This window comes from Littorina saxatilis, linkage group LG12, assembly GCF_037325665.1.
Source record: "Littorina saxatilis isolate snail1 linkage group LG12, US_GU_Lsax_2.0, whole genome shotgun sequence".
NCBI classification, from domain to species: domain Eukaryota; kingdom Metazoa; phylum Mollusca; class Gastropoda; order Littorinimorpha; family Littorinidae; genus Littorina; species Littorina saxatilis.
Genome location: NC_090256.1, coordinates 77,785,714 through 77,857,802, shown reverse-complemented (window position 1 = coordinate 77,857,802; position 72,089 = coordinate 77,785,714). Strand labels below are relative to the sequence as shown.

At 43.2% G+C, this 72,089-nt stretch overlaps 2 protein-coding genes across 4 annotated transcripts in view; both read right to left on the bottom strand.

Annotated features, from left to right (window-relative positions):
• Positions 1–28,059, bottom strand: part of LOC138982834 (PDZ domain-containing protein 7-like) — a 53,805-nt gene extending 25,746 nt beyond the window's left edge. Inside the window, exons 1-7 of one of the 2 annotated variants that reach the window (XM_070356191.1) lie at positions 27,883–28,059; positions 22,918–23,280; positions 19,356–19,502; positions 3,909–4,083; positions 2,817–3,008; positions 2,159–2,306; positions 1,619–1,718 (exon numbers count right to left, since the gene is read on the bottom strand). In XM_070356191.1, coding sequence (XP_070212292.1) covers positions 1,619–1,718; positions 2,159–2,306; positions 2,817–3,008; positions 3,909–4,083; positions 19,356–19,502; positions 22,918–23,242 — 1,087 coding nt within the window. In that variant the 5' untranslated portion in view covers positions 23,243–23,280; positions 27,883–28,059. The remainder of the gene's footprint in view (positions 1–1,618; positions 1,719–2,158; positions 2,307–2,816; positions 3,009–3,908; positions 4,084–19,355; positions 19,503–22,917; positions 23,281–27,882) is intronic. The other variant, XM_070356190.1, reaches the window with a different exon arrangement.
• Positions 28,060–33,517: 5,458 nt separating this feature from the next.
• On the bottom strand, positions 33,518–65,014 carry LOC138982836 (uncharacterized). 2 transcript variants are annotated; one of them, XR_011460987.1, is made up of 5 exons: positions 64,850–65,014; positions 59,823–60,534; positions 38,055–38,357; positions 36,477–36,842; positions 33,518–35,369 (listed from the first exon to the last, which is right to left on the bottom strand). XR_011460987.1 is itself a non-coding variant. In XM_070356196.1 (4 exons), exons 2-4 carry the CDS (start codon positions 59,997–59,999, stop codon positions 36,645–36,647), a joined length of 678 nt encoding a protein of 225 aa, XP_070212297.1. In that variant the 5' UTR covers positions 60,000–60,534; positions 64,850–65,014; the 3' UTR covers positions 33,518–36,644. The 2 variants fall into 2 exon arrangements, 1 of the variants encoding a protein (XP_070212297.1); XM_070356196.1 differs by having other exon boundaries at positions 33,518–36,842.
• Positions 65,015–72,089: the final 7,075 nt, after the last annotated feature.

Genomic DNA, 72,089 nt, shown 5'->3' with positions numbered 1-72,089 from the left:
TCAGTTTGTGATTTCAACGCGACTCGCTGTATCTGCAATAGCACGTTTTTGTGTACCTCTGAATCTAAAACGCAACAAACGGCTGCGAGTTACACGAACTTATCGGCGACGGTTGGTTTCAAAGAAGCATGCAAGCGCGCTATGCAGAAAATTCGTGACTTGCTTCTGGGCTCCCTTTTTTCAAACTTTCAAAACTTCGAATTGTGCTGATCTTGTCTTGATGTAACAAGCTGTCAATTTATTATTTAGATTTTAAAAGTCAAGTCTAGCACCACAACGAGGCGTCCAATTTGTCTAATGGTAAATCCGGCTGGCCACGGAAAAATAAATTCTTTGAAAAATGCTCGCTCTATACGGAGGGCACCTAGGATGTTCTCAAGCGTTGAGTGTTAAAACGAAAGGGAGTTTGTACTGTGTGTAAAAGCCTGACAGTGTCTGTCACCAGAAACCGATGGTTTACGTGAAGCTGAGTGTGCCTTTAATGACAATAATCCACAGAAGACCGGACTATGCTACAGTCGTACCCGTCTTTAATGACAATTATCCACAGAAGACCGGACTATGCTACAGTCGTACACGTCTTTAATGACAATTATCCACAGATGACCGGACTATGCTACAGTCGTACCCGTCTTTAATGACAATTATCCACAGAAGACCGGACTATGCTACAGTCGTATACCCTTCTTTAATGACAATTATCCACAGAAGACCGGACTATGCTACAGTCGTACCCGTCTTTAATGACAATTATCCACAGAAGACCGGACTATGCTACAGTCGTACCCGTCTTTAATGACAATTATCCACAGAAGACCGGACTATGCTACAGTCGTACCCTTCTTTAATGACAATTATCCACAGAAGACCGGACTATGCTACAGTCGTACCCGTCTTTAATGACAATTATCCACAGAAGACCGGACTATGCTACAGTCGTACCCGTCTTTAATGACCATTATCCACAGAAGACCGGACTATGCTACAGTCGTACCCTTCTTTAATGACAATTATCCACAGAAGACCGGACTATGCTACAGTCGTACACGTCTTTAATGACAATTATCCACAGAAGACCGGACTATGCTACAGTCGTACCCGTCTTTAATGACAATTATCCACAGAAGACCGGACTATGCTACAGTCGTACCCGTCTTTAATGACAATTATCCACAGAAGACCGGACTATGCTACAGTCGTACCCGTCTTTAATAACAATTATCCACAGAAGACCGGACTATGCTACAGTCGTACCCGTCTTTAATGACAATTATCCACAGAAGACCGGACTATGCTACAGTCGTATCCGTCTCTAACGACCGCAATAAGTATCGGCCAAAGGTGGTCATTTTAAGCTCGTCGGGGATTATTTGGGGTGGTCGTTGTTGGCAGGTAGTCGCTTTAGAGAGGTTGTCGCAAAGGCAGGTTCGATTGTATCTATAAAAACCGCAACCAGTGAGAGGGTTTGAGTTGATGATGGAGGTTAATAACATCATAATATGTTGGGCACAGCTTGATGGGCACCTGAAGAAAACTTTCCGAAGAACCATGTACTGTGTGCCATACTAAATAATCTTGTATACATGTGTAAAACTACCGTATATCATATCATGCTTACCCGCCGAGTGCAAGAGTGATCCCCCATTCGCCTTGTCGCTACCATCGCTCCACACGTACTCAGAAAACACTTCTTTGTAGGCTGGGAACCTCCCTACGGCCTGTGACAACATGATGCATACTTTTTTTCAGAACAGACAAGACAGACAGAGATCAATTGGTTGTAGTAACAAGAAAATACCAAGCATGCATCAGCCCCGAAAACAAAATACGAAGTACGGCTGCCTTAATCGGCGATGTGAGAGGAAAGGGTTGGGGTGGGGGGGGGGGGGGGGGGTGCGGTGGGGGGATGAGGGAGGGGGCTTTCAAATAAAAGCACACTCGTATAAAAAAAAAATTAATAGAACCGAGTGCACGTCGGGGTTGCAGCCCACGAACGCAGAAAAAAAGTAGAAGAAGAACAAGAACAAAAGAACAAGAACAGAAGAAGAAGAAGAAGAAGAAGAAGAAGAAGAAGAAGAAGAAGAAGAAGAAGAATACCAAGAACAACAAGAACAACAACAAAAACAACAAAAACAACAAGAGGAAACAGTGTACTCACCCAGAGCGTGAGGACGAGGTGGTTGCCGTCCCTAAGCAGATCGACGGCCGTATCGTGGGGAACGTTGTCCAATTTGTGTTCATTGATCTGAACCAGCTGGTCTCCCACCTCCACACCTCCACGCTCCGCAACGCCGCCCTTGTCAACCCTGCACGGTACATCATCATCATCATCATCATCATCATCATCATCATCATCATCATCATCATCATCATCATCATCATCATCACAAGCAGCAGCAGCAGCAGCAGTACCAGACACAAAAACTGCAGGGTCGTCATCGTCGTCGTCGTCCTCTTCCTCCTCCTCCTCATCATCATCATCATCATCATCATCATCATCATCATCATCATCATTATCATCATCATCATCATCAACATCATCAATGCACACACTTGTTCAAATATTGAAAGTGAACGCAGTGGGCCTATTGATCCTGATTATCAGCTTTCATGAAAAAAATGTCCTGCAGTTCTTGGACCTCATCGTGCAATGGTATCCAGTCTGTCTAGATTGTTAAACTCCTGTAATCAGCATCATCTGCCTATCAAAAACCCTGATCATAATCTCCGACCTCGTCCTTTGAAAATGATATTTTTCTCTTTCTCAACAATAATTTGATTATGATAATTATAATAAATTGTAAATCGTTTCATACCTAGAAATATAAATCCCGAGTCCAAACTCCTTGCCGCCTCTCACGTTGAGTCCCACAAAGTCTGTGTCACGTGTTATCCTCAGCACCACCTTTCGCTCCTTCACCTCACGCTCTTCAGCATCCGGTGTCTGCTTCACCGCACTTAGCTCCCCTGTTGGAGCCGCCACCAGCTTCCTGGTCGCCACATCATACCTGGATAAAAAATTAAAAAAAACACAAACAAAAACAGATATGAAAATAAATGCACGAATAATTAAACAAAAACATAACTGAACCTTGAATTGTGAGTACTTTATTTAAACAAATTACGCATATTAAAGATCAGGATATTTTTGTTTTCGACTTGGTGGTCTGCTTACCAAATGATTCTTGCATTGTTTCAGACCATATCATTAGGATCTCCCCAGTAGGCCTACTATCACACATTCAGTTCTTGATTGCTAAAACAAAAAACACCGACCCTATTCCAATGATTCTACTCACATGTAAAGGTCTTCACGTGAAAGGGAACGTAGGTTTTACACTTCTTTGAAAAGCTTTTACAGCTTCTCCACAGTTTTTGTACATTCAAGGATGACATCATTTTAGCGCATATACCAGATATCAGGGCATATCTTTTTACAACTGATATACAGGTTTCGTGTGGTACTTTATGCTTTACTATTTTTTCTGTGGAGTTAGACATACGAAGAAGAAATCCATCAAATGGTTTCGTCAAACTGTTCACAGATCGATATTCAGTTTAACCTTTCTTCTTTACAGCAGATTCTCAAACAGGGTGAGTGTGTGTGTGTGTGTGTGTGTGTGTGTGTGTGTGTGTGTGTGTGTGTGTGTGTGTGTGTGTGTGTGTGTGTGTGTGTGTGTGTGTGTGTGTGTGTGAGCTAGCGTTCGCCTCTCTGTGTGTTTGTATATGTGTGTGTGTGTGTGTGTGCGTGTGTGTGCGTGTGTGCGCGCGTGCGTGCGTGCGTGTGCGCGCGCGCGTGTGTGAATGTGTACATATGTGAAACAGACTGCATTGAAGCACAGCACTTTTCAATCAAAACAAAAGTATTTGGAAAAAAAGATTACAACAATAATCACGCCATGCCTTACCACAGTACCCTCTCCTTGGTGACCTTCCACTCTGGAACCTTCCTGGTCCGGCGAACGACCAGCGTGTGCTTGGCGCTGCTGCTTAGCACGTCCGCTGCCCGCTTGCTGCTGGCTTTCTTCAGGTCTACAGCGTTAGCCTCTAGGATCTGGTCACCGGTCTTGAGACCTGCCGCCTCTGTACACACACAGGGCAACACTTGACAGAGGTCGCCTCTGTATACAATCACAGGGCATAAACATGGACACATTTCACGCAGAAAGCTTCCCTGGAACAATACATGTATAGAAGCAATCAGTCACGGAAATACTCTATTGACATTGATGCTGTCTGAAAACCACACAACAAAAACAGCGCTGAGGACAGGGTGCAATGTGCACACAACCAAGGTCGTGACGAAGGTCACACTCTGCTCACATCCAGTAGAGCAAGGGTTAAGGGAATTCTTCACACACATAATACTCTGCACACAACCAAAACATATCTCGACAAAGGTCACACGTGACTCTGCTCACATCCAATAGAGCAAGGGAAGTCTTCACACACAAAATACTCTGCACACAACCAAAACATATCTTGACGAAGGTCACACTCTGCTCACATCCAGTAGAACAAGGGAAGTCTTCACACACATAATACTCTGCACACAACCAAAACATATCTTGACAAAGGTAACACTCTGCTCATATTCAGTAGAACAAGGGACGTGTTCACACAGATAATATTCTGCACACAACCAAAATATATCTCGACAAAGGACACACAATGCTTACATCCAATAGAGCAAGAGAAGTCTTCACACACATAATACTCTGCACACAACAATAGATATCTTGACAAACGTCACACAATGCTCACATCCAGTCTTCAAGTCTGTACACAAAATAATGATACTCTGAACACAACCAAGGCAAAAGAACTATGCACAGAGACCATACTCTGGATGCAACCTGACTGAAAATTAAGAGAACGTGTCACACAGATCGTGCTCTGTATATTACCAAGGCAGCTTTTGACGCGGCCCATACACTGCACACAACCAAGAAAGCTCTTGGCATTCAAGAACAATTTGACACAGATCGTTCTCTGAACACAACCTGGAGGACAAGAGATCGTATTTTGCACAAAACAAAAGGAACAAGAGGTCCCCTGGCACAACTCGTACTATACACATAAACCAATGGATCATGTGATACCGGCGTGTAATGGTCCTCAACAAACACCAACCAAGAACACTTTACACATACAATACAAAAACAAAACACAAGAACAAACAACCAAAAAGCCAAGAGAACACTCGATACCGATCTTACGCCAGATACAAACACGGGAACAAACAACCAAAAAGCCAAGAGAACACTCGATACCGATCTTACGCCAGATACAAACAGGGGAACAAACAACCAAAAAGCCAAGAGAACACTCGATACCGATCTTACGCCAGATACAAACACGGGAACAAACAACCAAAAAGCCAAGAGAACACTCGATACCGATCTTACGCCAGATACAAACACGGGAACAAACAACCAAAAAGCCAAGAGAACACTCGATACCGATCTTACGCCAGATACAAACAGGGGAACAACTAACGCAGATCGTATTCTACACACCCTTTTTTTCTGCAAACTGCCTCGACTGCAAACGAAACCTGCTCTGCACAATGTAACAATGCCCATAGTTACAAGAGCGGTAGGAGGGCGTAACGACCTGACAAGAATAGGCAGAATGTTAACCATGCACGGTTTTTTTCTCTTAAAGGCATACTAACGCACTCCCGTGTTTACAAAGTGTAGTTTGCCCACAATCGATGTCAAACGCACCATGAGACCATATAATGACGATATGTCACCATGCGCGGACCATAATACATGCATTACAGCTTGTTCTAGCCTCTGAAAAAGTGAGGATGTCAACAAAGCCGCGGTGTTAGCTCCCTTGCATCAACGTTACATGTGTTGCCAAATCTATAAATAGGACCATCTAGATCAAAATAAAATTTCAAATATCTCAACATTTAAGGGCTCCTAGACCACAATATTTTGCAGGGAACTTAATTTAGTCTGTCTCCAGCTCTGGGTAAAGCAATTAGCGTGTATATTCATCAGCTTTCTATGCCTTTAACTGATTGCTTTTTCTTCGAGCAAATATACGTGATAGTTCAAAAATGATTAGATCATATAACGGCTTGATTATTTACCAGCGTACGGTTTGTTTGTTTGTTTGTTTTTGATTTGTTGTTGTTGACGTGTCTTGTCTGTATGATTCACTTTGCACGAAAAGAACAGACTGTACAATTATGAAATCTGAGCGCTAAAGTCGTCTCCTATCTATTTCCATGTCAAAGTAAAACATAAACCATACAAGGAGAGCGACTTAATACAGGAGCTAATGTTGTGAAAAGCATTTGTTGTGTTCCCTCAAGTGTAAACCTGAAAGGAACCTGTCATTTATGACACCTCGTTCCGAACAAAATATTCCTTACAGTAACGTTGTAATGGGTATAGTTAGCTGTGTCCTTTTGGCGCTCAGTCACGCAAGACGGGTATTCCAGCATTGTCACAAGGAGGGTGGCCCAAATCGCCGCCTCTCCGGCGAATCGCACCATCCCATTTCGCCGCATGACAAATGACCCTGAGGACGGGACGACGCAAGTCTTATGCTGAGTGCGTATGTTCACATTAGTCCTCTGTACATACATTCTAAAGATTTGGTAGTAAACTTGTTGGCAAGCGAAATATCGTCTCTACTTTTAAGTATGCTTGTATGGTCTGGCTGAGGGGCAGGAAGAGGAGTTTTTTTTTAATTATTTAATTAATCAAAGCAATGTTTATATAGTGTTAAAGAAGAAAAGTTGTACAGGCCGATTACTACTATCTTCTGTTAAAATGACTGGTTTCCGACTCTCCTTGTTTGAGCCCTGTACGGGTAAAGTTTCACATATCAAGAGAAAAACCGTCAAATTTATACATGAAAAGAGCCACATGCCCCTCAGCCGGACTACACAGTCAAGTTATTCTGTCCAGCTATGAAGCGTGTGGCCTGAAAGCTATCTCGACCGGAACGAAACGCGGTTCGTCTATCGAGAGCCGGTTGCAGGTCATCATGATCGTTACGTGAGGAGTGAGCCATGAAAGTACTGACAGTCAGGTTGTCTGTTCGTACATCTGACTAAATAAAACACTGACGAGATTCGCGTTTGCTTCACCAAACGCAGTTCTTAGCTCTTTTCATGCATCACGCTACTGGATGGATGAATGGTTTATTCATTAAGGCCATAGCCCCATATGAAGGGGTGTGTGAAACGAAACGAAACATATACATACGAATTATATATTTATGCATACTCTATTTTAACATCAAATTCAGTCTCCAAAAAGATTTAAACAAATATCACGCCACTGAAAAAAGGGAGTGAAACTTTGCTTCGATATTGTCTCCCACTTCAACAAGCTTAAATATCTTCACTGTCACAATATATCATCCCTCGTACCCCAACCCTTTTTTACATTTAGTCAAGTTTTGACTAAATGTTTTAACATAGAGGGGGAATCGAGACGAGGGTCGTGGTGTATGTGTGTGTGTGTGTGTGTGTGTGTGTGTGTGTGTGTGTGTGTGTGTGTGTGTGTGTGTGTGTGTGTCTGTGTCTGTGTCTGTGCGTGTGTGTGTGTAGAGCGATTCAGAGTAAACTACTGGACCGATCTTCATGAAACTTGACATGAGAGATCCTGAGTATGGTATCTCCAGACAATTTTTTCATTTTTTTTATAAATGTCTTCGATGACGTCATATCCGGCTTTTCGTGAAAGTTGAGGCGGCACTGTCACGCTCTCATTTTTAAACCAAATTGGTTGAAATTTTGGTCAAGTAATCTGATCTTCGACGAAGCCCGGACTTTGGTATTGCATTTCAGCTTGAAGGCTTAAAAATTAATTAATGAGTTTGCTCATTAAAGTTGTCATTAAAATCGATTTTTCGCAAACAGATTTAAAATTGATTGCATCGTATTCTTCATCACATTCTGAATCTAAAAATATATACATATGTCATGTTTACACTTAAAATGTTATTACAATTAACGAAAATAGATTAATTAATCCCGTCTGTATCTTAGATGTTAAGTCATGGATGGTTGAAAATAAGTTAAAACTAAATGATGATAAGACAGAGGCACTTCTGTGCATGAAAAAGTCTACTAAGTTCCCAAATTCTCAACCTTCGTCTGTCCAAGTAGGCAATACCGACATCTCTTTCTCTTCTTCAGCTAGAAACCTCGGCTTCACCATCTCCTCAGACATGACACTCAACAAGCACATCTCCAACATCTGTAGGTCCGCATACTTTGAACTCCGCAAGATCGCAACCATCCGCCATACTCTGTCCGTTCAAACTACAAACACTCTAGTCTGCTCTCTTGTTCTTTCTAAACTTGACTACTGTAACTCTCTTCTCTCTGGCTGTCCACTCTACCTCCTGCACAAACTACAGAAAGTTCAAAATTCTGCAGCACGCCTGATCCTCAAAGCACGAAAATATGATCATGTCACACCACTTCGCCGCACACTCCACTGGTTACCCATCCAAGCCCGCATTGAATACAAACTGTCCACTCTCTGCTTTCACTTCTTCTCTGCCTCGTCTCCTGCTTATTTCTCTGAACTTCTCACTGTATACACTCCTGCTAGACAACTCCGCTCCTCTTCTGATAGCCGCACCCTAGTCATCCCACACACAAAATCAAAAGCATATGGACAACGCACTTTTGCATTTTGCGCATCTACTCAATGGAACTCTCTTCCCTCTCACATTCGCCACTCTCAGTCAGTACAGTCATTCAAGCGAGCACTCAAAACTCACCTCTTCCAGAAACACAACTCCTAAAGTCGCAACATTTTGCCATCCTGTTCTGTAACGGTTCCATCTCTATTCAGCTTGTTATTTTTGTCTTTTGTTTTAAATTATTATAAATATAATTTTTCACTGCAGTAGTCCTTTAACTTTAACCCTTAGCTGTAAGCTAGATATGCACAAGTCATGTCGGTGCCACATAATGCTGACACACATGTTCCTGTGCATAGTTTATGGATAACGTGTAGTTGGGAAGTTAAGAGTAGAAATAATTAGTATTTAGTGTAGGAGGAGGGTTGGGGGTGGGTAGGGAGGGGGTGGGTATGGTTTACTTTGAGCAGGTCGGTTTCAGTTTTAATAAACAATTCTAGAGAATTGTGTATCTTATATTTGAGTCTTTCGTGTTTTAGACATTGATGCATTTAATAGTTTTTAACGAGTTGCCTTTTGTTTTATCATTCTGGTGTTTATCTAGATGTGCTGTGTATCTTATAAGAAGTTCTTAAAAGTTCGAAGTTATTTTTAGCATATAGGTTTTTTATGGTCTTAACAGTTAAACATGTATTACGTTATCATTAAGATTCATGCTTTGTTAGCACTAAGCAGTTGTTTTAATCAGTCTGGTTTTCTCTTGTTTTCATCTTATGAACATTCTAAATGTTAGACTAACTTATTGTCTTGTACAGAATAACAACTGTGTGAATGGTGCTATACTGAATGAAAGAGTGTGACATGAAGTTCTTGTACATCATTGTAAAGAGTGTGAATGACGTTTTAGTTTAGATGTCAAGCGCTTAGAGCAAGCCTTTTTAACGAAAGTTTTTGATTTAGCGCTATATAAATGTTCTTATTATTTATTATTATTATTATAACCTTCGTGGTTGAAAACGACGTTAAACACCAAATAAAGAAAAGAAAGAAAGATTAATTAATCTTACGATTAAAATGTAAGTAATCGATCCAAAAATGATTTAATCTTATTCTTTATCATTTCCTGATTCCAAAAACATATTGATATGATAGGTTGTACTCAAAACAAGCTCAGAAAGTTAACAAGAATTTACAGAAAAGCGCGCTTTCCTGCTTAGCACAATACGCTACCGCACTAATCTGGCGTGTCAATATCACTACGTTTTGCATGACGTGGGAGGTGAGCGATTTCCTTCACGCGGGGATTGACGAAGCTGTACTGTCATGGTAAAAAAAAATACAGTGCGTTCAGTTTCATCCCGTGAGTTCGACAGCTTGACTAAATGTAGTAATTTCGCCTTACGCGACTTGTTAATCCTTTTGAAGACACTGAGCTTTTACATTATCTATTACATTATCCTTTCACTTAGTTAACAAAACATGAACAGACAAGGTTGCATAATAGAATATTTTTCGAATAGCCCTACTTCATATTTAATGCTGCAGTAGGGGTTGTCAGAAAGAATACTTGCCATATAAATAACACCCCTCATTCACAGAAAACACTGCCCACAGCCTAGAAGAGAGAACAGAAGACGGGCAGAACTCTTAAAGACAGATTGACTCTATTATTACAAGCGTATAGGCTTTTCAAAATTTTTAAAAGAAAAAAGACAAAGAAAAAAAAAAGAAAGAAATGAAATCAAAGAAACGTCCTCACGTTACAAGCGAAAGAGTGTAATAGACGCTTTGGCAACAAAGATAGACGAAATAAAACACGAAAGAAAGAAAGTAAGAAAAGACAGATAGAAAATAAAAAAATATAAAAAAAGGAAGGGAAAGAAAAAACAAGTCGCGTAAGGCGAAAATACAACATTTAGTCAAGCTCAGTCGAACTCACAGAATGAAACTGAACGCACTGCATTTTTTCCGCAAGACCGTACACTCGTAGCATCGTCTGTCCACCGCTCGTGGCAAAGGCAAGGAAATTGACAATCCAGAAAAGCGTGGTAGCGGTTGCGCTGAGGAGGATAGCACGCTTTTCTGTATCTCTATTCTTTTTAACTTTCTGAGCGTGTTTTTAATCCAAACATATCATATCTGTATGTTTTTTGGATCAGGAACGGACAAGGAATAAGATGAAATTGTTTCTAAATCGATTTCGGACAATTAACTTTAATCATAATTTTCCTATGTTTAATTTTCAGAGCTTGTTTGTAATCCAAATATATGATATGTATATGTTTTTGGAATCAGAAAATGACGAAGAATAAGATGAAATTGTTTTTGGATCGTTTAATGAAAAAATAATTTTAATTACAAGTTTCAGATTTTTAATGACCAAACTCATTCATTAGTTTTTAAGCCACCAAGCTGAAATGCAATACCAAAGTCCGGCCTTTGTCGAAGATTGTTTTGCCAAACTTTCAATCAATTTGATGGAAAAATGAGGGTGTGACAGTGCCGCCTCAACTTTTACAAAAACCCGGATATGACGTCATCATGACGAAAAAATGTCCGGGGATATCATTCCGAGGAACTCTCATGCAAAATATCATAAAGATAGGTCCAGTAGTTTAGTCTGAACCGCTCTACACACACACACACACAGACACACACACACACACACACAGGGCCGGACCCAGGGGGGGGGTTCCAGGGGTTCCGGAACCCCACCCCTGGAAAAAGCATGTACCTTGCTTTGAGTGTTTGGTTTTTTTTACTAGTTTTCGCACCAAAACAATGCTGCTCTTAACCCTCAAAACAAGGCCCAGAATGCACCAGATTGCACAGATTTTAACCGTTTTTCAAAAATTGTCCGGGGGAGCATGCCCCCGGACCCCCCTAGTTCGCGCGCCTGCAAAGCAGGCGCGCGCTTGTGGCTTTGCCACTTCGCTGATTTGCCCCCCCCAAAAAAAGGAGGAACCCCCCCCTTACAACTCATTTGGTCCGGCCCTGCACACACACTGCACACACAGAGACACATACACCACGACCCTCGTCTCGATTCCCCCCTCTATGTTAAAACATTTAGTCAAAACTTGACTAAATGTAAAAAGCGTAGCAAAGAAGTGCGGCTATAAAGGAATCAAAAAGAAGCGAAACAATCCACACACACACAAAACAAAACAAGTCGCGTAAGGCGAAATTACTACATTTAGTCAAGCTGTCGAACTCACAGAATCAAACTGAACGCACTGCATTTTTTCACCAAGACCGCATACTCGTAGTTTCGTCAGTCTACCGCTCGTGGCAAAGGAAGTGAAATCGACAAGCCAGAATAATGCAGTAAAAGTGACGAGCCTGTTTGGCGCGGTAGCGGTTGCGCTGTGCTTCATAGCACGCTTTTCTGTACCTCTCTTCGTTTTAACTTTCTGGGCGTGTTTTTCATCCAAACATATCGTATCTATATGTTTTTGGAATCAGGAACCGACAAGGAATAAGATGAAATTGTTTTTAAATCGATTTCGGACATTTTGTTTTAATCATAATTTTTATATTTTTAATTTTCAGAGCTTGTTTTTAATCCGAATATAACATATTTTTATGTTTTTGGAATCAAAAAATGATGAAGAATAGGATGAGCGTAATTTTGGATCGTTTTGTAAAATAATAATTTTGATTACAATTTTCAGATTTTTAATGACCAAAGTCATTAATTAATTTCTAAGCCTCCAAGCTGAAATGCAACACCAAAGTCCGGCCTTTGTCCAAGATTGCTTGGCAAAACTGAATTTAAATCAATTTGATTGAAAAATGAGGGTGTAACAGTGCCGCCTCAACTTTTACAAAAAGCCGGATATGACGTCATCAAAGACATTTATCCAAAAAACGAAAAAAAATCTGGGGATATCATACCCAGGAACTCTCATGTAAAATTTCATAAAGATCGGTCCAGTAGTTTACTCTGAATCGCTCTACACACACACACACACACACACACACACACACACACACACACACACACACACACACACACACACACACACACACACACACACACACATATATATATACACCACGACCCTCGTCTCGATTCCCCCTCTATGTTAAAACATTTAGTCAAAACTTGACTAAAAGTAACAAGTCGCGTAAGGCGAAAATACAATATTTAGTCAAGTAGCTGTCGAACTCACAGAATGAAACTGAACGCAATGCAACGCAGCAAGACCACCGCTCACGGCATAGGCAGTGAAATTGACAAGAAGAGCGGGGTAGTGGTTACGCTATGCTGCATAGCACGCTTTTCTGTACCTCTCTTCGTTTTAACTTTCTGAGCGTGTTTTTAATCCAAACATATCATATCTATATATTTTTGGAATCAGGAACCGACAAGGAATAAGATGAAAGTGTTTTTAAATTGATTTCGAAAAAAAAAATTGATAATAATTTTTATATATTTAATTTTCAGAGCTTGTTTTTAATCCGAATATAACATATTTATATGTTTTTGGAATCAGCAAATGATGGAGAATAAGATAAACGTAAATTTGGATCGTTTTATAATTTTTTATTTTTTTTTACAATTTTCAGATTTTTAATGACCAAAGTCATTAATTAATTTTTAAGCCACCAAGCTGAAATGCAATACCGAACCCCGGGCTTCGTCGAAGAGTACTTGACCAAAATTTCAACCAATTTGGTTGAAAAATGAGGGCGTGACAGTGCCGCCTCAACTTTCACGAAAAGCCGGATATGACGTCATCAAAGACATTTATCAAAAAAATGAAAAAAACGTTCCGAGATTTCATACCCAGGAACTCTCATGTCAAATTTCATAAAGATCGGTCCTGTAGTTTAGTCTGAATCGCTCTACACACACACACACACACACGCACGCACACACATACGCACATACACCACGACCCTCGTTTCGATTCCCCCTCGATGTTAAAATATTTAGTCAAAACTTGACTAAATATAAAAAGAGGCATTAGGTGAGAAAATTAGAAAAAAAGAAAAAGAAGAAAACAACAGAAGAAATATAATAAAAGGCGCTCTTATGTTACATGTATACATTATAAAAGAGCGCGTTGTTGCGAGTCACAAAGACAGACTGCACAAAGGAGACAGGCACCTGTGATAACAAACACTGCGCAGTACCGATTCAATATTGCCGACAGTGTATTGCATTGTGCGTACATAGCAAGCAGTGCACAACACACTGTTCTCAGTGCATACACAGCATTGCTTTTGTGGATGACTGATTTCTGTACAATGTTTCAGAAGGGTTGGGTGGGGTGGGGGACCCTGGGTGGGGTCATGCCAATACGTCCCAGTACCATTGTGTCCCAGTACCATTGCGTCCCAAAAAAATGCCGTCTCATTGCGTCCCATTAACCAATCCCATTGGGTCCCAATACCATTGGGTCCCAGTGCCATTGCGTCCCTTACCATTGCGTCCCAACAAAATTGCGTGTCGATAGGTCTCAAGAAAATTGCATCTCGATACGTCCCATAAAGGAATCCCATTACGTCCCCGTACCATTACGTCCCAACACAATTGGGCAGTGTGTGTGTGTGTGTGTGTATGTGTGTGTGTGTGTGTGTGTGTGTGTGTGTGTGTGTGTGTGTGTGTGTGTGTGTGTGTGTGTGTGCGTGTGTGTGTGTGTGTGTGTGTGTGTGTGGATATTGTACGACAGAGTAGGTCAGCGAAAGGATGAAAATGAACAGTGGATTTTATAAGTACGGAGTATCTTACCTTATATTATCCGAGTCATTTCAAGCTTCAAGATTGCATACATTTACGTAGCAATAATGTTGAAGCCTGTATATGCACTTACTTGACACATTTATTTTTTTCTCTTTTCTATTGTGTTTTGTAAAAAAAAAAATGTTGTTGTTGTTGTTGTTGTTGGTTGTTGTTGTTGATGATGATGATGATGATGATGACGACGACGAGATGATGATAATGATGATGATTGTGGAGATGATGATAATGATGATGATCGTGGAGAAGAAAAGAAGAACAGCAAGTTGAAGGCCTTCATAATGTTCCTTTTTGTTTTTAGGCGTGTGTTACTTACAGTACCTGTTTATGTAATGTAACATAACAGTTTCTCGCCCAATAATATTTAATTCAAGTGTCTTCGATTTATGAATCCAAAAGAAATTTTGATCGCAGGAGGGTTGCAGAGTAATATGTTAAATGTTAAACATGTACATACGAACCAGGATTTTACCAGAATATGCAGTTGTTGATTTTTAAAGATACGGTTGTGTTTGTACAGTCATTAAACAGGAAGAAAAATGAAATGATTTGTTATTGAAACATCGTCCCATGTAGAACTAGTCTATGTCACTGATTGTGCATGTATGTATATTCTTCCGCGCGCGCGCGCGTGTGTGTGTGTTTGTGTGTGTGTGTGTGTGTGTGTGTGTGTGTGTTATGTACGTATGTATGTAGGTGTCTGTGTCTACATTTGTGCGTGTATGGGTTTCGCTATCTGTGTGTCTCGGTGTCTATGTGCTGAAGGTTCGATGACTGGACAGTCAGTCTCGCTTTTCTCAGAAACGGGTTTAAACATCGTCTACTCAGTAAATAAGCTTACAGTCATGTCATGCTCGGTTACATACAGTGGAATACAAAGCGATGTACTGTACTGTTTCGGTATTTTTCTTTGTGTCGAGCACCGCTAAAGCATATATTAATTTTACACTTCGGTTTAGGTTAGCGTGCTTCAGTTCATTTTAAAAGAAAGAACATGGTTACCTCAGAAAACCTGTAAGGAAAGCAAGGAGCGCCTCAAAACAAACAAACTGACATGCAATATCCTTTACAGTTTCTGATTATATCGTGAAGGTTTTTTTTCTCCCATGAACAAACATTTATTTATTTATTTATTTATTTTTATTTTTTTCCACTTCACCTCATCTCGACTAACCGGTACACATCTTTTTATTTTATTTTTATTTGTGAAATACTGCTATGTACCGACACAATTTTTATTACAAATCGTGTTGAACGCGTTTTGTGATAAAAATTGTGTAATCCGAACACAATTTGTAATACATTTATTACAAAACGCACTTTTATTACAAAACGTGTCGCTACACTGTTACAGTAACATCTCAGAAATTAAATTCACTAGTATTGGGACCTAATGGTTCGGGGACGCAATGGCACGTAATTGTATTGGGACGTAATGGTACTGGGACGCAATGGTACTGAGACCCAATGGTATTGGGACGCAATGGTACTGGGACGCAATGGTACTGGGACGTAATGGTACTGGGACGTAATGGTACTGGGACGTAATGGTATGTTCCCTGGTGGGTGGAGGTGCATCGAGAGTGGTTGGGAGAGGTGGGGGGGGGGGGGGGAGGGAAAGAAGAAAGAAAAAAAAGGGGGGGGGGAAGGAGGATTGCTCTTCAAATTGCAGATAGCGGTTACATTTATACACAGATTTGACTGCATTACTCTTATCGGCAATCTTTCATGTGTGCATCGTTGCATTTACAGCTAATTCAATCATTGGCATTGCCACATTTGTACCAATTGACGATTTGACAATTGTGCCTTTATATGCCGTAAAAAGAAAAAGAAACTCAACTTGTGAAGAAAACGCACAGCGTTCATTCTACATGTACGGGTGCAAAATTAAAGGTCGTATCTATATACATGTAATACACTTTCAACAATGTTCGCCTCGTTTTTGAAAATCTCTCTCAGAATGGGATATTGTCATTACCTGCTCTTCACTTTGTTCCTTCCAATATACACCACCGTGTAACTAGGCCTATATAGTCGTCGATTCACACATATTTTTTACACTTTTAGAGCACTCGGGATGAATCAACAGCTTGGCTGCTTCGTGAATGCTGAGAAGAGTTAGATAGCTTTTTTTGAAAACATGTTGAATATTTCCACAGCTGGAAGCGGTGGCATATTTCATACTACCCATATACCGTTCACGGACTCTTCTAGTCCGGTATACACAATGTCATATAAAATGGCTCGCCCCTTCCAGCGTCATTCGCCTGAAAGTTCCTACAAAACAGGGCATCTCCCGATTGAGCCGCGTGTGAGGTTCTTCGTTCAATATGTGACGTCACCGTCACTTCCACGGCCGGGGCTATTTCGGGAGATATCTTAACAGATCTTCAAATTTTACGATCGAAAGGTTCAATTATCCCGTAAAATATTCTCAGAAGGAAAGAATCTCTCACCTGTACAGACGACACAGCTTGCACCATCCTATGCAGTATTCTCAGAAGGAAAAAAAACCATATCTTACATGTGGAGGCGACAAAGCTAGCAAGCAAGGTTCACTCTCAAGTGAGGACACTTCCTGATCGTCACGTCAAAGTTGACAAAAGGATAGCAGGTACAATGTACGAGCAAACTGAAAGTGCAGCATGTCACTCATTCTCGAGGAAACCAGGCCTTGTACTGTACATAACCATTGAAGGGGCACACCATTTATGTCACGGTGTACAATTCTACATGTCGTTCAGATGTCACTAGTCATTTTCGAAGAAACTAGGCCCTATCTAAGCCGTGTACATGATGATGATGATGATGATGATGATGATGAAGATGATGACTGCTTGGGCACACCATTTCTGTAGTGTATATAGGATTGGTAAATTCTACCACAACGGATATTGAACTTGTCGTTCAGATATCACTACTGTGCAAGGGTGAATAAACGTACTCACAGTCGTCAACTTTAATGTTCTACTCACAGTGCAGACTATATAGCACGGGAGATCAAAGCAGCAAAGTGTTTTAAGCAGGACACCCCCTCTCTATAACGTAGTAATATCATATAGTATCGATGTCTTGAATGAATGAATCATGTCTTGAATGAATGAATCGACCAAAACTCTGCCCATACCTTTTCTGTTGTACCCTTATTCCATACATCTGCGTGCAGACAGAAGCTGAAGAGGTCACTGACACTACACCGATTAAGTCTGTGACACACACACACACACACACACACGTGACACACAGCAGCACATTTACCATCGCAACGGGAAACAGCACCAACATCACCACAACACTACTGCGACAACATTATTCTCATTTCATCCCCATACCCAAGTCCGTCACCGCATGTCGCACAGCCACACGAAAGAAGAATGCACCCCAAAGCGAATACGGATGTGAAAGCATGCGGTACAACCCGTTTGAATAATAAAACTAACAACAAACAAGTCCTCTCTCTCTACCTTGCTCAGACGTTTTATCGTTTAAACCCTTTACTAACAGTTTCTCAGCGTGAACATGGTAGGATGATTTTTACGATGTGCTTACCTTAAAAAGCGCAGGCACAGGTAAAAAGTCGCCCTTGTTTTTGGAACGAACACTTTTTCATAATGACCGAGTTTGGGGCCTTGTAAGTCAATCTTGATTTGGTGCGAGCACCTTTCGACTTATGCCCGAGTTTTTGTGTTGTAGGAGAAGGTGACGATTCGGGGTTTTCACTTCACTGTTGAATTGAACTCGCCTTTAACTACTTTCCTCTCTCTTTTTTCAGTGTGCCCAGTGAAAGCGTTACGCGCGGTCGCTCGCAGCGCCTTCATTGAAATTAGAGCGATTACACAAACACATCTTTGTGGAGGCTTTATGGCTGTGAGACCAAACACACATTTGATCGATTTGCCCACCCTTACACAAAATGCAACGTCAGGATCGGACCAGAACAGGGTAAGGGTATTGCTCTGTAGCTGCGATGCTAATAATGTCACCGAAGAAAAGCTGTCAGTTTTCGATTGTGTGGATATCACCTGTCCCTTTCTTTTGCTCTGTATGTTTATGGGGGTAGGTTGGGGGGGGGGGGGGGGAGGACGTGGGGCGTGTGTATGTGTGATTGTGTGTGTGTGTGTGTATGTGTGCGTGCAGTGTGTGTGTGTGTGTGCGCGTGTGCGTGTGTGCGTGCGTGCGTGTGTACGTGCGTGCGTGCGTGTGCGTGTGTGATTGTGTGTGTGTGCATGTATGTGTGCATGTGTGTGTGTGTGGTATCACAGTCGAACACCGGGTCCGTTCTTTTCATTATTCGTCCAATCTTCGGGCACAGCGGACCCCTCATCCACCCCAACCCTACCCCAAGACCACCTCGTCTACCCCCTCACCTGACTGGAGTCATGCATTTCTTCATTCAGTTACAGAGATCTCGTCAGCTAGGCAGTAGGTTCTGATGTTGGCTTTTCAGGGACAATCGTGGGATTTGCTGCTGGCTTGCATATCAGTGATGTGATCGATTAACACGTCAATCGGTTGTGGTAGAGAGGAAATATGGTGCGTTGGATTGGGGCAGGAATTGGCGGGGGAAGGGGCAGGGGTTGTTGGTTTAAACGCAGGGTAGAGTACAAGGTGTACAATCATTACACTGATATATTAGGACAGAATACAGACGTGGACACAAGGACACTATGCAGAAGCAGACAGGTGCTATAGACAGCCGGAATACAAGTATCTAGCACACGATGAGTAACACAGATGTCAAATGTGATGTCAAAAAATCAATTTAAACTCCATAGCGGGAGACATGTGAAAAAAAGTACACAGCCCTGTGAAACACAAACTGACAGCACATGAAAAATTGTCCCTATTTAGATGTAAATATGTAGCGACGCTTGGTAACAGCTAAGCTTGTTGTGTGGTCCCAATTGGCCCTGACGTACAGTATATGCAACCCCATGTTCTTGGAATAAAATCTTGTTTAAACCAAACACAAACTGACCAGCAGAGGATCCAGGCTCCACAACGCTGACGAAGACGCCCAGACCATACTCGCTGCCCCCTCTGATGCTGAAGCCCATGCGTGGACTGGCGCTGGGCCGGATCTTGACCACATGGGTGTCCGCCCTGCGTCCTGCAGGGTGATTTCCTGCACAATCATATTGTCCGAGATCTATGTAACAAAGCACAGTGCAATGCTCAGGACAAACCGTCATCTAAGCGTGAGCCTATCGATAGAGTAACTAGGTAAGAGGATTTGAACGTAACATTGCTACAAAATAATGCTACATTACAATTCAAAAAAAGAATGAAAAAAGTATACACAATGGGGAAGTATGTTTGTGTCACTGTCTTCTGCCCAGTAAGATGCCCTATACATAGCTACGAGTATGTATAATTTAGAACTTCCCCTCACGAATGATCATAATTATGTTACTGGATTTTGTTCTGTGTGTATCTTTGTGTGTATGCATGTATGCGTGCATGAATGCGTGTATGAGTACGTGTGTGTTGCTCAGCAGAAGACAGTGACACAAACAATTATAGGCTAAAGAGACATACTTCTCCCCTTGATGTATACTTTGTTTTTAATTGTAGTGTAACAGTATCCCTTTCTCGCTTGCTATTTATGCTGGTATGTGAGAAGCTTTCTTCTTTCTATCTTTGGTATGCCTTCATCTCCCCCATCCCCGCCCCAAACAATTCTCAACGATCAAAAGAAATGCCGTGGCACGACCAAGCTGCTTTTTTCTTTGCACACAAAATAACGGACAATTTTAACAGCAAACCCATCCGTGACAGACGATTATAGAATGGCAGATCTGAACGGAATGCAAATATTTGTAAATGGGCGGCTTGCATTTATCATCAAATAATGATTCAGGGAGTCAGGTGGGTGACGTTTCTCTTTCCCTGGTTTCGTTTTAATCTGCAGTATTGGGGTAAAGGTATGTGTACTGATACATGCCAAATTGAAATATTTTGCTCCTTTGTAGCGTATTTCTTCTTCTGAAACCCTTTAAAATGATTATTTCCTCCTTTCTTTTCTTCTTCTGCGTTCGTGGACTGAAACTCCCACGTACACTCGTGTTTTTGCACGAGTGGAATTTTACGTGTATGACAGTTTTTACCCCGCCATTTAGGCAGCCATACTCCGCTTTCGGAGGAATTTTTTATTATTTCCTCCAAAACTGCAGACAAAGTTAGAATATGCATAGACCTCACCCCCACCCCCCACCCCCACCCTATTCTGCTATTTTGGAACACCACCACAACCGCTCATGAAAAAAAAAGCAAAAAAAAGCAGTGAACAGTTCCATGACAACTCCCCCCCAAAAAGAGACCATAGTACACACATAAACTATCATGGGAAAGAAGACGTGCTTAAGAATATTCCCACGGGTTTCGTACAAATACATTGTCACTACGCAAGAAGAGCTGAATCAGCGAGTGACTTTGGTGGAATGGCGTGTGTACACAGGGTAACATTACAACACAAGCTAACGCTGGAAAGTGTGTTTTAGTGCCAAGAATAATTATTGCATTGGTGGATAAGTTGAGTGTAAATGCCCCCCCCCTCTCTCTCTCTCTCTCTTATTTGCATTATTATCTATATAGTCGGAATCTCTCTCTCTCTCTCTCTCTCTCTCTCTCTCTCTCTCTCTCTCTCTCTATATATATATATATATAAAACATCAGAAATTGTGAAAGAAACAATTGAAAGTCAGCAGAGACTGTCTTCCGAGATTTGTTAAAATCTCTTAGCAGAGAAAGAGAGAGAAGTATATATATATATGTGTGTGTGTGTGTGTGTATGTGTGTGTGTGTGTGTGTGTATGTATGTGTGTGTGTGTGTGTATGTGTATGTGTGTTTGTGTGTGTGTGTATGTGTTTGTTTGTGTGTGTGTGTGTGTGTGTGTGTATGTGTGTTTGTGTGTGTGTGTGTTTGTGTGTGTGTGTATGTGTGTGTGTGTGTGTATGTGTGTGTGTATGTGTGTGTGTATGTGTGTGTGTGTATTTGTGTGTGTGTGTATGTGTATGTGTGTGTGTGTATGTGTGTGTGTGTGTGTGTGTGTGTGTGTGTGTATGTGTGTGTGTATGTGTGTGTATGGGGGGGGGAGGGACGTAAGAGAGCCAAGTATAACAACATGCGGTACGGAGTGGATATGTGTGTTAGGTCGGGGGGGTAAGAGAAGCAGGTAAAAAGAACTGCTGCACACTGTTGACGCACCTTGTTCACCACCAACAGCGGGGTGATCAATAGATCGATGCTCAGGCCGGGATTAGGGGCCTGAATGACTGTGATTGGCAGGGCGTGCGTTCACATCTGTTGTCACCTCAAGTCTGACTCACTAAACAATGTTTGTTTTTGACATACACGGAGCCTTATCACATCTCGGTCCGTTACCTCGCCCCTGTCAGAGTCTATGTCATCTTTATTCTGCGTTTAACACTCCTACACACTCTGCCGGATGATCACATCTAGCTTAGTCAACAATTACCTGTGTCAGAGTCTATCCTATCTTTATTCTGCGTTACACCCACTTATATATATATAGCGGATTTGTAGGCAAGCTTATGCAGATGAGTGAAGAGCAAAAACTGACGCTAATAACATCAGGTCATCAGGTGGTGATGTTTGTGGTGGTAGTGATGGTGGGCTTATACAGGGTGGTCCCAAAAAAGCGCCCTATTTTGTTTTTGATCTCATTTTTGACTGCGAAGAGAGATTTAGAACATGTGTTCACCAAACAATAGCAGAATGATGGGAGATTGTCTTGCAAATTTGGTAGAAACTTGTAGTTGATGATATGCTCTATCCAGGGTCCTCTTCGTTAATTAACTGCTGTAACACGAACGTTGAGCGTGTCCATGACTCGTCCAATCATGTCAGCTGGTATGTGCTGTAACACGAACGTTGAACGTGTCCATGACTCGTCCAATCATGTCAGCTGGTATGCGCCTGATTTCCCTTCTGATGTTGTCCTTCAGAGCTGCCAGTCTCTGGGGATTGTTGCCGTATATCCTGTCCTTGAGGTACCCCCACAGAAAGAAGTCGGGTGGGTTGAGTGAGATCAAGGGAGTGGGGTGGCCAAGGGAAGTCAGTGCGTCGTGAAATGAGTCTATCACCAGGGAAATATCAACGATTGGACGAGTCATGGACATATTATCAACTACTTAGGACAGACCAGTTTCCACCAGATGTGCAAGACATAATCTCTTATCATTCTGCAATTGTTTGGTTATTTTTGTTTCTAAATCTTTCTTCGCAGTCAAAAATGAGATCATAAAGAATATAGGGCGGTTTTTTTGGGACCACCGTGTAGATAACTTCCTCCCCATGTAAGCGATTATGTAAACCACCAAACCAGTGTTGAAGCTTTTACGTGCGCTAATATATAATATTATTTTCCCCACTGTGTCACTTGCCATACATTTGTGGCTGGCCGCTTTTTAAGCATAGGGAGATTTTTTAGGGCTTAATTAAAGTAACAACGGGCACCTACAGTTACATTTTGTCGTAATGTAAAACCGCGCTAAAATGCAATATCTACACAAATCACCTGATCTGGTGGAAGACATGGACGAAGCCTTGCTGGAGCGCGGGCCGCGTACCACTAAGCCCTCGTGGACCCCCAGCAAGGCGTCGAACTGCTGCCGGTCGGTCACAGCGATGACAGAGCGCACGAAGGGAAGTAACTGCAGCTTGCGCTGCGAAGTCCACAGTCCTCGCGTCCGCGAGACGAGAGACGTGACGTTGCGAGACGTCTGGTAGGTCTGCAGACTGTTGTGGAGGGCGCTGCGTTCCTGGGCGGTGAGCAGCTTGACGCACAGCTGGTGAAAGGTGGTGAAAAAATCCGCTTTTCCGCCTCCTCCCCTCGAATCCATGGTGATCGTGGTGTGTCTTGCAACCGCTCCCTGAAACACTGTCAGCGCACACTCAGAATAGAAGATGTTCGGAAATTACTCTGTCTGTTTCCTGAGCGTATTAACACCCCAAATAGTCATTAGAACTGGGACAAAAATACTTAATTAGCAGGGTTGGTATGGGTTACGAAAGAGTGAATGCTCGTGCTTTTATTGAGGCAAACATTCCCACGTGACATCATACAGGCCAGTCACTAGCGAGGGGTGTGTCTGAAACACGTAGACAAGGGGCACGTGTGGACAGTTTGCCACGGCAGAGTTATTTCCGAAGTTCATCTATTACTCATCTGCGCTGTATGGATAGTCACTGGTCGTGTTTACTATTATGTCCTCAAACTCAAAAACAAAGATTGTTGCAAGTTAACAGTGGGTCAGTTGAGTCTACCTGAAGCATTGATACTAGGCCAGGCACCAACAAAGGTTCCACTCGCTTCAAGGTTTTAGCCGAAATTGAGCTAGCATCGTGGGGTTCCATTCTACCGTCGAAAGCAAAGGACGGTTACTCTCTATTGCATGGAAAGTGGCCTGATGTGACTGTCTGGAATCCGCAAGCTATATCTGTTGAAAAATGCCGAATCCACCGCTGGTCAGTGTTAGGACGAAGTATATATTTTGTCTACCGGTCATTTAGTTAAGGCTGTCATTAACCGTGCCCGAACTTGACTTCGCAACGTCTATCACAAAACAGTCAGTTCCAAAGCTTTGTGAAGTCGGCTTCGCCCAATCAATAACAAGGTTTAGGCACACCCAGACTTTAACAAGAGGCGAAGCCTTCAAGGCTCACGTAAGAAATCGACAAACAGTAACACAAACTCAATCACTCCGTCACACATACACACACACGGTACACACACACAGTACACACACACACACACACACACACACACACAGAAAGAGCATAGGTGAAACTGTGCAAGAAAGCGAGACACTAGATCTAGATCTGTCTGTCTGCATGTAGCCTACTTACATGGACACGACTGCCAAATAGTCTCGGCCCGCTCAAAATAACAATCACCGAGACTTTCAGTAATTCCATCGCGTGACGTCTAACCCTCGTACGTCATAATGTGACGTCAATGTAATATGACGTCTTCAAATGTTAAAGTTTCTACCACAGACATACACACATACATACGCACGCACGCACGCACGCACAGACAGACAAAAGTTAGCATCGCATAGGCTACACTTACGTGAGCCAAAAACGATTTTGAAACAAAAGGCAACGCGAATCCACATTGCTTACGTAGCAAGGCATCCGCTCACCTCGCGTTTTCCGATCTGACCCGTAACATTCGACATTGCATAATTATGAAGCATCCCCACTTTGTGTCATCACCTTGGATGTTCACGTTCTAAGCGCGGCGAAAACCAGCCTCGTAAGTGGGTTGAATCGAGCGGATTGACTCTACTCTCGCAGGAAATAAATTGTTCTTACAGTATACTAAACTGTGTGTGGAACTAACCCGATGAATCCATGCAGCGCAATCAGCAATAGAAATCACAATGCTGAAATTTCAGCATACTTCTCCAGAACAGTCCTGATTATACAGATTTTAATGCTGAGGAAATATCAAAATTACATTCACTACAATTGTTGCCTTGTAAACGACCACTTGACAAAAAAATAAAAATAAAAATAGAAATAACGATTAATCGAAAAATAAACTGCGAAGATTTCGTTACTTTGGTTGGTGTGACACTGCATCTCGACCCATTTTGAGAGCCCCGATATGCCTCGAGAAGTCCAACTGAGAGTAGGAAAAAACGAGACTGATAAAATTGTATTATTTGATTGTGCAAATAGTTTTCTTACAAACTAAAACATCTCTTTGGAGTGGATGTTCCTCTTACCAGGAGCGAAAAAGCAATTCTCAATAGTTTTGGACACACTGTTGAGCGAGCGAAAGACAAAAAATCACGTAAAAAAGAGTGTTTGTAAAATAAATAAACAATATTTCAGAGACGCGCATAGTGTAAGATCTGTATATATCTTCTTCTTCTTCTTCTGCGTTCGTGGGCTGAAACTCCCACGTACACTCGTGGATTTTTACGTGTATGACCGTTTTTACCCCGCCATTTAGGCAACCATACGCTGCTTTCGGAGGAAACATGCTGGGTATTTTCGTGTTTCTATAACCCACCGAACTCTGACATGGATTACAGGATCTTTTCCGTGCGCACTTGGTCTTGTGCTTGCGTGTACGCACGAAGGGGGATAAGCCACAAGCAGGTCTGCACATAAGTTGACCTGGGAGATCGGAAAAATCTCCACACTTAACACCAGGCGGCCGCGGCCGGGATTCGAACCCTCGACCTTCCGATTAAGAGGCCGACGTCTTACCACCCGTCGATCTGTATATTGAGAACACAAACATAAATACGATATAAGTGAATTCTTTTCTGAGTTCTACCGACAGATGGCATATAATGTCATGTTTGTTTGGGGTGGTTTCAGATTTAACTGTACATTATATGCTAGGGAAATGCAAGATTGGTTTGACACACTCAGTCTATGGTGAGGAGAAACCGGAAACTTTTCACAGTTCTGTTGAAGAAAAGGTTGATAAAATGTGAAACCACTAATAAAGGGATTACTGTCCTCAGGCAGACTTAGACCTATCAATGACATGATTTGTTTGATACGATACATTGTATCAATGCTTACCCACGGTAGACTTCATTGCTTATGTAACTGTGACAGGGGAGGCTACCGCTCCTTTCACAGCAGACTCTGCACCCGAGTTGTTGGCCTTTAAAAGTCAACACCAGTGGATTGTAGAGTTCTGTTTGTGATGGGGTCTGGTGGTTTCCGATTGTCTGTATGTTCATGGAAACCTTCGGGTTTGCATAACAGTTTTTATAGGGCTAAGAAATTAGCCCTAACATTTTCAATCCTGTTTGATTGCACTTCGCTTCCCGAGGTGATCGTAGTGTTTCGGCACTCGGTTACATAACAATGGAGGACTCGGTTCGATCCCCCAAACGGGGTGTATTCAAGGACCCAATTTTTACAAGAGCTCTCCAGGCCACCCGGCTGGAAGTGGGTACCTCGGCGGAGGTGCACAAAAAAAGCTACCACCCAAACGGGAGGCAGCCGCGCTGTTGGATTGGTTGAAATCGAGATTTGTTGTGATTTCAACGAATCAGACCCCGCGGTTTGTTCTCTCTCGTTTGGGTGGCACTCACTCTCGGTGCGTTTACCTCAGCCCTGGGTCGCAACACGGTGGGCCTAGTGGTAAGGCGTCCGCCCAGTGAGCGGGAGGTCGTGGGTTCGAACCCCGGCCGGGTCATACCTAAGACTTTAAAATTGGCAATCTAGTGGCTGCTCCGCCTGGCGTCTGGCATTATGGGGTTAGTGCTAGGACTGGTTGGTCCGGTGTCAGAATAATGTGACTGGGTGAGACACTGGTGAAGCCTGTGCTGCGACTTCTGTCTTGTGTGTGGCGCACGTTAAATGTCAAAAGCAGCACCGCCCTGATACGGCCCTTCGTGGTCGGCTGGGCGTTAAGCAAACAAACAAACAAACAAACGTTAAATGTCAAAAGCAGCACCGCCCTGATATCACCCTTCGTGGTGGACTGGGCGTTAAGCAAACAAACAAACAAACAAACAAACAAACAAACAAACAAAGCTCAGCCCTGGGCTGACGTGCAAGAATGGAATATGTGTCTCAAGCAGGCGTGATATCTGATTGGTGGAAATCACAACAACTATCAATTTCAAGCAATCTTCGTTGGGTGGTACCCAGTTTTGCTTCATGCATCTTAGCCCTGGTCTTATTCAGGGTCGGGGGAGGTCAGGGCAGCGAGGGAGAGGAGATTGGCTCTGCCCTCAAAAAGCCTGCTGGCCCTAGAGAGGTTAAGGTCTCTAGCATCTTTCTCCCCTACAACCCGAAATGGTTATGGGACTGTCTAACTTATTTTTAACAATAGCACACAGAATTAGAACAATACAGGAATATTTGCTCTTCAAACCTTCGAAGCAAGAGTATAAGTTGACCTAAGCTAACCGCTCGACAGCGGGGAGCACTGGACTTCTGCATGTAATGAGCACTGTAAATGTATCGGTCCAGACATATAAGTATGATCGATTCACAATTCATATTACAGAAAAAGTGGATATGGTAAAACCATTCGGAAAGGACTGGAGTCTGCGTATGTTTTTTTGTTTTCTGTTTTAGCTAGAAGATTCTCTGCGTCATTCTGTAAAAATAACACAGGGAATATTGTTACATCAGCTTTTTTCAGCGAGAGAGAGAGAGAGAGAGAGAGAGAGAGAGAGAGAGAGAGAGAGAGAGAGAGAGAGAGAGAGAGAGAGAGAGAGAGAGAGAGAGAGAGAGAGAGAGGCAGAGAGAGAGAGCGAGAGAGAGAGAGAGTGAGAGAAAGAGAGAGCGAGAAAGATAGAGAGGCAGAGAGAGAGAGAGAGAGAGAGAGAGAGAGAGAGAGAGAGAGAGAGAGAGAGAGAGAGAGAGAGAGAGAGAGAGAGAGAGCAGAGAGAGAGCATAATCCCATGTAGTACATCGCTGGCGAAACCATCTGATTTTCACACATTGCCGTGCTAATTGCAGTAAGATTTATGGCGACTCATTAGGAACTCACCTTAAGTCGACCCTGTCAGGACCATCCAGAAACACAATCCGCACATAGATTGTCAAACTTCACACTAATTTAAGTCCGCATGAGAAATGCTTCGGCGACTCGCTAGTGTCAGGTTACTCAAGCTGCTCGTATCGATAGGCACACATACGCACGCAGTAGGCAAAATCTTTGGGACCTAGTCTAGAGAGGCGATTTGCAAGCTGCCATGGTGGGGAACCAGCTGTTGCCTCTTGTATCGATATTTTTGTGGCCATCGGCCGATACTGGTCTGTCGATCAGAGCTTTATTTTTCTGTATTGCGCCCCCCCTCTCCCTCGTCCGCCTCCTTTCGTTCTCAATCCCCCCCCGCACCCCCCCCATCCCGGCTTCGTTAACGACCCATTTATTGAGTCGGCCCTGTCACAACCGTTGTTGTGCACAGGCCCATGTTGTGCATTTTGGTGTGAACTGAAGTGTGTGTTTTTGTGTGTGTTTATTCTGCATTACAAAATTCGGTCATTGACGTTTACTAATGTTTTTTTGATCTGACGCATTCTTCTGTACCCTGTCCGGTAAACTGTCATGTTGACATGCAGGAAGTCTTCTGACTGAACACTTTTTTTTCGTAGTTAGGACATTCGGATCTATACATCGACTACTGTATTTTCAGTGCGCGTCCAACTGACCTGTTGTCCTCTTAAACTGAGAACAACACTGCTGAAATTCGCATTTAAAAATATATGCATACAATATATTCTTATACAATGCACGGGCATGTTTTGTGCATTTGGTGTTGATCGAAGTCCGTGCACATTGTTTACTCTGAAGTATGTGTATACTGTTGATTCTACAGTGATTTACACAGGCACTTGGCCTGGAATTATTCACAATTAAGAACATCCTAGTGTGTATTGAGTTATGAATTCATTTTTCATTCTGCTGTGATGCATGTAGGCCCCCGCTGTGCACATATCTACAAGGAACTTTTGGTGTAGACTACATTATTCATTCTAACTTGACGTACTCAAGCAGAGGGTGTGATCATGTACGTCTACTGTACTTTTGTATATATGTAGTCTACCTGGGTGAACAGAAGACATCTGGTGTGCAGTGACTTTCATTATATGACTTCACTGCACAATAATCTCCTGTTTACTGATGAATACACACATTGATATTTACCTTGTTGTACACAAGCACTTAGTGTTCATGAGCGTGTTCGTACAGAGATGATTAAAGAAACAATCCTTCTGGAAAAAAACAAACCCAGTTCGACCCTTCATCTCTAATGGCTATGCTTTTTAGGGACAAGACCGTCCCCCTACTTGAACACATACCAAAACGCAATACCTTGACAGCTTGATGTGGTGAGTTTGAATTGTTTGATAATTTCATTTCTAAAAAATAAAACTATGAAACAAATTCATCAGGACATTTTCACTGTGCGCAGAGAGCACTCAGGCTGTTAATTTTGGTATGTGACCAAGTGGAGGGATGGTCTTATCCCATGTCAAAGCCTGGTCAGATCTGAGACGATGGGCCCAACTGATTACACGGGAAGAAGTCTGCACTTTGTTTATCTAACCGTGCTGTACTGTTCTCCGTGTCAAAGTGACATTCTTCTCGCACCAACCATCTTGTTGGCATCCATGACAGATCATTACAGGCTTTTGCTTGGGAGTAAAGCATCCTTCCACTCATTGGCAAAGAGTAGTCTCGCGAGCATCCTTCCATTCATTGGCAAAGAGTAGTCTCGCGAGCATCCTTCCACTTAGACACAAACCAACTATCTACGGCCTGGCTGCTGTCCTGGCAAAGTGTGACTTTTTGGGAGTTATTGTATTAATTTTTCCTTTGATTTCACTGATCGCATGTGAATAATCTCCTGTGGTGTACATGGGCACTTTATGTTGACTGATGGTCATCTCCTGTGGTGTACATGGGCACCTTATGTTGACTGATGGTCATCTCCTGTGGTGTACATGGACACCTTATGTTGACTGATGGTCACCTCCTGTGGTGTACATGGACACCTTATGTTGACTGATGGTCATCTCCTGTGATGTACATGGACACCTTATGTTGACTGATGGTCACCTCCTGTGGTGTACATGGGACCTTATGTTGACTGATGGTCATCTCCTGTGGTGTACATGGACACCTTATGTTGACTGATGGTCATCTCCTGTGATGTACATGGACACCTTATGTTGACTGATGGTCATCTCCTGTGGTGTACATGGGACCTTATGTTGACTGATGGTCATCTCCTGTGGTGTACATGGACACCTTATGTTGACTGATGGTCATCTCCTGTGATGTACATGGACACCTTATGTTGACTGATGGTCACATCCTGTGGTGTACATGGGCACCTTATGTTGACTGATGGTCATCTCCTGTGGTGTACATGGACACCTTATGTTGACTGATGGTCATCTCCTGTGGTGTACATGGGCACCTTATGTTGACTGATGGTCATCTCCTGTGGTGTACATGGGCACCTTATGTTGACTGATGGTCACCTCCTGTGGTGTACATGGACACCTTATGTTGACTGATGGTCATCTCCTGTGGTGTACATGGGCACCTTATGTTGACTGATGGTCACCTCCTGTGGTGTACATAGACACCTTATGTTGACTGATGGTCATCTCCTGTGGTGTACATGGACACCTTATGTTGACTGATGGTCACCTCCTGTGGTGTACATGGACACCTTATGTTGACTGATGGTCACCTCCTGTGGTGTACATGGACACCTTATGTTGACTGATGGTCATCTCCTGTGGTGTACATGGGCACCTTATGTTGACTGATGGTCACCTCCTGTGGTGTACATGGACACCTTATGTTGACTGATGGTCATCTCCTGTGGTGTACATGGGCACCTTATGTTGACTGATGGTCACCTCCTGTGGTGTACATGGGCACCTTATGTTGACTGATGGTCACCTCCTGTGATGTACATGGACACCTTATGTTGACTGATGGTCACCTCCTGTGGTGTACATGGGCACCTTATGTTGACTGATGGTCACCTCCTGTGGTGTACATGGGCACCTTATGTTGACTGATGGTCATCTCCTGTGATGTACATGGACACCTTATGTTGACTGATGGTCATCTCCTGTGGTGTACATGGGCACCTTATGTTGACTGATGGTCACCTCCTGTGGTGTACATGGGCACCTTATGTTGACTGATGGTCACCTCCTGTGATGTACATGGACACCTTATGTTGACTGATGGTCACCTTCTGTGGTGTACAAGGGCACCTTATGTTGACTGATGGTCACCTCCTGTGGTGTACATGGGCACCTTATGTTGACTGATGGTCATCTCCTGTGGTGTACATGGGCACCTTATGTTGACTGATGGTCATCTCCTGTGGTGTACATGGGCACCTTATGTTGACTGATGGTCATCTCCTGTGATGTACATGGACACCTTATGTTGACTGATGGTCATCTCCTGTGGTGTACATGGACACCTTATGTTGACTGATGGTCACCTCCTGTGGTGTACATGGGCACCTTATGTTGACTGATGGTCACCTCCTGTGATGTACATGGACACCTTATGTTGACTGATGGTCACCTCCTGTGGTGTACATGGGCACCTTATGTTGACTGATGGTCACCTCCTGTGGTGTACATGGGCACCTTATGTTGACTGATGGTCACCTCCTGTGATGTACATGGACACCTTATGTTGACTGATGGTCACCTCCTGTGGTGTACATGGGCACCTTATGTTGACTGATGGTCACCTCCTGTGGTGTACATGGGCACCTTATGTTGACTGATGGTCACCTCCTGTGGTGTACATGGGCACCTTATGTTGACTGATGGTCACCTCCTGTGGTGTACATGGACACCTTATGTTGACTGATGGTCACCTCCTGTGGTGTACATGGGCACCTTATGTTGACTGATGGTCACTTCCTGTGGTGTACATGGGCACCTTATGTTGACTGATGGTCACCTCCTGTGATGTACATGGACACCTTATGTTGACTGATGGTCACCTCCTGTGGTGTACATGGACACCTTATGTTGACTGATGGTCACCTCCTGTGGTGTACATGGGCACCTTATGTTGACTGATGGTCACCTCCTGTGGTGTACATGGGCACCTTATGTTGACTGATGGTCACCTCCTGTGGTGTACATGGGCACCTTATGTTGACTGATGGTCATCTCCTGTGGTGTACATGGACACCTTATGTTGACTGATGGTCACCTCCTGTGGTGTACATGGGCACCTTATGTTGACTGATGGTCACCTCCTGTGGTGTACATCGGCACCTTATGTTGACTGATGGTCACCTCCTGTGGTGTACATGGACACCTTATATTGACTGATGGTCACCTCCTGTGGTGTACATGGGCACCTTATGTTGACTGATGGTCATCTCCTGTGGTGTACATGGGCACCTTATGTTGACTGATGGTCATCTCCTGTGATGTACATGGACACCTTATGTTGACTGATGGTCACATCCTGTGGTGTACATGGGCACCTTATGTTGACTGATGGTCATCTCCTGTGGTGTACATGGACACCTTATGTTGACTGATGGTCACCTCCTGGTATGTGGTGTACATGGACACCTTATGTTGACTGATGTTTGACTGATCTTCCTTTGTGTACAGGGGCACCTTATTTATTTATTTTTTTTTTTTTACAGATGTAGGTGTGAATTATCTCCCTTGGTGTAGTGGGGCACCTTATTTTCACTAATAGCTTTCACTGCAAGCTTATTATTTCCGCGCTTCACATGGTCCTTTGTTTATAGTGTAAACAAGCTTGGTGTTCATTAATTGTTGCTTTTAAAGTGTAAACCCAAATGTCACGAAAATGTTGAAGAAAACGAATTAGTGATAATAAATAAATGTTATCCTCCATCTATTTTGTCAACAAATGTTTTCCAGTTGTCTTGTTTGCATAACTACGAGGCCTGACCTTTGACGTTTTTCACACGCACAACACTGAGACGCGAATATTACAAAACAAAACAAAATTCAGTTGGTGGAGATAAATCCTTACTCACGCTCGACATTCTCATGCCTACTTACAATAGAAACTGCGAAAGAAACATAGAAAGAAAGGAAGGAGGGGGGCTGAAAAGAGAGAGAGAGAGAGAGAGAGAGAGAGAGAGAGAGAGAGAGAGAGAGAGAGAGAGAGAGAAAGAGTGAGAGAGAGAGGGAGAGAGAGAGAGAGAGAGAGTGAGAGAGAGAGTGAGAGAGAGTGAGAGAGAGAGCAAAAGAGAGAGAGGGATAAAGAGAGAGAGAGAGAGTGAGAGAGATAGATAGAGTGAGAGAGAGAGAGAGAGAGAGAGAGAGAGAGAGAGAGAGAGAGAAAGAAAGAGAGTCCTTTTGCCGCTTCCTACATGCTTGCCTCCCTTGCATTGAAAGCGTTAGCTGTCACATTCTCATTTCCCAGTATTGATTTTCTGAACTTCGCGTTAACCACACACACACACACACCCTCTCTCTAACCCCCCCCCCCCTCTCCCGCGCCCATGCCTGTCTGTCTCTCCAACAGTCTCTTTTTCTCTGCAGCAAACTGGTGATGGAATAACATATACACATGTACTTCACACAATACATGTATAAACAACAGCTTCCAACTAGTCATGTTAGACTCAGAGTAAAATGTAGCCAAGATCTTTATTGACAGAAACGTAGAATAAACAAGCATTATCGAACAATCATACGTTCAGCTATAACGATGAAACTGAAGGCAAAGAGCTATAGTTTGAAATGTAACATTTTTATTTAAATGAAGCGGAAGCGAAGCACAAGTATCGTGTAATGATATATGCTGACTGAGTGAATATACACCCGTGTGTGATGAAGACTGATGGTTATAATATAGAGAAAAAATCTGCGGGCAAGTTATACAGAGAAGCCGGACGCTGGGTTGAACCACTGACTCATGCTCGCCATCTGTTGTAACTTGGGATTGTTACTGAATGGAAGGATTCATTATTGCCTTTTATCTCTCGGTGTCACACGCTGCACTCAAGTTGTCCCTAGCATCCCTCATCTAGGTCACAAACAGCCCCCCCCCCCCCCCATTCTTCCCTCCACCCCTTTCTCCCACCAGCTTGGTGGAGAGCCTATACACTGAGTGAGAAAACTGAGAAAAATGGCAGCCAATATCCAAAACCCCTTTGCAGAAGGGAATGACCTTTGAGTGATCTTTTCAAACTGCTGCTTCAGAAAAATACAAATATTTGTCACTATTTCTCCTCTGAAAAATAGAAGAGACTCTAACTTTGGATTTTACTACACATATTGAAGCGAACAAAGTACCAGATGGTATTTTCCATCCGTAGGTTAACTCCAGTACACTAAGCAAATCCGTGCTCCTCTTATATACTTGAAAATCCGTTTATCTTGCTGCCCCCCCCCCCCCCCTTTCCTCCAACCAGCCCAGCGTCCTAGCGTTAGTTTCCTACACGTAAGCTTTCTTCAGATAAAGCGTGCAGCTACAGTGGCTCTGCGACGGTGTTCCATTATCATTACATGTACATCTTCCGTCAGAAACTTATTCAATCTATTTCAAGTCAAGCATAAGTATCGCCTTTTGGGGGTCTAAAAAGCTATAGGCAAAACAGCCAGCAAATCTGTATTTTTATACATGTAAGATAATGTAATCCAAGTCAGTGAAACATTGTTCATAACACCGGTCAAAACCTGGACATTTGGATGAACCTCGCAAAACCTAATCATGTGACATGACAGTTTGATGTTGCTGCCTATTTGGCACATGTTCTAGCAAATAACAAACGAGAATGTCTTATAGATTGGTGGAAAGCAGTGGTACCTGTGATAAGAGGCCACCTTTGGGACCAGTCAAACATTTTCCCATATCGCCAGGCGTACTTTTGTGACACGAGCATTGAATAGCGAAATTAATGGACAAAGCGAAACAAACAAGGTGCCCACTGGGAGTATTCCTCTCATCAGAGGAACCCCACCTGACAGGCACCACTGTACTTTATTAAGGAGTCTCACGTAACAGGTACCACTGCGTGTAGTTTGTACAATATTCCTATATCAGCAGTATAGGGGTTTCCCCTTTTGTTCGAGAGCCCATGGTCTTTCATAGCAAATAGGAAAAAGCCAACATATCAAAAGGTCCTGCCCTTCCCGTGTAAGCCATTACGTACCGGCCTATCTCAGATCTGTCAGACCGTCCCTCCACTTGAACACATACCAAAAGTCAACATCCGGGCTGCTTCCTGTCCCGTGATGGAATTTTGAGATAAACCAAATTCGCAGCGACACTTATAAAAGTAATTTAACAAAACACCCCGGCCCACCCTGCACGCAATTCAGCCAGGCAGCTGATCTTTGGAATGTGTCCAAACGGAGAGGTGATCTAAGTCCATACGAAGGCCTGGGTCAATGTAAAACGATGAGCATAATCCTTTATGCCTGTCCTAAACTGGGCGAAGTATACTTCGCGAAGCTGGTCGCATGAAGCTTTTAGCACTGAGATTTGCGAAGTTGACTACGCGAAGTATATTTCGCGAAGCTGGTCGCATGAAGCTTTAGCACTGAGATTTGCGAAGTTGACTACGCGAAGTATATTTCGCGAAGCTGGTCGCATGAAGCTTTAGCACTGAGATTTGCGAAGTTGACTACGCGAAGTATATTTCGCGAAGCTGGTCGCATGAAGCTTTAGCACTGAGATTTGCGAAGTTGACTACGCGAAGTATACTTCGCGAAGCTGGTCGCATGAAGCTTTAGCACTGAGATTTGCGAAGTTGACTACGCGAAGTATATTTCGCGAAGCTGGTCGCATGAAGCTTTAGCACTGAGATTTGCGAAGTTGACTACGCGAAGTATATTTCGCGAAGCTGGTCGCATGAAGCTTTAGCACTGAGATTTGCGAAGTTGACTACGCGAAGTATATTTCGCGAAGCTGGTCGCATGAAGCTTTAGCACTGAGATTTGCGAAGTTGACTACGCGAAGTATATTTCGCGAAGCTGGTCGCATGAAGCTTTAGCACTGAGATTTACGAAGTTGACTACGCGAAGTATATTTCGCGAAGCTGGTCGCATGAAGCTTTAGCACTGAGATTTGCGAAGTTGACTACGCGAAGTATATTTCGCGAAGCTGGTCGCATGAAGCTTTAGCACTGAGATTTACGAAGTTGACTACGCGAAGTATATTTCGCGAAGCTGGTCGCATGAAGCTTTAGCACTGAGATTTGCGAAGTTGACTACGCGAAGTATATTTCGCGAAGCTGGTCGCATGAAGCTTTAGCACTGAGATTTACGAAGTTGACTACGCGAAGTATATTTCGCGAAGCTGGTCGCATGAAGCTTTAGCACTGAGATTTGCGAAGTTGACTACGCGAAGTATATTTCGCGAAGCTGGTCGCATGAAGCTTTAGCACTGAGATTTACGAAGTTGACTACGCGAAGTATATTTCGCGAAGCTGGTCGCATGAAGCTTTAGCACTGAGATTTGCGAAGTTGACTACGCGAAGTATATTTCGCGAAGCTGGTCGCATGAAGCTTTAGCACTGAGATTTACGAAGTTGACTACGCGAAGTATACTTCGCGAAGCTGGTCGCATGAAGCTTTTAGCACTGAGATTTGCGAAGTCGACTTCGGTATCAATGAAGGACCACCTTAACGCAGGAAGGGCAGTACCTTTAAATAAGAATCAGCCTGTCACAGTAATTGAAAGATCGACAACATCCCCAATCCCCCAAACCCCACCCCCCCTTAGCAGCTGTGTTGAGATGATGGCGGCGATCAGACGGTGTACTGAAGCAGCGTGGCGAACTGCGTCTCGTCGCTCCCGATGGAGGCGTTGAGGTTGACAGGGACGCCCTTGCCGCGATAGGGCTGGAGGTTGACGTCCCCCTCCCACAGGTCTCCTCCCTGCTTGGTCAGCTGGAACCACTCGTCACCCGCCTTGACCGCCACCCGTTTGGCATCCTTCACCTCCACCTGTAAAAGAATTGGCATTGGTATTGGTATTGGCCTCAAATCGTCATGTGCGGCTAATCTTATGGACATTAGGGCAGCTTTCTCACTGCGGAAAGCGAGCTGCCATACAGTATACTCTTACCAGTTTTTCTTCCTTTTCCAGCATGCGTGTATTCATGTTTCCAAGTCCTGAGACTTTTACTGTGAACTTCGGATCTTTGTCGTGCGCATGCGACCACACGGGGGCGTTCAGACACCGAGGAGAGTCTGCACAAAGTAGACTTTCGGAATGGACACACCCCATTCGCAGTACATTTAACACAGATGAGAATGAACAAAATTGAAAAGGAGGATACTAGGATTTCATGTTTACAATGAAAAAAACCATCAAAGACTTTCATTGATCCTCATGTCCCTGGCTATGGCAGGAAGAAAATGAAATGATTCACACATGAGCATGGCACGGTTTATTGCTTCATCGTCAGAAACAATAAAAGCAGTGAAATGAGTCAACGGAAACGAATAATTCTAGTAAAACTGATTTTACCATGTGTGAGGGAATGACATCCGGATGCTCAAAGATGCAATAACTGATCCGATGACGGCAGGGTTTCGGCAATGACAGCCCAAAATATGTCATTTGACCACTTCGTTATAAACTCAAAAGGTTATTTTTCAAAATCAGTGGGTCAGCCTCTGCTGTTCAGAAATCCAGCTCCATGCCAGAAATCCAACTCCATGCCAAAATTACCTGCCATTTTGACTTTTAATGCGTCAGTGACCCTCAAGACCTCACGAGATGAAGGGTTCCCAAAACCGATCTCTTAAAGGGCAGGTTAGATAGCCTGCAAGTATGTACTGATGTTGGTCTAAAGCAGCGTCCTATAGTGGCCACAATTTTTTTCTAGCCCGTATAAATTGCTCAAATATGGCAAGCCTGCACGGCCTGCATTCAGGAGAAGTAAGCACCCTCGCTCAGCGTCCAAAAGAAGCAGGCCTTCACTGACCTTGAAGTGGACCTTGCTGTCCTTCTCCTGGACATTTGGACTATGCATAGCCCTCTTGACAGTGAATTGACACAATAGCTTATTCTTTGTCTTCCCTCTACAACGGACCTTATGCAACGAAACGAGATTAGGTGTCAGCGTGCTTGGCGCCAGTGCTTCAACATGAGAGTTGGCACATTTCCCATTTAACTCATGCATCGTCTATGAAGAGCAGGCCTTGACTGACCTTGAAGTGGACCTTGCTGAGGTCCTTGGTGGTGTCGAGGAAGAGTGGTTTGTGCAGGTAGCAGCCCTTGGCGAAGTCAGCGTACGCCTTGGGGTAGGGCTTGACGGCTTCCTTGGCCCGCTTCAGGTCGATCATGTAGGTGAAGACGTTGGGCAGTGTGGACCCTGCGGCGTCCAGCTTGGTGGCGAAGATGTTCAGCTTGTACCAGGCCGGCTCCGGTAGCGCCAGGTGGAACACCACGTCGTCGTCCTTCATCTGTGTGAACACTCCCTCCGGCACCTCCTTCTCATTTCCATTCTTGTACTGAAACACATAGACACATTCTTCACCTCACCTGTGTTAACACCCCCTCCGGCAGCTCTTATCCGCTCTGTTCTTGCACTGAAACACTTTCGTATCAGAAATGGCATCACCTGCATACAAAGAACATGCCCCGGTAGCTCCGTGCTGCTTAGCATCACTCTTGTAATACCGCAAAACAAAGAAACATTCTTCACACCATCTACATGAAAATTGTACACAACAAGGTTATTGTGAGGGGCCAGTCAGAAACAATACCAGCAGCGAAATGGGTCAACAGAAAGCAGGATGAAAAAGTGAAGAGGGTTAAACGAAACCGTATGAACATTGACATAGATTAATCGGAGACAGCAAGAGCTGAGAAATGAGCCACCTGTGGACAGTATGTACAGTCCAGTGATCCAACAGGTAAAAGTTCACACGCTGTAAAATGGGCCAGTAGGAGAAAGTACACACGGTACAGTGGGCGGAGAGGGGACTACCAACTGTATACAATGTAAAAGGGTCAATACAAAACCAAGCCTACGGTCATCACAACAGCTAACTGGATCAATAGCAGACAATAACAACAGATCCATGGGTCAACAGGCGGCAATACGAACAGAGCAATGGGCCACCCAAGTCAATAGAAGTAGACAAACGGGTCAACAGGCGGCAATACGAACAGAGCAATGGGCCACCCAAGTCAATAGAAGTAGACAAACGGGTCAACAGGCGGCAATACGAACAGAGCAATGGGCCACCCAAGTCAATAGAAGTAGACAAACGGGTCAACAGGCGGCAATACGAACAGAGCAATGGGCCACCCAAGTCAATAGAAGTAGACAAACGGGTCAACAGGCGGCAATACGAACAGAGCAATGGGCCACCCAAGTCAATAGAAGTAGACAAACGGGTCAACAGGCGGCAATACGAACAGAGCAATGGGCCACCCAAGTCAATAGAAGTAGACAAACGGGTCAACAGGCGGCAATACGAACAGAGCAATGGGCCACCCAAGTCAATAGAAGTAGACAAACGGGTCAACAGGCGGCAATACGAACAGAGCAATGGGCCACCCAAGTCAATAGAAGTAGACAAACGGGTCAACAGGCGGCAATACGAACAGAGCAATGGGCCACCCAAGTCAATAGAAGTAGACAAACGGGTCAACAGGCGGCAATACGAACAGAGCAATGGGCCACCCAAGTCAATAGAAGTAGACAAACGGGTCAACAGGCAGCAATACGAACAGAGCAATGGGCCACCCAAGTCAATAGAAGTAGACAAACGGGTCAACAGACGGCAATACGAACAGAGCAATGGGCCACCCAAGTCAATAGAAGTAGACAAACGGGTCAACAGGCGGCAATACAAACAGAGCAATGGGCCACCCAAGTCAATAGAAGTAGACAAACGGGTCAACAGGCGGCAATACGAACAGAGGAATGGGCCACCCAAGTCAATAGAAGTAGACAAACGGGTCAACAGGCGGCAATACGAACAGAGCAATGGGCCACCCAAGTCAATAGAAGTAGACAAACGGGTCAACAGGCGGCAATACGAACAGAGCAATGGGCCACCCAAGTCAATAGAAGTAGACAAACGGGTCAACAGGCAGCAATACGAACAGAGCAATGGGCCACCCAAGTCAATAGAAGTAGACAAACGGGTCAACAGGCGGCAATACGAACAAAAGAATGGGCACTAGAAACTGTATGATCAGTGAAATTGGTCACTGGTCAGTAAAGGAGACAGTATGAATCGTTAAACAGACCTGCAATCAAATGACGTCTCAAAACATCATGCGTAAGGCCGGGTGCTGTTCACATGACAGAACTACAACCGATGTTCAACAACTTTCAAGCGATTTTGGTCAGAACCAAGTAGGCTGAAAACCGCTGCCCATGTGAACAGCATCAACTGAACGTTCATACTAGTTTTAAGCTACGATTCTCAGCCGACTTGCACATTCGGGCTTGTCCGGTTGCGGGGACTGAGGGGGGAAGAATAAAAGTCTGCTTAAAGTCGTATGTAAAACGCTGCGGAGTCGTACAGCCCTCAACGGAGTTTTTAAGTCGCTACTAAATCGGGACTATATCGTTGATTAATTCCCATGGCAGATTTTTCGCCGACTTGATCTCAGCGACACTTGAGCGACTTTAAAGCAACTGTGAAGTTGGTGGAATGTCGGTTGAAAGTCTGCCTTGTTAGGCTAACATCACTGACAATTAAGCTCCAATTAAACTGAGGAACGTGGATAAAACTGTATTAGTAATGCGAAACAGATAAACATGCATTATAATATTATGCAGGGTTCTGTTTTGCTTTTGTTCGTTTCGGTTGCCGTACGTACACAGGGTTCGTCATACATGCGCTTTGAATGCACAATTTTGTACGGTCAAAAGGGGCGGTGTGAGTGACATTTATATATGCCAAGACGACGCGCAGTGGGCTGTGGCCCATTCTGTATTCATGTCAACCACAAAACTTGTGTATCGGGGTAAACAACCTCTGTGTGAACGTGATACTTGACACGCCGGTGTGACGTTTTCATCTTTCGCCGTGTTGATATTTCGCTTCTCGGCCTCGTTGATCTAGTATAAACTCTACGCTGAACAACAAAAAAATAAAAACTTCGATAGTACTGATGAGCGACCTTGTGTACCTTACATTCATGGGGCCAAATTTGTCCAACCAATTTGTTTTATTTAACTTAGAAATTTGATTCATCCTAAAATGTTTTCCTTCTTACTCAAGGGACGTAACCACTCAGTACACGTTTTCAAAGAATTCGATTTTGGGGGTGAAATCTATTAAATTTTACCACCAATTTTCTTCACATGCAAGAAACTGACATGCTTTTCGTCCATAAATAATTTCACTTCTTAATTTTACCAGGAAACAACATTTCAGTCTTGAGTATATGTCGAGGGGGAAATATGTACACAGGCGAAAGATGAAATCGTGACACCCGGGTCACAATCTCTCTCCACCCCCATCTCTCTCTCCCTATGTCTGTCTGTCCCTCTAAGTCTCTCTTTCATCTCTTGAGGGTTTATGGGTACATGTGTGGATGAAGTTACACATGTCATGTAGAGAAGCCCCTCAGTCATCACGGGATGATTGAGTGTAGACAAAGCACGTGTATGGTTACTTACCTCTCTCTCTCTCTCTCTCTCTCTCTCTCTCTCTCTCTCTCTCTCTCTCTCTCTCTCTCTCTCTCTCTCTCTCTCTCTCTCTCTCTCTCTCTCTCTCTCTCTCTCACACACACAAACTCGTTCGCTCTCTCTCTCTATCTCTGTCTGTCTGTCTTTCTTCGTCAGTCACTTTCTTCGTCACCCCCGCCTCCCCCTCATCTCTCTCTTTGCCTCTCCGTCTCTCACTCACTCTGTCTTTCTTCGTCGCTCTATTTGCGACTGTCATCCCTCTCTATGTCTGTCTCTTTTTGCCTCTCTCCCTCTCTATCCCTCTTTGTCTCGCGCTCTCCTTTCTCTGAGTCTCTCACTCTCTTTTCTTGTTGCCCCCTGCCGCTTAATGCATGGGACATGATCTCTCTTCAAAAATCTCACATTACGGCAAAGACGACGCAACATGATATGTATCACACCCAATTATTATCACATGCTGGGCAAAAGGATAACGTGCAAGGTAAGCGATTATGTGTAGAGTGAAGGATCGTCTAATTAGTGCCAGTGGTATAGCATTTTACTGTCGGTGAATAACCTTAAGAGTGATATGGCCACTTCAACCCACTTGGAATGCTCTGATCTGAATACGTTACCTCGATAGATAATAATTTATGTACTATAACAGTACCTCGATAGATATGTACTGTAACTCGTGCGAGAGAGTCAAAATTCTTCGGACTATGATGCAAACCCGCCACCCCCAAAAGTGAATCATAACGGTCTTAATTAATGAAGAGTCTTTACTAACAGTCATCCCCTGCCTCATTGATTAAAGGTGCTATCCGCCAATAGCTTTAATAACAACACAAGTGTCAACTTAATTTCACCAAGAAAAACAACTCTTGATCACCCGTGGATGATAATCAAACTCCAACCGATTTTCCAGACTGGATGAACCCAACAACTTATCACCAAACTATGCATGCCTACATGAAGCAAGAGGGATGGCCAAATCGTCCGTTTGATCGCCAGCGGCGAGTTAAAAATCAGCACGGGCTAGTAGAAACCGCCTGGCAACTCGCCCGGCTGGCCGATGATAATTCTGGTCAAATGCAACTCTTTTGGTTTTAATATCGAGTTTTCAAGCCATATAAACACTGCATATGCTATCAACTGTGGTATGTACCAGGCCAGTGACAATTCTGCCGGGCTAGTGACTTTCTTCAAGTTACTCGCCCGACTGACGAGTACAAATTTTGAGATTTGGCCATCCCTGAAGCGGTATATATACAGACAAGGGGTTTGAAAACTAAGCTCTGGGTGGATAGGGAGATGAAAGCAAGCTATTATTCACGGATGCTTTTTGGCATCAGCAGTTTGCGAACGCCAAAATGGCCTCAAATCGAACACTTTGCTGCGATATCGACAGAATTTGTGAACTTTTTTCACGGTTGGGGAAAGGTGGCACCAAGGACTGCCGAAAACTACCGATAATAGCCGAAACGTGTATTGCAAGAAACTAATTCCCAGCAACATCCCAAGTGTTGTTCTCAGGCCTCGGTCACTGCATGCAGCAAACCTTTTTGATCTGATGCATTGGTCTAACCCCTGGCCGGTCGACTGTCCGATAGTTTTGACATATAGGAGGTCATCTGACAGAACCATGTTTCCGTAGCCAGGCATTCAGGCCAAAACAAATTTTCAATCCAAGTCCAACTGTCCTATGAGTCTGGGAACAGTGCACCCCTAAATGTTACTATTTACTCTCCTGGTCTTGATCATGTCCACACCTTCTTCTTCTTCTTCAGCGTTCGACAAATCATGTCTCCACCAAAACCCGAGATAAATCTGTAAAATAAAAGTCTTCACGGTGAACGATTCGCCATGAAAACGCATCCTGACCTCAGGTCAAAATGATAACTGGCGATAGCCGTTGAGCGATGATGATCAGAATGCATGAAAACGATGACGTGCTAACATACTGAAGCCCTGACTTATACGTACAGTTCCAAACAGCTCTGTGAAAGCTGATGCGCGTGGGCAGTGTATGTTCACCCCGCCGAGCAAAAAGTGTCCAAGAAACCAAGACTGACCGAGTAGAATGAAATTAGTCGACCTGTGCACAGGAAAATAATCAGTGAACTAACAGTTGTACCCAGAAGAAGAAGAAGACAAAGAAGAACAAGAAGAAGAACAAGAAGAAGAAGACGACTTCTTCTTCTTCTTCTGCGTTCGTGGGCTGAAACTCCCACGTACACTCGTGTTTTTTGCACGAGTGGAGTTTTACGTGTATGACCGTTTTTTACCCCGCCATTTAGGCAGCCATACGCCGTTTTCGAAGGAAAGAAGAATCGTCAAATGAAGAAGACTGATCAGCCTGACATAAAACAGTAAAATAACCAGGTACCAGTGACCCTGAAACGTCCTTCGAAACCAACTACTTGGCCCGATCCCCTTTTAAAAATAGACAAACAGATTTACAAAGAAGCTATTAAAACCTCTTTCGTCAAGCACATCCAATGAAACTACACTTCACATTGCATCATTCTGGTGTTTGCACCCACGCTGAATTCATTTGAATCAAGCAGACCGTTGGCGTCAACAAACAACTCTATCTCGACAGATTGGAGCCGAAAACTGTTGCCCCCCGCACCTCCATCCGTCTGTAATGGCTGTGCAGGTGAAAGGGGTGTTAAATAAAAAAATAAAAAATAAAAAAATATTTGCGAGTTGCATTAGTAAGCAGTTTCTTTCAGTCTTTCTGACCCTCTTAAATTCAAAGTTAAAGGCATGCCAGTGAAACTGGGTGGATGCGAACATCATACAATGCCAAAATACCCGTGTGACTTGGAATAATAGGCCGTGAAAAGTAGGATATGCGCCGAAATGGCTGCGATCTGCTGGTCGATGTGAATGCGTGATGTATTGTGTAAAAAATTCCATCTCACACGGCATAAATAGATCCCTGCGCCATGAGTCCGAGTCTGGAGATACGCGCGCGATATAAGACTTCATAATCAGTATAACATACAATGCGCGTTCCCTTTCTCTCAACCTCACTCTACGCGTGTGTGCGTGTGTGCGTGCGGTCAGTACGTGTGTTTAAATGCGTGTGGACGCGAGTGTGTGTGCGTGAACTCTCCAACAGGCTATTTACCCAACTGAATTCTTTCATAAGTCTGTGAAAGAAAATACATGTATCACCATCAGTCACGCTGGAGTTAAACATAGTAGACTAAAGGTGGCACAGCCTCTTTTAACTAACGAGCACTTTAACGAGGCGGAACGCGGGCTGCACAGAGAAGTGTGAATGACATCGTGTGAAACAGGAGGCTAACACTGATGTACAACCACCGGCGTAAGATATATAGACGTACGTTGGTGTGTCACTGTTTTGGGGTGAAGTGTGTGTGTGTGTATGTGTGTGTGTGTGTATGTATGTGTGTATGTGTGTGTGTGTGTGTGTGTGTGTGTGTGCGCGCGCGTGCGTATGTGTGTGCGCGGGCGAGTGTGTGTGTGTGTGTGGCGGCCGGCTGCCCGCAAGCCCTTCTATACTGTCCGTATCTCATCGAGGGCCCGGTTAGAAGGCCATCACTAGACTGGCCCTCACTTAGCCCCCCTACCCCCCCCCCCCCACACACACACACACACACCCAAACCAGTGGCATGTGCCTGTGGCGAGAGTGTAAGGATGTGCCCTATTTAGATCTTCAGTCCGCGTTGCCTTAGTCACTGTGTACACAAACACTCCTTTCTTTCCATTTTTCCTCCTCGCACTTGATAAAATAGGCGTAAAAACGACTTTACAAAAGCGAGAAACTATGTCGGACAGTCCCCACACACGCACACACATTATGCGGCCTTTGGTTTGGGAAATAACACGGTAAACGTACTCTACTGAAATACTTGTTTGTACTGTAACACTACTTGCAGCGAAAGCACAGTTGAATTAGAGTCTGTACGCTACAGAAGACAAGAGTGTCAAGATCAACGGTCGAACCTGCATTTAAATGAAATAATGTGATGCTTATGGAATACATTGCAAGTAAACTATGACAAGAATACCACATAAAGTGAAAGGCTAAAGAGACAAACCATTTTGTGGCCTCATAGGTTACGGTTGACACACTAGGGAGATTTAAAAGACAGCACGTTTCGTTTTGCAGCTCGTTTCGTTTGGTGAATGAGTCACCCCGCGAAACGGAACGTGAAACGAGACGGCATAGGCCGCAGACAAGATTTAGATGTATTCACGTTTCGTTTCGGAATGAAGGAAGGGCGATAAATCTTCAAGTGAAATTATCACGTCTGTCCTCGATCAGAATGGAAAACAAGAAGGGCAAAGCCCATACGACTCACATGCTTGACCTTGACCTTTACATGACCTTGACCTTCAGGGTCAAGGTCAAATAACTAAACCTAGCAATTACATCATACACTAAGAACTGCTTTACACATTTTTCCTACCAAAATCCAAGGTCATGCAACACAAAGCTGTTAATTCAAGACATAGGAAGTACAATGGTGCTTATTGGCTCTTTCTACCATGAGATATGGTCACTTTTAGTGGTTCACTACCTTATTTTGGTCACATTTCATAAGGGTCAAAGTGACCTTGACCTTGATCATATGTGACCAAATGTGTCTCATGATGAAAGCATAACATGTGCCCCACATAATTTTTAAGTTTGAAACAGTTATCTTCCATAGTTCAGGGTCAAGGTCACTTCAAAATATGTATACAATCCAACTTTGAAGAGCTCCTGTGACCTTGACCTTGAAGCAAGGTAAACCAAACTGGTATCAAAAGATGGGGCTTACTTTGCCCTATATATCATATATAGGTGAGGTATTCAATCTCAAAAACTTCAGAGAAAATGGGAAAAATGTGAAAAATAGCTGTTTTTTAGACAACATTTATGGTCCCTGCGACCTTGACCTTGAAGCAAGGTCAAGATGCTATGTATGTTTTTTGGGGCCTTGTCATCATACACCATCTTGCCAAATTTGGTACTGATAGACTGAATAGTGTCCAAGAAATATCCAACGTTAAAGTTTTCCGGACGGACGTCCGGACGGACGGACGGACGTCCGGACGGACGGACGGACGGACGACTCGGGTGAGTACATAGACTCACTTTTGCTTCGCATGTGAGTCAAAAAAACCCTAGGAGGTGGTCCAGAATCGGGCATACTTTGATTATTTTCAGTCCAAATAAATCACACAGACTTTGTTTATACAAAATCACATACGAAGCCAGAATAAAAATTCGATGCGATGACCTACTTCTGCTTCGCCATTTGCTTTCTCACCATGAAGTTGGATAAATGTACCAGGATCAGCACCCTTCAAAATATTTCAGTTCACAACAGTTGTCTACCTCCAATGAACACATTCTCAGCGCTGAAAGACTGTGAAAGGGTTGATGAATCTAGCAATGCATAAAATGGCCAACAAATAAAACTGTTAGTGTGCAAAAATACTCACAAAAGTTGACGAAATATTGTTCGTTTTTTGGGGGTGGAAAACGTGACTGCGTTTTAACGTTCCACGTTCCGTTTCAGTTGACATTCACCTTTCCAGCGAGAGACCCCCGAAATGATGACGTTTACCACAACTTCAAAACGAAACGTCCCGACGTTTCGTTTTTTAAATCTCCCTACTGAAGCTTCCAAGTCGTTTCCACGGAGTTATTTAGCAACTATACCACTTTCAAATTTCAAATACGATGCTTCGGGTTTTAAAGCGGTTCAGTTGGAAGTTTTAAAAATGCTTGTTGGAACAGCCACAGTGAGTCATGTACGCATGTTTACTCGTGAGGTCTCCCTCTTTGTTCCATATACGATAGAAACGACATAGAATTTAAAGGCACAGTAAGCCTCCCGTAAACCATCACAGAGCTCCCCGAGCGTCTACATACAGTACAAGCATACTTCCATTTGAACGCTCACCGAACGGGAACATCCTGGCTGCTTTCTGTCGAGCGTGAGAAATTTTCAAAGAATTTATTTTCGTAGACTTGGTTTCTTACAACAATGGCGCCTCGTTTTGGTGCTGGACGGCTGTTATGAATATTCCGAATATCGGAAATCACGCCCGGACAGTAAGCCTCCCGTAAACCATCACAGATACTGTCAGGCTTTTACACACAGTACAAACACCCTTCCATTTGAAAGCTCACCAAACGGGAACATCCTAGGTGCCCTACGTAAAGAGCGAGCAATTTTTAAAGAATTAATTTTGCAGATTGTCTCGAACACTTTTTGGACCCATCCTGAACTCAGGTCAAAAATGAGTTACTTCCCTTCGAGTCTCATTCTATCGATGTAAACTGGCCATAGCCGTGGATCGATGATTATCAGAATGTTTTTGGACCGTGGTGCGTTTTTGCGCTAGACCTAACTTTTAAAATCAAAATAATAAATTGACAGCTTGTTACACAAACATTCTTTAATCATAAAAGAATTCTTTTTTCATCAAGACAAGATCAGTTCAATTCGAAGTTGTGAAAGTTTGAAAAAAGAAAAGCCCGGAAGCAGGGTCACGCAAGGGTCGTAGCAGACGACGGTTTATGCATATCGCCGTTCCTCTCAACAGTCAAAAGCCATCGCTAGAGTTCTTGTGAACCACAGTCGTTTGTTTCGTGCATAAAAACGTGCTATTGTAGATAAGCTCACATCCAGTCGCATTCAAATGACTAACTGACGACTACATTGTGAAAAAGGGAAACTGGATCACACGGGTTCACAATGGCTCAGGGGTAAGATACACCACGCAAAAATAAATTCTTTGAAAATTGTTCGCTCTTTACGGAGGGCACCTAGGATGTTCTCAATCGGTGAGTGTTTAAATGAAAGGGTGTTTGTACTGGGGGTAAAGCCTGACCGTATCTGTGATGGTTTACGGGAGGCTTACTGTGCCTTTAAACAAATAAATACGGCAAGTTGTCAGACACTGTGACACTGCAAAACAACTGTCCTGGAATTTTGTTGTTGTCGTTGTTGTTGTTGCGAAGAAAGACTGCCCTGCGAAAACAAAAGTCTGTTTGCTGGAGTTATGGCTAAACGCAAAATTGCTGCAGAGGGAAAGATTTACTTTTAATGTTTTCACACCACAGGCACAAAGTTGCAGCCTTGATTTTTAACCTGCACATTTAAAGTCTCCATTGTCGTGAATGTTGTCCATAATTATAGAGGAAACAGAAAAAACTCGGAAAAGTTCAAGTCACTTTTCCTCAAAGGGGCGATCAGACCCCCCTCCCCCCCCCCTCTCGCACCCCCCCCCCCCTGCAACAACCCCCCATCCCCCAAGCTAAAAAATAAAATAAAAAAATAAATAGCCACCACCGCCTGAGAATAAAATTTGCATTTTACGTGCATATTTCCCATTCAACTATTCTCATGCATAAATATGACAATGTTCAGCTTATTCAAAGTCTAACCGCTACATCTGTGCAGCGTGTGATAACGCGGGGTTATGAATCATATTGATGTTGGCATGCCGTGGCGGTGCGACCCTGCACTGTCGCTTTCTTTACATACATGACTCATACCCAACTTCCACAAGGCTGATATATGAGCTTATCTGATGAATCTGAGCCGACAGTGTTTAGAAAAGAGACTTTTATGAGCTTATCTGATACGACAGTATTTAGAAAATGTATAGACATTTCTTGTATGAGCTAATCTGATAAATGTGATAATGAATTCTTGAGGATCAATAAGAAATAAAGAAGACAGGCTGCTGCTATACGCTTGCGTGATAAATCTGTTTCAAGAGACATGGTTCTCTTAATGCTTATGTGTTTGACGGCAAAGTGAGTTATTACTCTAGAAAATGCGCATCGGTACGATCATTACAGGTGCAGATGTCACTTTAAGGCCAAACCTGTCATGCAGGCGGAACCACAGGGCACTGGCATTGTGGGGTTTGTGACAATACTCAACACCTTTAAAGGCACAGTAAGCCTCCCGTAAACCATCACAGATACGGTCAGGCTTTTACACACAGTACAAACACCCTTTCATTTAAACACTCACCGATTGAGAACATCCTAGGTGCCCTCCGTAAAGAGCGAACAATTTTCAAAGAATTTATTTTTGCGTGGTTTATCTTACCCCTGAACCATCGTGAACCCGTGTGATCCAGTTTCCCTTTTTCACAATGTAGTCGTCAGTTAGTCATTTGAATGCGACTCGATGTGAGCTTATTTACAATAGCACGTTTTTATGCACGAAACAAACGGCTGTGGTTCACAAGAACTCTAGCGATGGCTTTTGACTGTTGAGAGGAACGGCGATATGCATAAACCGTCGTCTGCTACGACCCTTGCGTGACTCTGCTTCCGGGCTTTTCTTTTTTCAAGCTTTCACAACTTCGAATTGTACTGATCTTGTCTTGATGAAAAAAAGAATTCTTTTATGATTAAAGAATGTTTGTGTAACCAGCTGTCAATTTATTATTTAGATTTTAAAAGTTAGGTCTAGCGCAAAAACGCACCACGGTCCAAAAACATTTTGATAATCATCGATTCACGGCTATCGCCAGTTTACATCGATAGAATGAGACCCGAAGGGAAGTAACTCATGTTTGACGTGAGTTTAGGATGGGTCCAAAAAGTGTTCGAGACAATCTGCAAAATTAATTCTTTAAAAATTGCTCGCTCTTTACGTAGGGCACCTAGGATGTTCCCGTTTGGTGAGCGTTCAAATGGAAGGGTGTTTGTACTGTGTGTAAAAGCCTGACAGTATCTGTGATGGTTTACGGGAGGCTTACTGTCCGGGCGTGATTTCCGGTATTCGGAATATTCATAACAGCCGTCCAGCACCAAAACGAGGCCCCATTGTTGTAGAGGACCAAGTCCACGAAAATAAATTCTTTGGAAATTTCTCACGCTCGACAGAAAGCAGCCAGGATGTTCCCGTTCGGTGAGCGTTCAAATGGAAGACATGCTTGTGCTGTATGTAGACGCTCGGGGAGCTCTAGCTGTGATGGTTTACGGGAGGCTTACTGTGCCTTTAACATGGTTTGTACATGTATACAAAAAAAAGCAAGCCCTCGCATGTTAGAAAAAAAACCGAGCATTTAAAATAGTGCCCTGTAGGAAAAACTTGCATATTCAATATCGCGTGCATACATGGTATACGGCAGGCTAACGTAAAATAACTATGATTTACCCTTTCCCCCATTCACTTTCTCACTCCAGTCAAAGACACACACGGCAAACAACGATCGAAGGCTATCAAGCGATCGCACTCCAATACAATAACGAGTTTTTTTCTTCTTTTCTTCCTTTACTGGCAGTTCTTTCTGTGTGTTTCCATATAAAATGTAGCCCGTAAAACAAGCACTGTTCCACGTGTGCTGACTGCACTGCGCATTCAAGACTCATGTGATGGATGATGCATATTGCGGCTCGCTCACGAGTTATTCCACGTAACAGTGAATAATACATTGCATCATGTTTATGTCTAAGTACGCACGCGTATATACGCACGCGCCCACACCTACCCCCTCCCACTCCCAACGCAAACACACACACACACACACACACACACACAGAGCAAGATATACTCATGCATACTTCCGTACCCATCCACTCTCTCTCTCTCTCTCTCTCTCTCTCTCTCTCTCTCTCTCGGGGCGTCACAGCCACAACTCCTTCCCTGCCACTAGTATCATCTTTCTTCTCCCTACCCATCCGAACCCGACCTATATGCACACACAATCGCAGTCACATTTGCAGTACTGTTGCCAGTAACTAATCATGTATACTAGTGAAAGTGTCCAACTTGACACAGCCTGTCAACATCATTGCAGCACAAGTAAACAGCCACATCATCGCTGTACTCAGAACCACGCGGTTTATATCGGGTCTCGCCCTACTGAATTACCACGGAAGTGGTCTCTTCACACCACCGAGCTTCCACGCCTATGTGTACATCGACTTGACAACAGTCATCCATAACTTGCCAACTTTCACGAAAACGTGACACCGACTCGAGACTTGAGAGCTGCATCGTGTGGCCCGAAACAGCGATGTACAACGACCCCTCTATTTCAAGTTCAAAATTTCCAAACAATCTCAGAAATGTAGGTCATAAAAAGGAGGAAGCCTGACCAAGAAGTGTATGTTTTACCGTTGATAATGAGGGAAAACAACCCCTCGTCTCGATTCCCCCCTCTACGTTAAAATATTTTGTCAAAACTTGACTATATAAAAACCTGTCACGGTTGGATAAAAAAACAACACCCAAAAACAACTGACAGATGTCTACCAATGTTTAGTTACGTCTTCAAAGGCCTCAGAACCGCTATTGGAGACATTCAAGAACAATTCCTTCTCTTGTGCACCAGCGCGTATCTGACAAGGTTTTTAATTGAGATAAGAGCACCCTTCCACGTGTGCAAATACCAACAATCATCAGCGTGGATGCTTCCTGTGTGTTGCGGGGATCTGTCTTTTGAATTAGTTTCAGAAATGTACGTATAGGCGTCATTCACCAAATTAATTCCTTAAACAATCCTACTATGTCCAGGAAGCAGGCAGGCTGTTGATGTCTGACATAACATGTTCCAGTTGAAGGATGATATTCTTCCGTGTAAAAGCATACACAGATAATTATGTGGAGGCAAATGTTTGCATTGAGAAGAAATGTACCCACACGCATCTATATCTATATACGGCTTGTGTGTGTCTGTCTGTCTGTCTGTGTGTTCACGATTCACGGCCAAAGTTCTCGATGGATCTGCTTCAAATTTGGTGGGCATATTCAGGTAGACCCCGGACACAATCGTGGAAAATTCACGGCCAAAGTTCTCGATGGATCTGCTTCAAATTTGGTGGGCATATTCAGGTAGACCCCGGACACAATCGTGGAAAATTTTGAACACGTGCGTGCTCTCAGCGCGCAGCGCTGAACCGATTTTGGTTTTTCTGTACATCCATTCCCAGTAACTCTTCCTTATCTTCTCCAGTGTTTTGCGCGTTTATCTCCCTTCCTTCGTACGGTGCGCCGGCGAAGCCGTCGTACACCCGGCAAAGCCGGGTATTCGGCTCTACTTCTTCCCGGCGAAGCCGTACCCGGCGAAGCGGGTATTCATCTAGTATATATATATATATATATATATATATATATATATATATATATATAAAGAGACTACTTATATGATGTACGTTTAAAGGCACAGTAAGCCTCCCGTAAACCATCACAGATACGGTCAGGCTTTTACACACAGTACAAACACCCTTTCATTTAAACACTCACCGATTGAGAACATCCTAGGTGCCCTCCGTAAAGAGCGAACAATTTTCAAAGAATTTATTTTTGCGTGGTTTATCTTACCCTTGAGCCATCGTGAACCCGTGTGATCCAGTTTCCCTTTTTCACAATGTAGTCGTCAGTTAGTCATTTGAATGCGACTCGATGTGAGCTTATCTACAATAGCACGTTTTTATGCACGAAACAAACGGCTGTGGTTCACAAGAACTCTAGCGATGGCTTTTGACTGTTGAGAGGAACGGCGATATGCATAAACCGTCGTCTGCTACGACCCTTGCGTGACCCTGCTTCCGGGCTTTTCTTTTTTCAAACTTTCACAACTTCGAATTGTACTGATCTTGTCTTGATGAAAAAAGAATTCTTTTGTAGGAATGTTTGTGTAACAAGCTGTCAATTTATTATAAAGATTTTAAAAGTTAGGTCTAGCGCAAAAACGCACCACGGTCCAAAAACATTCTGATAATCATCGATCCACGGCTATGGCCAGTTTACATCGATAGAATGAGACCCGAAGGGAAGTAACTCATTTTTGACCTGAGTTCAGGATGGGTCCAAAAAGTGTTCGAGACAATCTGCAAAATTAATTCTTTAAAAATTGCTCGCTCTTTACGTAGGGCACCTAGGATGTTCCCGTTTGGTGAGCGTTCAAATGGAAGGGTGTTTGTACTGTGTGTAAAAGCCTGACAGTATCTGTGATGGTTTACGGGAGGCTTACTGTCCGGGCGTGATTTCCGGTATTGAATATTCATAACAGCAGTCCAGCACCAAAACGAGGCGCCATTGTTGTAGAGGACCAAGTCCACAAAAATAAATTCTTTGGAAATTTTTCACGCTCAACAGAAAGCAGCCAGGATGTTTCCGTTCGGTGAGCATTCAAATGGAAGTATGCTTGTACTGTATGTAGACGCTCGGGGAGCTCTGTGATGGTTTACGGGAGGCTTACTGTACTGTGCCTTTAACTTGCGATGCGCATTCGTAGAATAATATTCTAACACAGAATCTGAAATAAGATGTTCCACTGTGCGTGACACCGGGTGTAATGAAATGCAGAGCGTTTTGCATGGGCTGACACTGCTGACACGCATGAATGCAGAGATATCTACAACAAACAGACACATGTTCCAGCTCGCTGAAGAAAAAAGAACTGTATGTGCCTGAAGACAACTTGTATAGTACCTACGGTACGAGGCTAGGAAAACAACTTCATTCCTGTAAGAAGTGTGTACCACTCAAGATTAATGACCCCAGTTTGCATAGGTTAAGATGTGAAACAAGCACAGTACAACGCTCTTGTAGCCTTTCTTTTTATTTATTTTTTATTTTTTATTTTTACTCTTTTTTTTAAAAAACTCGAACGACTCACACAGAAGAACGAGACCTCTGTGTTGTTATTGCATGCTTTTCTAAAGTGGGGTTTCTTGTAAGTGTTGACCTTGACAGGATTCGAGACTTAACAGGGATTGCGTTAACAGCGGCACATTTCCGTTCCTGTACCTGGAAAAATATATATTAATCTAATTCTAAATTACCAAAAACCGGTTCGACTAACCATTTGACGATTTCTTTTCCGATATTTTCTCATAAAATCCGGTAAGATACACAAATGTTCCGGTAAACGCCGCACTTAATGGTACATTGTATCCTATGTTTTATGACTAATACTGACGGTAATGTTTAAAACCGAGAACTGAGACTGAGGCTATTATATGATCTACGAACATCTTTGTGTTCTGTTTTATGTCAACCCAGTATGAATCAACACTTTGAAATACTACTTCTAAAAGCATCATGCAAAATACGAACAAAATAATCAGGCGATCTTTGTGACCCTGGCCTTGTGTTGTGTTGGACTCTGAATCTCAAGTCCGTGCTTGTAGACACTATGCCAATGCATAAATGCCCATTAAATTGACCCCTACATTGGCGCAAATTACTATCGAACGCGTATCATGATCATGACCTTCAGAAAGTAAACCTTATGTCTCACAAAACAATGCGGCCGGTAGTGATGCACTACTGAAATACCGAGCTTCCAGGTATAGAGATTTGCTTGTTTAAACACTCTGTTAGCATTAAAGGTGCAACCAAAAAGGCGCACACGAAAATGTTATGGCAGCACCTGCACTTAGAATCTAATAATTTTTTTATTTTTGTTTGTATTTGTTGAAGTTGAATTTGTAAAGCGCCTGTCATGTATATATATATATCAAAGTACCATGCAGGTGTGACCGTTGAAGATGTAAGTTGAAAGAAGATAAAGTGTCCGGACGGGCAGTGAACGGACACCAATGAAAAAGAGTAGTAAGTCGATGGCTCGAGAACGAAGAAGCAAAAGAAGGAAATTATAAAGAAAGAAAGAAAAAAAAAGAAAGAAAGAAAGAAAACAGGAGAAAAACGTTAAAAGGATCAAGTGTGTTCTATTCACGAAGCTCGCTGGTCTTGGTGAGTGTGGCGCTCAAATCACTGTGCGTTCAATATCTCTCACAAGTGAACTCGGCTTAAAAAAAAGAGTTGAAAGCTTTAATCCCCAGACTCGCTATACGCCCGGGACGAATGGCAACGAGATGGGGATGGGGTGTTGCATTCATCTACTGCTGCGTCCAATGATTTCTAGACGCGAGACTTATTGATTTGTAATCATTGCAATCCTACTCCTGGTTTTTCAGCAGCCACGGCGTCCCAAACAGGGCAGCACATGCAATTTACAGATCTATCTATGTATCTTTTGTTGTTTGCCTGCATTGCATTCTGCAGAACACATTTCGTAGCTCAAATCGTTAAATGGTATTCATAGGAAATAAATAGAGTTGTTCGTGACATAAACACGAGTGTGTCTGTTTAAATATGCCATTCGCCGGAAGCGCACTGGCTTTGAAGAGCTCTGTCGACACAAGCCGGTATTCTTATTGTGAGTTTTAGCATAATTATTTTCACATTTATAATCTTACACAATAAGGCTTCCCGAAATACACGTTCAGTTGTGCACGTGGAGCAAATTCCGCTGCACAGTGACGGCAGGTATCCAAAGCATGAATATTCTGCTGGGTAAGTAGGCATGGAAACGTTCAGTTTTGGGTAGCCATCCAACAGACTGTCTGGACTGGTTATGGAAGTGGTAACTCAGTGTATACGTGCGTTGTACTTTTGTAGACATGTTTGCTGCCTTAGAGTGCAAAACTATCCCCATTCCCATTTCAATAGAGTAGAGAACTGGTCTACGATTGGCATGCAAAATATCGGTACTAGTAACAGCGAGGCCGGTACCTTCAAGGGCAGCCGGACTGACGTGTACTTCCCAGTCACCACATAAACTCATAAGCACTAGCTGCTTTAGTGTAGAGCTGGCCACAGAAAGTCTATGGCCGGAATGGCCGATATCACACAACACTCAGTAACCGCAAGGGGGGCGGGGTGGGGTGGGGGGGGGGGGGGCGGGTGGAGGGCGATCAAGGACAGCCGGGACGGGACACCCCCATCCCCCTCAGCACACGCACTCACGTGATCCTGCTTACCCCTCCAAGAACTAACTGCTTTGTTAGCGTAGAGCGGGTCAAATCTTTCTTTATTTGGTGTTTAACGTCGTTTTCAACCACGAAGGTTATATCGCGACGGGGAAAGGGGGGAGATGGGATAGATTAGAGCCACTTGTCAATTGTTTCTTGTTCACAAAAGCACTAATCAAAAATTTGCTCCAGGGGCTTGCAACGTAGGACAATATATTACCTTACTGGGAGAATGCAAGTTTCCAGTACAAAGGACTTAACATTTCTTACATACTGCTTGACTAAAATCTGTACACAAATTGACTATATTCTATTCAAAGAAATCCTGTGGTCAGAACACAAGATATATATATATTACACAGGACTACCAGCAGGGGTACTGTTCATGACAAACCGACGACCCCCTTCCCCCGGACGGGAACTTTACCCAGCCCACCCCTTTTAGAACTGTTTTACCGTGCTGTCTTCTTCTTCTGCGTTCGTGGGCTGAAACTCCCCCTTACACTCGTGGTTTTTTTTTTGCACGAGTGGAATTTTACGTGTATGACCGTTTTTACCCCGCCATTAAGGCAGCCATTACCGTGCTGTAAAGCTGGTCACTCTGTGACCCGAATGCAAGATATAATATCACTCAGGAATAAACAGCAAGATTACTCCTGGGGAAAAACAGACCCTCTCCCTCACCATCCTAAAACGAAGCCCTTCCCCACCCCTCCCGGAAATAACCGCATCAAAGTAGAGCTGGTCACAAGAAGCTCTGTGGTCGGAACGCAATATCATTTATCTCACAGAACTAACAACAGGGTTACTCGCTGGAACGTACAAACGGGCCTTCTCTCACACCCCCCCCCCCCCCCGCCCACCCCCAGCCTCATTCGTCCGATACTATGCCCCTCCCTCCGCACACACAACCTCAGGGACACTATCGATTATACTGCAAAGTCAGTGAAAGACTACGCTTTCAGGCGGCGTATAATCGGCTGTTCAGAGAACGCTGACTCATTTCTTTCTCTCACTTGTCATACGATACCGTATTCAAGGGGATTTTGAATATCCTTTAGGTAGACGTGTCCTAGGTCTTCGACCTGGTACCGTCCGCCTATCATATATGAACATGGTGTCTTTTCTATTGACAGAATAATATAGTTCTACAATCTTTTTACAACATGTCAGATGACAACAAGGCTGTAGTGACGAAGAGCTTCCAATGTTAAGACGTATGAAACCCAAGTAGCTTCTTTTTCTTGGCGGACCAAAGGAGGACATTGGCTAGAGAATAATGTGTTGGACAGGCATGAGGTTAGAAACACCGCAGAGTCCTGTCGGTTCCTGAGCTCATTCTGTAACACGGCAGCTGAAATCGATTCATGGATGAGTGTCAGTCTTATTTAAAACCTCTTCCTAGTTGTATTCCCCTTGAGCAACCATATATACACACACATTTTTCAACGCGGTAAATTAGTGCATGAAAGGTGCCTGGTCAATAATTACATTGCCTGAATGCAGGCTTTAGGCCCCCCCAAAAAAGGTCTGTTTACGGTAACATAGGCCAAAAAAATAGGGTCGGTAGGTCGGGATTTGTTTTTGCTTTTGTTTGTTTTTTCCAAAAAACCATATTTTTACGTTATTTTTAATTTTTTTAATTTTTTTCCCCAAATGCCAAAAAAAGTAGGGTCGCGCGAAAAAAATAGGGTCGGTCGGGTTACCGTAAACAGACTATTTTTTTTTTTGGCCTTAAGAATAGCCTGAAACAGAGCTACATGTATTTGAAACATTGTGCCATTATAGTTCTCGTTGTCGTTGTTCTTGTTTTCATTTGTTTGAATATCATGCATTTAATAATTTACAATATCGTCCGCCACATTACTCCTTTGTTTCTAAGAGCACATTTATAAGTTTATCTTGTTGTGCTCCTTTAGTATAACATTCAATTATGGCTTTGTATTTATGCAACTGAGTAAAAAAACTGTTTAAACCAAACATTGTGCCACGTTCAATTAGCCTTCAGAGCTGAAATCGATATTTCAGATCGTTGCGAAGAATTTCGCTGTAACGTGTCAGTGTTCAGCCAGAGTACAGTACAGTTACTGTCTACAAATGTTACAGCTTTTTCTGCAGGTTTACCGTTGTATTTTATGGTTTGCTCGGATGTACTGCACAACTGTCTGCAAATTTTTTTTTTAACGAATACTTGGCTCTAGTGCTGTCAAAAAAAGAATTTGTCGCTGTATTCCACATGTGTCTGCATGTTTTGCCCTCACACAGAAAAAAGCGAACCTTGCAGACAATGCTTCCCTTACACCATTGTCTGCAAGATTCGCTTTTTTCTGCAGTCCTGGTGGCAACAGTATGTCGTTTTTAGTGGCTGCTGTACATCATACATGTGACAGAAGAAAATGTCAGATTCCTGCCAAGTACCATGAATTCCGGGTACTTCGTGAAGTTAATTAGTAACACATGCATGAAGTATGTTCTTTCCTAACAGTGTTTCTCCATGATCTTTATGACAGTGTGTGTGTGTGTGTGTGTGTGTGTGTGTGTGTGTGTGTGTGTGTGTGTGTGTGTGTGTGTGTGTGTGTGTGCAGTGTGTGTGTGTGTATGTGTGTGTGTGTGTGTGTGTGTGCATATGATTTTATGTACGTTTGTGGCTCAGTGTGCTGTCGACAAAATGCTTTGCATGCAGACTAGACTTTAATGCTCTGCTCTTGATAGAACACACACACACACAAACAGCAGACGGAAAGGACGACTGGAAGCTTCCAAGCATGACATCGTTTCCGTCAGGTGCCTGTGACACCGTGGCGGTCTTAAAGCCGACAGCGGCTGCATAATATGAATGCAAGCGTTTTCAAATGACATGGAAACCGTGAGCGGCAGGATGCAAATTAGAAAAATCTTCCTGTCGGCCTCACAAAAGTTTAAAATTGTTTGCTCCTGAACAGTAGAAATGCCTTGCATACACGCGAAGGTTTTTATCTCATGTTCAGATTAGGCTAACTGTTTCCTCAATTTTTTCAGCAGGAAAACCCTTTAGGATTTTAACATTACTTGTCAAGCTCTTTAAGCTCTTAATACACGACCATTTTTCACACACTGCAGGACATTTGAATTGTATATGATATTCAAATCCAATGCTTTAAATTTCGTGTTCTCTTAAGCTGTAATATAAAAATGTTTCAGTTTTTCTCTCCAGACTTTTGAATCTCAGTGGTAGCGTTTCCGGGTCACTGTTAACTGATTGAATATCCTCAGGCACCACTCAAACGACCTAATAAAATTAATCCCACTTGCCGCTGCTGACCACACGCATTCATACAGCTGATTTGACCAATTTATACTGATAAAGAAGTTGATGCTTTTCGAGTCGGTCAAAATGCTCGATATGCTGCAATAAAATCATTTTCGTTGTTGCTGAGCGTGCACATTTTAAAAGACTTTCGAAAAAAAATGATACAAGTATAGTGAGATACTTTCCAAAACAGTGACAACGCACGATTCAAATGGAATGAAAATGAACAAAGCAACAAAAAAATGACGGATGCAGTAATTTCGAAATCGAAAAATAGTCTTACCTGAAGGAGTTTAAATGTGGTTTTCAGGGCGCATTTTGGAGACTTGATCTTGATGTCAAAGATGTTGTCCTCAGTGCTGATCTCCGCAGACGTGTGGCTCTTCAATTGCAGACCCAGTTCCTGGAACTCAGGCTTCTGTCCGATTCCTTCAGGGATAGCGGGGCGACCTGCAGACATGGTGCTTATATTTCTCTCTCAGTATCCCTGCCTTTCGCTGGACACAAAACCGTCGGTCACTCACGATGCAGTGTAGTATTGCAGTGTGGTCGTAGCTCTTACTCCAGGAAGCAACAAGACTGACACTAGGGCGGAATAAGACGAGAATACAAGTGACGAAGGACCGGCTGAGCGCTGTGGTGTAGCGTTGACACTGGGGCGCAGAGCGTGTCAGTTTTTGTGACGAACTTTGCTAGCCGAGCTGGGCGCAGTGCTGACTCAACTGTAGTGATGTTGACTGTAGGGCCTTACTCCGTGACGTGAAGGAAAGCGGGCTCTAGCGATAGAGACAGCCCTATCCGGGTGGAGAGATTACAGTCTACACTGTTGTTGTTGTGTACGGGGGCGGCCACCTCTCGTGTTATCAGAAAGCGACGTACCTCCTCCTCTCGTTATAGGGCTGTCAAATATTCCGGCCACGGTAGGAATCTGATACGTTCAGATCGTGTTTCGGGATAGTTCGGTATCTGATGGCTGCTGTTGCACACTCTGTCTCCTGCGCGGATAAGTTACAGGGAGGTTGATGTCATGCACATATAAACAACATAAGAAGTAAACAATAAAAGAAAAACATGTATTTTTTTTAACGGGACGGTAATGCCAAAGACTCCCCTTCAGTGATGCTTCGTTGAAGCAATCTGCATATGTAATGAAACACATGTCTCGTTATTGAGATCTTTGAATATAATTGAAGCACAGGTTTATGACCTACTCTAAATATAATGTACTTCTGATTCCTTCTTATGTCACCGATCAAGTTCGCAGACGGGCGCGGTGGCGTGGTGGTAAGACGTCGGCCTCCTAATCGGGAGGTCGTGAGTTCGAATCCCGGTCGCTGCTGCCTGGTGGGTTAAGAGTGGAGATTTTTTCGATCTCCCAGGTCAACTTATGTGCAGACCTGCTAGTGACTTAACCCCCTTCGTGTGTACACGCAAGCACAAGACCAAGTGCGCACGGAAAAGATCCTGTAATCCATGTCAGAGTTCGGTGGGTTATGGAAACACGAAAATACCCAGCATGCCTACTCAACGAAAGCAGAGTGAGCTTACTCTGCTCTCAGAGTATAGTGTGGGGAACCCAAATGGATTATGGGCAAACGAGCTCACACGTAACCAGAAAATTCTGGAACGCTGAAGAAGATGATGATCAAGTTCACAATAACATATTAGTTCAGGCTTTCACACGGAACAAGTTTATCCTTCAACTTAAACACATGCCAAAAACAGCTTGGCTGCTTCCTGGGATGAGTGGGACTCTTAATCTGAAATTAACGTATTTAAGTGACACTCATATCGGATAATCTGCAACAACAAAAATGTCCACTATGCAGAATGGGTTTAATTTTTTTAATATATATATTTTTTTATTTTTTTTTTATTTTTTCAAAGGAGATCAGACTTTTTTTTTATATTTAGTCAAGTTTTGACTAAATGTTTTAACATAGAGGGGGAATCGAGACGAGGGTCATGGTGTATGTGTGTATGTGTGTATGTGTGTATGTGTGTATGTGTGTGTGTGTGTGTGTGCGTGTGTGTGTGTAGAGCGATTCAGACTAAACTACTGGACCGATCTTTATGAAATTTGACATGAGAGTTCCTGGGTATGATGTCCGTTTTTTTTTTCTTTTTTTCGATAAATGTCTTTGATGACGTCATATCCGGCGTTTTGTAAAAGTTGAGGCGGCATTGTCACACCCTCATTTTTAAATAAAATTGATTGAAATTTTGGCCAAGCAATCTTCGACGAAGGCCGGACTTCGGTATTGCATTCAGCTTGGTGGCTTACAAATTAATTGATGACTTTGGTCATTAAAAATCTGAAAATTGTAAAAAAAAACCATTTTGTTATAAAACGATCCAAATTTACGTTCATCTTATTCTTCATCATTTTCTTATTCCAAAAACATATAAATATGTTATATTTGGATTAAAAACAAGCTCTGAAAATGAAAAAAATGAAAAATTATGATCAAAATTAAATTTTCGAAATCAATTTAAAAACACTATCATCTTATTCCTTGTCGGTTCCTGATTCCAAAAACATATAGATATGATATGTTTGGATTAAAAACACGCTCAGAAAGTTAAAACGAAGAGAGGTACAGTAATAAAAGCGTGCTATGAAGCAACCGCTACCGCGCCAAACAGGCTCGTCACTTTCACTGCCTTTTGCAATAGCGGCGGACTACGTTCAATTTCATTCTGTGAGTTCCACAGCTTGACTAAATGTAGTAATTTCGCCTTACGCGACTTGTTTTTTTGTCCCCTCAGCGGGTACTATTTCGGAAGGGTTTTTATTGTGATGTCGCCTACTGTAAACTTATAACCCTTTAGAATGGGTTTAAGTTAAAGGTTTCTCTTATCCCGTGTACAAACTGAACAAATCTGTGATGGTGTACAGGATCACTAGTTGCACAAGAAGGAATTCACTTTAAGGTAAACCCACTAAACAAAAAGGGGAGAACGTACACTTAATTGTTTGATGACAGTAACACACAGTGGTATGCAACCTACTCGCTGAAAAGCAACCTCAGGAGAAACGACTTCAGTAATAAAAGCCGGTGTAACACGAAATTTTTACTCCACAAAAAATTGACTCCGGAGTACAAATTTTGTACGCGATTTTGACTGGGAGTAAAAATCTCGTACGAAAAAATAACTTCACAAGGAACGAAAAAATTACTCCCTCCACGAAATTTTTACTCCCAGTAAATATATCGTACGAGATTTTTACTCCCTGGTTTATAAATTTCGCGGTGAACGTTCGTACTCATGGGATCACAAGCCAAGCGTCATTTTACTATCGTGACACACCTCTAGCGCGATATCCCAATTTGGTGCAATCCCGTTTTGCCGCCGTTCCATTTTGGCCCCATCCCATTTTTGCGACATTTCACAAGCCAAGCGTCATTTTACTACTGTGTCATAACAATAGCGCGACATCCCATTTTGACACCATCCCATTTGGCCACAATCCCATTTTCGTTTCATTCTACTTACCAAGCCTCACTTTACTATATTGTGTCATTCAAATGGAGAGACATTCCGAAATGGAATGGCGGCGAAACGGAATGGCGCCAAAATGGGATGTCCCGCTAGCGATATGACACGAGAGTAAAATGACGTTTACCAACATGTTACGGTCCCAAAATGTATCGAAAAATGGTCTGAATCTTTAAACTGTTTGTTAGATAAGAAGGTTATTTTTCAACATGTTTTTAAAACAACAAAAGATACTTGTCTGAGATGGTTCCAGTACCGATTATTGTACAGAATTCTGCCGACAGAACGGTTTCTATTTTTGCGAAAAATTGTGGATACGCCATTGTGTACATTTTGCGGCAGAAATGAAGAAACCCTAAAACATATGTTTTGGGAGTGTGACAAAGTACAGATTTTTTGGATAGAATTTGTAAATTGGTTAAAGGCGAACTGCACCCATTGTGACAATTTAAAAGTCTCTAAAGAACTGATTCTTTTTGGAGTTGCGAATAATGTAGTCACAGATAAAGTTTTTGATGTGCTAGTAATTTGTGCCAAACACCACGTATATATATTTCCAAAATGAACAAAAAGATTCCTCATTTTCAGACATTTAGTAGAAATCTTAAGCAAAGATTTATTTGTGAAAAGTATAACGCAGTTATGAATAATACATTAGATAAATTTTACAAGGACTGGCGCCTGTATTTGCATGTTTTGATGTAACTCCTAGGTTATTCTTTCTACATACTTTTGATACTGCGACCACCAAGCCCTGATCCACCCCCCGCCCCACCCACCCACCCCCTGTGTGTTGTAATTGTCCAAGTGTGTTTCTGTTTTATGTTTTTGTCCCCTTGTTTAGGTGATGTCCTGTAATGTACGGCATATACATGTACACACAAAAAAAAAACCTCCACAAAAAAAGAATTAAAAAAAAAAAATGACGTTTGGCTTTGCGGAATGAGCCGAAAATTGGACTCGGGGCGAAATGGGATAACGCCCAAATGGGATCTCGCACAAACGGAATGTCGCGCTAACATTCCCTCCACCCCTTCCACCACCAGGACTGACAGGGGTGCGACATTTTTACTCGGGAGTACACCTGTCGTGGTGGAGTAATTTATTCGTTATCTATTTGTCAGGGGAGTGCACTTGTCGTGGGAGTAATTTTATCGGGTTATGGGGGAGTACTTTTTTTCGTAAAGGGAGTAACATTTTCGTACGAAAATTTTTACTCCGGAGTAAAAATCTCGTGGGAATAATTTTCTCGTGGTACACCGGTCTACATCACCCTTCGTCTTTAACATCAGTGTACTAACTTCTTGTATTCCTTCACTTTATCTTTTTCCTTCAAGCTTCAAAACTTTCATCTGGATTTCTTCGTTTGCTTACTGATTTCTTTCTTTCTTTATTTGGTGTTTAACGTCGTTTTCAACCACGAAGGTTATATCGCGACGGTGCTTACTGATTGTATTAATTGTATTAATCCTTGGTTGTCTTTTTCCTGCATCAGATTATTTGCTTCCGGGCGTCTTGTTTCAATGACAACGACGGAATGTTATATGATACATGTACTACACTGTATTCTGTTCCTTTTTGTACGTAAGGGCTAGTTCTGAAAAATGTGTGTGTGTGTGTGTGTGTGTGTGTGTGTGTGTGTGTGTGTGTGTGTGTATGTGTGTGTGTGCGTCTGTGTGTATGTGATTGTGTGTGTGTGTGTGTGTGTGGGTACGTGCGTGCGTGCGTGCGTGCGTTCGTGCGTGTGTGTGTGTGTGTGTGTGTGCAATATAATAATTTCAAAGTACAGCTTTTCGTGGTGAAACTGACCTTTTACTGTGTTTTCCTCGTAGATTGTCGTGCAGATCTAACACCAAGCGGGAAACTTGCACATCAGTTAGCACTTGTAATGACGGACGGAAACCCGATGCTGAAGTTGACACAGTCACGGACAAACACGCAGACTGTGCCCTTCGTTCGCACTCAAGTTGATTCTAAATTTAGTAAGATCAGTTGCTATTGAGTTATTGGCAACAAAATCGAATTGATCGGAGAGTCACGCACAGATCCAAGCGTTTCCGGTTTTCAAGGGAGGTCACTCCAGTGCGCTTGATAACCTGGATGGAACATGGACCTTAGTGGATCAATTTTATTTGCTAGAATTAAATCATAGCTGTTTATTTAAGAAACACGCATGGAAGAAAACAAAGAAGAACACGATGGAGAAAAAGAAAAAGAAGAAAGAGTACATGACGTGTAGTTTTATTGTAGGCGCACAGTTTCAACAACCATTCATCTGGGCAGGTATTGATATTTTGGTCCATTTTGAAGACTTCGATTCAAAGTGAAGCCGCTAATCGGAAAACGTAGATTCCTTTTTCTGGATGCATTTGCAGACCTGGAAACCAATACGATTTGGCCGTACTTTGTTTGCTTGAAAGTCTAAAATACGATCAGTACGGTCGTAGGAACAAAAATACGAGAGAAAAAAAAATTATGAACTACTTTTCTTCACAAGCTCATCTGAGTTTCACCCCCCAAAAAAAATTACACAAATAGAATGTGATTCCTGTATATTTAGTGGTACACTTCATGTTCTAATGACTAAAGAGAACTTCGTAACTTTTAATCAATGATTACAGTTTTTGTCATTAAACATTGAAAGAATGTGATAGAAGTTTTTGTTTTGAACGTACTGGTAAACTTATTTAACAATGCAACGGACGCGTGCAAAAGCATGTCTGAATCATGGATGTTCGAATGCTGTGTGGCGGAGTGCACGCGCATTTATGAAAATACACCAAGTTTGTTTGAGAATACTCAAAGTGCAAAACAAAGGTATCCAGCTTCTTTTCAGTGGTGGTCGTCGTTTTACAGGGCCGGACCAAATGAGTTGTAAGGGGGGGGGGGGGGGGGGGGGGGGGGTTCCTCCTTTTTTTGGGGGGCAAATCAGCGAAGTGGCGAAGCCACAAGCTTTGCAGGCGCGCGAACTAGGGGGGTCCGGGGGCATGCTCCCCCGGAAAATTGTTGAAAAACGGTTAAAATCTGTGCAATCTGGTGCATTCTGGGCCTTGTTTTGAGGGTTAAGAGCAGCATTGTTTTGGTGCTAAAACTAGTAAAAGTCAAAGCAAGGTACATGCTTTTTCCAGGGGTGGGGTTCCGGAACCCCTGGAACCCCCCCCCTGGGTCCGGCCCTGTTTTATAATTTGGTTCTTGAATGGGTCTCCTTATTATCATGATTTCTTCTTTAAAGTTCAACTGTTGTGTCTCTGTTGAAGTGCCAAGTTCAGTTCAGCATGATCAACAGTTCGACAGACACAGTTTGTCTGCAGCACCAACACTGTATCATTTCTCATGCTTGAGATTATTAAGTTAATCTGATTTGATTTGATTTGATTTGATTTGATTAAAAGAGTAGTATTTCTGGCATGGTCTGGGCACGCAAAAGGGCAAAGAGGGGGCACGCTCGGCAAACATCGAAATCGCACATTTCCAACCGAGGTTTATATATCACCAAGAAATATGAGAATTGGACAAGGCAGTTTTCCTTATGTTCCACCCGATGCACACGCGAAGGCAACCCTGCCACCAGTCCTTACCATGACACTAACCCGGCCCATCCCATCTCCTCTTACGCCCTACCATGGTAAATAAAACTTCGTTTCGGATGTCCTGCGTAGAAATGTGACATGTTTAGATTGGTGTGAGTGTGTGTGTGTGTGCGTGTGTGTGCGTGTGCGTGTGTGTAAGTGTGTGTGTAAGTGTGTGTGTGTGTATGCAGGGGCGGATCAGTTGCTTTGTAAGGGGGGGGGGGGGGGGTGCACTTTGAATCGAAAGTGAATGTGATGGGCGCAAAGCGCCCGAATTTGCTTGGGGGGCATACCCCCCCCCCCCCCCGGAAATTGTTTTTGCCCAAAGAAGCAAAATGGTGTCATCTGGTGCCATTTGAACGTATAAAATAATGGTCATAGAATCAGCTTTCCAAATTTTTTTTTTTTTTTTTTTTGCTGGAGGGGTGGTGCACCTGCACCCCTGTGCACCCCCCCTCGTCCGCCCCTGGTATGTGTGTGTGTGTGTGTGTGTGTGTGTGTGTGTGCGTGCGTGCGTGCGTTCTTGTGTTTGTGTTTGTGTGTGAGAGAGAGAGAGAGAGAGAGAGAGAGAGAGAGAGAGAGAGAGAGAGAGAGAGAGAGAGAGAGAGAGAGAGAGAGTGTATGAGTGTGTACGTGTGTGTGTGTGTCGAGCACAGATAGGTTTTTTTTTTTTTTTTTTTTTTTTTTTTTTAAACAAACTGTTGTTGTGTTTTGATGTGAAATATGATTCACTTGTTGTACTATCCTACTGTCCGAGTGTCCAAGGCTTGTACGAGGTAGATATGCACTAGCTCAACTGAGTTCTTGTCATACTGGCCATTCCCCCCCCCCCCCCCCCCCCCCCAAGTGTGAAATGAGGTCAGACACAATCAAGCCTAGCAGCAGGAAAGAAGGAAGAGGTAAGAATCACAGGCGCATGAAATAGGGTGTGAAGGGAACAGTTTGAGTTTGGCGGTTGTCTCCTATGCCTCCGACCGGTTGTAAAAATGTAAACTGCCAGTGCAGCTGAATCTTTGGATTCAATTCAATCTGGCGAAAATGCACCAGGCAAGAAAGGAAAATAAAACTTCATTTCGGGTGGCCTGCGTAAAAATGTGACATGTTTAGATTGGTGTGTGTCAGTGTGTGTGTGTGTGTGTGCAGGGGCGGAGCAGTTAAGCCAGAGGGGGGGGGGGGTTACAACTTGGGGTCCAGGAGTAGACCCCTTGTGGGGTACTTGGGCAAGGCCCCGTTGGGGGGTCAGAAGCTGAAGAGTTTTAGCTATTTTATGAACAATTTATGGCTTATCCTTGATTTTAAACATGATCAACTGGTGTCAGCAGCCACTCATTATTTCTTTTAAAGTTAGTATTAATTTTTTTTTGACAGCCGGGGGGGGGGGGGGGGGGGGGGTTACGGGGGTTCCGGACCCCCCCCCCCCCGGCTGTCCAAAAAATAAAAAGAGCCACCAGTCATTTCAAACCAAAAGGCTGAGTCCAGAGGAATATGTTTAAACATGTGATAGTTTCAGCGTTGGCACTAATCAGGAATATCCGGTATATTACCGGTTTGCACTTCACTCAATACAGACAAAGACAGTATTAATAGACCAATGCTACCGGATTTTTATCTCATTTGACAATTTTGTCTTGTCAGATTAAAACTTTCGCTTCGTTACTGTATCTTAGTTTGACTATTTTCCCTGACAAAGTGACCTTTTCTCTGTGTGTGTGTGTGTGTGGGTGTGTGTGTGTGTGTGTGTGTGGGTGTGTGTGTGTGTCTGTGTGTGTGTATGTGTCTCGGATGTAACGATCTTCTTACTTTTGGGTTAGATCACTGTAGCTTTTTGTGTGCGATAAAAAACATGCAGGCTATAAAGATTATGTTCATGAGGTCTGAAGCTAAACAGTCCCTCTTGATACGACATAAGGTATGATGTCGTCACACTTTTAAAAGATGTGGACCCGAACAGCTAAGTGTCTTGAACACTGAGCCACACAGGACAGCTAGGCGAGGCTACTCAGAGAAAGTCCACGAGGACATGTTTTTATTGAACCCCAGCCAATAAAGGTACCGCCATGCAGGGCGCGGGTCACTCAATATTTGTCACTGGCCGCGGGCTGACATTTACAACGTTGTGTAGATAAGTGAAATATGGGACTGGGTGCTCAAACACACGGTGACACCTTCTATCTCGATACTGACCTAAGTGAAGAGAGGAGAGAGATAGGGGGTGAGGGTGGGGTGTGGGGTGGAGGCGTTTGCAAGGGAGTGGGTTTTGGGGTTCGAAGTGCAGGCGAATCGTCAGTGTGGGGGCTGGGGAGGTGTAGCTCTTCAACTAGTATGCATGCTATTTTTCATGTTTTGTTTATGTTGCTTATCTGTTGCTTATCTGTTTGTCATACGTTACTTATTGTAGGTACGTTTTTTTGTTCCTTGACGTATCATGTTAGTATGTGTTGATATATATATATTTATTCCCCCCTCTGCTTCTTTACCTCTGTAAACTTGTAGGGGTAGTTATTTTTCGATAATGACCCAGCAACCAAACAAATAACGACCCAGCAACAGCCTGAATCCTCGATAGTGCAATGGGTTGAGAAGTTGTTCCGTTTCGGTACTACTTTTTGCGACTGAAAAGTTCCGAACGCTCTAACGTACGAAGTATACATCTCTGGAGCAAACAATACAAACATACCGCATTTAAATTAACAACTACAGGCCTGAACACATGAATCTTCATATAAAATCCATGAGTTCGGTTGTTTTCTGAATCTAGATTTGCCGTGCTCAAACGTTCATCACAAGCAATTTCCCGCAAGGCAAGTAACTCATACTTTGTCTAGCGACAAGAGTAGTTCCCCTTCTTTTCACTCAGTTTCTTCGACAACAGACTGCAATCCGACGGTCAGTTTTCAACAATATTTCATTTAATAAACAGATCACACGCAACCAAATGCACACATCTCATCAATTTAAACAACATAAAGCGGTTTCATACACTATTTTCCCCAGAAAACTGAACTTCATACAGTTTTTAACGTTGGAACACGGGTGCAAAAGTTCGTCTGCTAGTCCCATTTGACGAAAGAACATTATCCTAAACGATACCAAAACATATATACAGAACACACAATATCTGCCTTTGCCGCCACAGCAGAATAACAGCATATCTGTGTACTTGATTTTAGTCCAAAATAGGAAAACTGACAAGAAGTGTTAACAGAATGGAATGATTTGCACGGAACTATACAATTGACCGCGCATTAATCGATCGCCTGCGCAGGTTGACTGGTTGAGTGAATAGGATTCGATCAAACTTTCGCAAAAAACCTCCTCTTTTCTTTGAATAACTGAAGAAAGGAGGAATAAAGAGGTTACACACCTCGTCTCAGTGATTATAAAAAATAATGGTCTCAGTTCGCGGTCATGAAAAGCTCGCTAAAGCTCGCATTTTTCATGATCCGCTAACTTCGACCATTATTTTTAATAATCACTGAGACTCGGCGTGTAACCTCTACATATATCCTCTGCACTGGTAAATGTGTACGTACTCTTTATAATCCTTGCTCGTGTTCCTCATGTCTGTAAATGGTTTTCATTTGTATTCCATCTATCATTGAATAAATCCACCTTTTACACTCAGTCTTGGTTGTCTAACTTTTATACCACACATAACTCCAGAAGTAGCGGCTTGACTGTGCAGTTCCAGGCTATTTTGTCCATGTAAAAGTAGTATTTTCTTTTTCCGCTTTGTTTCAGTTGATTTGTGTGGCGATAAGACCCCCTTACCCAGCACTCTGTGTACTCTTGTGCTGAAAAATGATCATCGACTTGAAACTGTCAGTCAACATAGTATGGAGAAGTACAATGTACTATCCCTTTTTACGCCGCCTCTATATGGCGGTGTGTAGGAATCGGTCTGTCGGTCTGTCTGTTTGTCTGTCTGTTTGTGTGTCTTCGGGTTAGACTTGTATCTCTGCCAGGGTTCTAATATGGGGCAAAACAGCACGGTGTGTATTGTGTGTGTGTGTGTGTGTGTGCGCGTGCGCGCCCGGTGTGTCAGTGTGTGTGTGTGTCAGTGTGTGTGTGTGTGTGTGTGAGAGTCAGTGCGTGCGTGCATGATTGCGTGCCTGAGTGTGAAAATAAGTTTGGTGGTATTTCCTCTTGTAATTGTCCAGTTTCAAGCAGTTCATTAGCGCCTACCGTAATAATACATGAAATAATAACAACACTCTCATGCCCTGAGTTAAAAAACAAAAATAATCAGGGGACAGGAAGGGGGCGGTAAGATGATTTTGTTTCGATGTGTTTATTTTTGAAAATCTTTGTTGATGATTCTGGCGACTTTCTTTTAAGCTTTGCTCACCTCTCCAAGAAGTTCCGCAACAGTAGCAAGCTATATACAAAGATTCGAGCTAAACAAGAAAATGTTACAAACCTAGCAATAAAAGTTCTCTACCAGTACATCATCAAGACGATACTCAGATCAAAAAGCTTGCAGAGACAGTCTCTTGTAATAGTACACGGCGTTCGGAAAAGCTTGTACATTGAAGTTGCAACCATTCAGCCAAGGACATTCCGCACATAGTAAGACAGGCTCAGCGCTGGGTTGAAAGCAATGCACACGAGGGAGGTCCCAGTACTGTAGGCTTGTGTTTGCGTCAATGAGCTAAATGCTTTTCTTTTCTGTTTTCAAAGCCCAACACTTCTTTCAAGCAGGGGCGGATTAGGGGGGGTGGGGTTACAGGGGTTCCGGAACCCCCCCTCCCCTGGCTGTCAAAAAAAGAGATTTAATACTAACTTTAAAAAAAATAATGAGTGGCTGCTGACACCAGTTGATCATGTTTAAAATCAAGGATAAGCCATAAATTGTTCATAAAATAGCTAAAACTCTTCAGCTTCAAGGGGGCTTCGCCCCCCAGACCCCCCAACGGGGCCTTGCCCCTGTACCCCACAAGGGGTCTACCCTGGACCCCAGGTTGTAGCCCCCCCCCCCCCCCCCCCCCCGTCTGGCTCAACTGCTTCGCCCCTGTCAAGCTTGAGACAATGTGTTGTTGACAGGCCATATTGAAAAGAGACCAAACACTTGCTTGCGCGTTGTACGAAATAAGGAAACTTTGGCCCAGTTGGCGTCACAACTTATGTTGTGTGTACCAATGAATCATACAACTCTGCAGAACACTGTGACCAACTGTCGCTGCCTAATTATACGAAGAGAAGACCCAATTGGATCGACAAGTCAGAACTTGTAGAATGGGCTTTCGCACAGTGTGCGCTGGTATGTGCAATAAGTATCGAAGAATGAACGCCAAAACGAACTACGCACAGTGTATGATTTGAAAACAAATGTGTGCACAGTCCTGATATAATTTCGAAAAAATATCATCATCATCATCATCATCATCATCATCATCATCATCATCATCATCATCATCATCATCATCATCATGCAGACAAACAAATAAATCAACACACACAAAAAACACCAAACAAACACA

What these genes read in the sequence shown, in the direction of transcription:
- LOC138982836 (XM_070356196.1), bottom strand. Translation starts at nt 59,999, where the DNA reads ATGTCTGCAGGTCGCCCCGCTATCCCTGAAGGAATCGGACAGAAGCCT. An exon ending in CCACATTTAAACTCCTTCAG is followed by an intron (nt 38,358 to 59,822) that starts GTAAGACTATTT and finishes TATGTGTTTCAG; the next exon opens with TACAAGAATGGAAATGAGAA. An exon ending in TCAGCAAGGTCCACTTCAAG is followed by an intron (nt 36,843 to 38,054) that starts GTCAGTCAAGGC and finishes ATTCTTTTACAG; the next exon opens with GTGGAGGTGAAGGATGCCAA.